The sequence below is a fragment of the Bidens hawaiensis genome, unplaced genomic scaffold (assembly GCF_021521415.1).
Source record: "Bidens hawaiensis isolate Kalapana, Puna unplaced genomic scaffold, B.hawaiensis_p1.1 tig00006277_1, whole genome shotgun sequence".
Taxonomy (NCBI): domain Eukaryota; kingdom Viridiplantae; phylum Streptophyta; class Magnoliopsida; order Asterales; family Asteraceae; genus Bidens; species Bidens hawaiensis.
In genome coordinates this window covers 9,050-81,138 of record NW_027491419.1, presented here as the reverse complement: position 1 = coordinate 81,138, position 72,089 = coordinate 9,050, and the positions used below count along the sequence as shown (strand labels likewise).

The 72,089-nt window shown below is 39.0% G+C and overlaps 1 protein-coding gene across 1 annotated transcript; it reads right to left on the bottom strand.

Annotated features, from left to right (window-relative positions):
- Nucleotides 1–33,971: 33,971 nt before the first annotated feature.
- Nucleotides 33,972–42,601, bottom strand: LOC143631943 (pleiotropic drug resistance protein 3-like). Its single transcript, XM_077100556.1, has 24 exons — nt 42,252–42,601; nt 41,604–41,727; nt 41,380–41,465; nt 41,173–41,257; nt 40,919–41,078; nt 40,734–40,810; nt 40,488–40,541; nt 40,320–40,410; nt 39,937–40,238; nt 39,584–39,865; nt 38,795–39,108; nt 38,557–38,717; nt 38,354–38,457; nt 38,127–38,280; nt 37,977–38,038; nt 37,747–37,863; nt 37,317–37,649; nt 36,945–37,235; nt 36,750–36,833; nt 36,500–36,633; nt 36,087–36,314; nt 35,666–35,837; nt 35,015–35,269; nt 33,972–34,433 (listed from the first exon to the last, which is right to left on the bottom strand). Exons 1-24 carry the CDS (start codon nt 42,599–42,601, stop codon nt 34,167–34,169), a joined length of 4,287 nt encoding a protein of 1,428 aa, XP_076956671.1. The 3' UTR covers nt 33,972–34,166.
- Between the last annotated feature and the right edge of the window lie 29,488 nt (nt 42,602–72,089).

The following is a 72,089-nucleotide window of genomic DNA, read 5'->3' as shown; positions in this document are numbered from 1 at the left end:
TTGAATCATGTCGCTCCGTCGCTACCGCAGAGACGCCCGATTAGATACGTCGAATGCGTGACGAAACGTATCTTTGCTCAGTGCCGCACTTCGAGCACTCGTAGCAAGCCTGAGCTGCCTCCCAGGCATACTCCATTATTCGGGTATCTCATCAATCCGGAATATGTACCTGCAGGAGGGGACGAGTTCAGAGACCCGCAACCACATCAGGCGGCAGCACCACATGCTGTATCAGCTGCGCCTGTTGTATCTACTGTTGCCTCTGCTGCTGTGCCAGCTGCGGTATCTCCTGCTGTGTCTACTGCTGAAGACGTTGATCTTGATGCTGCCTTTGGCGGACATGGTTTGTTTGATATGGATGTCTCGGGTCCTCAGTCTATGGATGTTACTAGAGCAGTTACTTCGGTAGCTGACTCCGATCTAGACGAAACGTTTGCTGAAGCGAGACGACTTATGGTGTCTCGGGAGAGAACTACGGGAAAGAGGCCGAGAACTGTAGACGAGGATGAGGACGAAGTTGATGAAGAGGAGGCAGTGCAGATTGTGCTCAGACGTTCACGAAGAGAACGGACAGGTATGGGTTCCGGAGCTGGAGAATCTTCGAGGCTGGTACGTTTTGCTCCACCTGCCTTGTCTGGTATGTCTCTTATTCCTTCCACAGCACAGGTTACTGCTGTCGAGACGTCGGCCCCAGCAATTGTGTCTCTACCACCCCAACCGCTTAATCCACCGGTGGTAGTTGCACGATTTGTTGAGTCGACCATCTCTACTACTGCAGGGTTACCAAGTGTACCACCTGCGGTCACTTCTGCTGCTGATGTCCCGCCAACTCCAACGCCTACTTCAGATTCCGAGAGGATTACATCACTAGAGCGGATTGTTGCTGATCAGACAAAGACCATTCAAAGCCTACTGGAATCCAATCGACTACAAGCAGCCCTCCTGGTTGAACACGGAAAAGTAATAGATGCCTTCAAGGCATTCTTGGCATCTCAGGGGGAGAAGACTTGTAGGGGAGATGAGTTGAGGACGAAAAGGAGAGAAGATCATGACGATGATCCCAATGCACCGGAAGGTGCAGGTGGTGAGCTGCCAAGAACCTCTCAGGCTCTTGGGGCTTCCACAGCTGAGGGGGAGTCTACAAATGCAGCTGGTGACGACGTGGTAGCGGTTGATGATGATGCTGATGTTGAAGATGTTATCGACGCATTGAAAGAGTTGGATGAGGAGGATGATGAGTTTATGATTGAAGACGATGTGCTGCCAGTTGATGAGATCGAGAGGATTGGAGAGCAGATTACGGTTGAAGACGTGTTAGAGGAAGGTGAGATTGTTGATGACTCCGTGGAACATGAGATTCCGGAGGTTGAGAGACCAGAGTTGGGTGATGAGAACGCGGAGGAAGATGCTGAGTGGGAGGAACAACCGAAATGGAAGGAGGGTTGTACCCACTGGTTCGTAAAGACGAAGAAGCCGGCGGTCCCTAAGATGTTCAGAAAAAGTTACAATATTAAGGGATACGCGGAAGCCAAGAAAGGTATTATCTGCTGGTTATACGACGAGCAGCTGCGGCTCTTCGTGATCAAGAGATACGATGGCATTCAGTACTTCCAGAGAAAGTTGAGATCTCTAAACACACTGCCAGAATGTGAAGTAAAAGATTTAGCCAGATTGGGATTGATAAACAGAAGTGAAGACAACATGGCTAGAATCATTGCGAAGATCGTGTGGAAAGAGTGCGTTAAAGAGAAAAAGTTTGAGCTACTGAAACCACAAAAGGGGAAACTTGTCGAAGACAAGGATAGAGGTCTGAGAGTTGATGGAAAACCTTGGATGGTCATGAAATACAAACCGATCCGGTGCCTTAAAGAAGTACCGATGAAGTTCATGCCCAAGGACGTGCTCAAAGATCTAAAATGGTGGTACGTGGATTGTGAGACAGCTGAGGCGGTAATGGAAGATGAGGATGAACAAGAAGTACTTCGGGTTTACGACCCGATGCATCTTGTTAATCTGTCGCAGGCTGATCTGAAAGTGCTCAACGAGAAGAAGATCTTCTACATTCCTGCTTGGAAGGATCAAGCTAGGAAATATCAACGGGTGGTGTCGGTATGTGTTAGAGAAGGGGCGCATGCGTAGAGATGCAAGATTACAAGACTCAAGATTTGAAGATCAAGATATGAAGCTACTGCCAAGGGGGAGTCTGTTGGTACATGTGTGTCAGTAGTTCATAGTCTAGCATTTGTAATCGAGTCTGTAATGCAATTATGTTTTGATTATGTTTATATTTGTAATACGCGAAGTTTTCAACAAGTTCGCTATGGCGAACTTGTTGAATCAGCGAAGTTATTGACAACTTCGCCTATGGCGAAGTTGTCATGTTTATATACTGTTTCAGCCAAAACAGTTATTGTTGATCGTTTAGGGTTTACGTTTTAGTTGTTCACTTCGTGTGTTACGTGTCATTGTCTGTAATAGTGACCTCGGGTCACGTGTTCGTTATCAATATAACGTGTTTGGTTTATTGCTTGTGTGTTCGATCTCTACATACTCTACACTCGTATCTACCTACGCAGGGATTCCGCACCTGCGTTGTTAGCGACATCCCGTGTACGATCCGTCCCAGGAACCTACAATCATTGGTTCACTATTCTTCTAGTTGAGCTTGACTGATAACATCATCAGAGAGCAGTGCATTATTTGGGTCCTGGGATGGCATATTCGGGTGGCTGGAGCTTCCTGCACCTATAACATTGAATATGGGTTGAAATATTTCACATTCATCTAGGCATCTGCCTACTCGCTCCTCCATTGGTATTGTTGACAGGGGTGGTGGTAAAGTTGGTGGTGGTTCTATTGGTTGTGGTTGAGTTGGTTGTTCAGGTTGTGGTTGAGTTGGTTGTTCAAGTTGTGGTTGAGTTGGTTGTTTGACTGTGGTTTTTCTTTCTTATTTTTTCTCAATCCTCGTTGCCAGTCTTTCAGCCTTCTTCTTCTTTTAGGCTTTGGTTTTTCTACGGGTTGGGCTTGAAAGATCATGGGTTCAGGTTGTTGTTGACTACATTCTCCTTCTTCCATATCCGTGGAGTTAACGGATATGTGTTCAAAAGCATCAACTAGCTCACTCATGCTGTTAAATTAAAAACAATAAAACAACGAACCCTAAAAGAAAGTAATAATAATTTTCATGTGTGGTTAAAATCTTATCTTTATGGTTAACAAATAAGTTATGCATGTATTTCCTAACATTAATTTTTAAGATTATGTATTATTAAAATACCCATGTTGCTTAAACCAGTGGCTCTGATACCACTTCAGTTGTCACATCCCCCGACCCCTATACCCCTGGACGGAAGCCGTGAACATTGATTGGTGGTATCGGTGTTTATTAAATTATTTTGCAGCGGAAAATTTCATCAGAACCGTAGTTAGGAAATATGATCAGAGTTATAAAAACACCATGATTATTATTATGATCCCTTTTGATACAAACATAAGTTTTATAGGGTTAAACCCTCATTTACAAAACACGTTTCTTTATTCTGGTGACAAGCCACTTATTTAAACTGGAAGCCCGTAGGCATCATTCATTTGTCTCTAACAAGTCACCGGAAACATGTTTAAAATATTTGATCAACAAGAAATACTGGTGAGTACATTCATTTATATCTGCCTGCTTACAAATTATCGAAAGGTACTTGTCACTCGTCCGTATATATGATTGTGGTCATATTACTTATCGGCTAACACTTGTCCAATAAGTAACGTGTAATAGCTCAGTAGGCAAGCCTTGTATACAAAACCCCACAATACCAGTAGTAACCATCCCGTAAGTCTACAGAGACTTAATCACTATAATGTATTTTAAATACTTTATAAATACATTTGAAAATATTTAGACAATCTATCATGGGTTTTATTAGTTATGAAATCACCATGATAGTGTCAGGAAAATAGTTGTCTCACGCAAATGTGAGTTGTATAAAAACTCGAATGTCTCACCTTGCAAGTTTACAATTAAAGAAAACGCCTCTTGGTATTAAGCACCTAGGATAAACACGATGTAGTATATCTTGATTAGTATAAAACCAATAATCATAACGATAATCACGAGAGTAGAAACTTTACACGATGGCACAATGTCTTACCTTAACAGGCAGAGCTTTTGGATTCGTGTATATTTCTTTCGATCGGATAGGATATCGTTTGCGATAACTCGGTATTATACTATTATCTTATTAATATATGTGTATGTATGGAGATTCAAAAAGAAATAAAGTTTTTTGAGCAAAGAATGAATGTCCCGTTTGCTTCCTATTTATAGCTGGTTTTGGACCCCATCGCGGTACGCGATGGCCATAAGCAAAGGCGTCGCGTATCGCGAAGCATCTTATAGCCTTGCCTAGTCAGCCCTAGACCTGCTACGTCGCAGGCCACGTGTCTCATCTGCGTAACTTCCACGTCGTGGTACGAGATGGGTAGTCTAAACCCGTCGCGTATCGCGATGTTGCTTCTAAGAGCCAACATGGCTACTTGCCATTTTAAGTCCATGTCCTCCAAATCATCAGCATCTATCTGTTCAAGATCATCCTGGATGACACTAGTGTGAATCAGATTTTTTGCTACAAAAGCATTGTATGACTCTGTAAACATGGAGAACAAGGCCTGTGTCTCACTTAATTGACCATTTCCACCCCCAGAGTAAGGAACTTTCCCACTTGCCATAGAGGCAGAATCAGTATCATCTATCAACTGAAAATTGAACCTTTGCTGGTTACCATGGTGACTTGTGCTACCATCAACAAAAGACTTTGGTGTGTTAACACCATGTTCAACTGGTTCTTCAATAATGGGAATCTGCTGTTGGTTTTTAGTTGACATGTTTCCCATTGGTGCAATTAAAGCATTTGTAACATTGAAGAAAGGTCTTTCTTCCTTGATCATCTCATTTTCAATCATTTCTATTTCTGCAGCCTGAAGGAAGCAAACTACATCATCCAATTTCAAATTATTGAAATTAGGCTTTTGAAGGATGAATTTGCAAGCAGTGTACCATTCCTTAGGCAATAAGTTGAGCAGCTTGGTATTAAAGTCATAATCAGTCATGACATAGTCAGTGGTTCTCAACTCATTCACAAGTGCTAGAAATCTTTCTAGAATTGAATTCAACCTCTCTCCTTCTTTGTACTTAAACCTCTCCAACTGTTGCTTCAGTCTTTGCTTCTTGATGTTCTTCAACTCAGTGTTTCCCTTAAACATTTCAAGGATTGCATCATACATAGCCTTTGCGGTGGCATGATTTGCAACCTTGGTCAATATTTCCCAAGACAGTCCTAGCTTTATCATTGCTAAGGCTCTGTCATCAACTTTCCTCATTCTTTCACGCACAGCTGCAGTTGCAGCTAGATTAGCACCATCCTCATCAGTGCCTTGTGAACCTTCCTTAATTGACTTCCACATATCAACATCATTATAACAAACTGCTGCTTCAAACAAGACCTTCCATTTTGTGAAATTTTTCTGTCCATATAGTCTAGGAATCTTGTTAGAAGACACTTCTTGTTCTTCGTAACCAGACATTTTGAAAATCAAAATCAATTAATTTGTAAAAACAGAGTTTTAAAAATAATAATCAGATCTGAGAACCGGTTGTTCAGATCTGATGCATCTGGTGCGATTAGAACAAGATTTAGAAATAAAAATTCAAGCTTTAATTGAAATAAGGAAGAGAAAACACCAACAGATTGTAGATCTGGAAGAAAAATGAAGAACAGAGCGGCTGACGTCACTTTTCAATGGAACAGTGGTCTGCTTACGTCATCCTTCTTCAAATCTTCAATCAGCAACGAGAATCTTACTAAAATAGCAGCAACAAGCTCTGATACCACTTGTCAGGTCCCCGATTTCAGGTAGATCTTACACAAATCAAGTCATAACTCACACAAATAAATGTGTTGACAAGGGAGTTAATGATGGGTTGCTATATTTAGAAAGATTACCGTTTGTTAAAGGCGGAATCAATAACAAACAGGATAGTTGCTTAACAATAATCAAAGGTAACTAACACACACAAGATTCACTCAAAAGATTTCGATTCATATAATATTCATCATACATATGATAATCGATTTAGGGTTTCTTGAAGGGAAAGTTTATTCGTACGATTCCTAGGACAGCTGTCACAATCAAATATTCTCTATGAATTAATGAGTCTATCTGTCTTAGGAGGTGTGCCCTAAATTGTTCCTTTTATAGGCCTTACAACCCCTTTACAGCTGTCATTTCTTCTAGAAACCCTAAATGCTAATACATATTCAAATTACATATTCAAAATTATTCTAAGTGTAAAACAAGTCTTCCGGGTAGGCTTTGTAGCAGTATTAACTTTCCGAGTAGACTGTGTGCTCTGCCTTCCTTCAGTACTTGGTAACATAGAGGTGTGCTCGGGAACAGTTTCCGGGTAGACTTTACTTGAAGAGTATTTTACCAAGTAAAATACTCACCGGGTAGACTTCAATCATCTTGACTTTGTCAGACTTTGCCCGACAAACCATTACGAGCAACCTTGTTCTTCAATGGTCCCTTCAACTCTTTACTAGAGAATAGCTTATTAGCAAAGTGTGCCCGGTAGCACTGTTCCTTGCTTGAGTTGAACCTTGCCCGGCGTTACTTAAGATTATACATTAAATATCAAGCTTACTTGGACCATTGTATTATTAATGAATACCTTGCCAGGTCTTCCAATCACTTGGCTTCATGAGCTTGGTTAGCCAGAAGCTTACACGGAAGTAAACTTTACTTGGCTATGAAGAATAGACTTGCTTGATAAAGTGATCCTTGCTCGGATATGCATAAGCTAGTAAACCTTACCCGGTTAACCACAAATTTGCAAACCCTGCTCGGATATCCACAAAAGAAGAATTCTAGAAGATAACCTTGCACGATAGACAAAATATCATGCCCGACTAAGTAAAACCTTGCTCGGAAGTCTAAGGTGTGCCCGGATCCATACTTAGCGAATTCTGAAGAGGTTGAGAAGATTCCAATCTTCCATATATCTCTTTTAGGTCAAATATTTGACTAAACACAAACCAACTATTCTTAACTTTTCTTGAAAACAAAAATTCAAGAACCTTCAATATTTTATACTTCAAACTTATGAACGAATCAGGTTATTGACTTGATCAACAACAGTATTCCCAAATAAATGGAACTTTCAAACTGATTTAAAAAAAAAATCATAAAATGATGAAGTCACTTACTTCTATTGTCGGGTTCAGTGGTCAGAACAAAAAAAAAACCCAATAGCCACGTTTATCTTTGATCGATCAAGAATGGTAACTTGATGTTTTATCTCACAGTTTGATCAAATGGAATTAATTAAAAAAAACTCTTTTTTTACTGGCCCTCAAACATGATCAATTTGTTCGCTGCCCTTAATCCTGTTGATTATCACAAGATAATTCAATGAATCAATTTCTTGATTCAATCATCCTGGTTCTTCTTTGAACGACTTCTCAAAATAAATAGTCAATTATCAATTAAATCCAATTGATTGATTAATTATCTCACACCATTGATCAAAGTTCCTAATTGGAATAACTTTTTCACAGCCGATCGATTGATTATCATACAGATTACCAATTAATCGATTAAGACTTGGGACGCTCAAAAAAGGAATTCTCAAATCGATTAAAACCTTGGCTCTGATGCCACTGTTGGTAATCAGCGAACAAATCACACAAGTCACAATTGAATAAGAACAAGATGATATACACAAACTGATTCTTGAATTAAAATACTGAAATTATGCGATTGAATATACTGAATACGTTAATGTTAATTTGTCTGACATCATCCTTATTTATAGACTAAACAATTACATATTAACCCTACTAAATACAAAAATTACAATAAGACCCCTATACTCAATATAAATATTAATAAGTATAGTTTATATACTAAAATCACATTAGTACCATGTCTTATGCGTTTATGTCGATAAGCAAAAGGAAAAAAATGTTACTATTTCAGTAACTTACTAAATTTGGCTGTGGGAAACAAAGAACAAGGCAAAATACAACAATAACTGACTGTCCTAATCTCCAAGAACAAATGGGCATATACGCATGCACGCATAATACATTTACATACATAGACATATCAAATAAGAAAACATATATTGATAGAAACCGAAAATCTAAATTACTGGAACTAAGATAAATAACCACATTCGAGATAGGCTTGATCTCCAATTACAAGGATTAAAACCCCAATTTTATAACATAAACATAGACATCCTCAAATAAGCAATGAACGTGTTATAAATACTAATCCTAACTAACGGTTATTGAGCATAACCGCTCCACTACTCCTACATTTGTGAATTATTTTGGTTCACTAGATTTAAGTGGGACTTTTAATAACTTGGTTCGCATCATATATACACGTACATGCATACACCTACATATTGTCACACATAAAATTCAGTCCCCAGCCCAATCACTTGTGTGGACATACCAAATGAAGAAAACATTAAACAACCTACATATTCTAAAACAACCACTTTATGCACATAGTATACTTTGAAGGAAAGCAAAGTAGTTGGTAGGTATGTAAATATGAAACAAGAATACGATTTCTCAATATAATGTAAAGAACTTGTTCCACGCTAGTTTAATTATTTAAAAGAAGTTATAACCACCAAATCCAAAAGGAGTGTTGTGTAAACCCTAGAAACAACACCTTTGAGTTGTGCAGGGGCAACAATGGCTTCAAAAATTACCTTATCTCAGAGCCTACCTTAACCTTCTCATTTTCTATGTCTAATTCCCACGATCATCATACACTATTTCATTTAACCTAAATTTCGTCGAATTGAATGAGCAATGAATGCGTGAAACACGGCCGAAGATGATGAAACGGAAGGTTTTCGTCGGTGAAACACTAAGCCGTCTCTTGGCTAGGGGTTAAATGACAATTTTGTTCATTCAATATGTTTTATTTTATATGTAATATAGATATAGATTTACAAAGGTTTCAGAAGCCCACCACCTCCCGTTTGAATCATATCATACCCCAACCTATGTTCATATCATAGTTATCAAATGCGATAAGCGCTCGAAAGCGTTGAGGCTTCGCCTACCGCCCAGAATAAAACCGCAAAAAGAGCGTCCGATTTTTTTTTTAAAGCACACATTGAATAAACAAAATTTTAACTAAAGTAGAATATCTTAATAAGAAAACAAAGATTTATTCTTGAAACAGTTCATAGTATTTAGTCATGTTTATCATAATTTGATATATAAAATAATAATAATAATAGTAGTAGAGTAATTATATATACAAGTATAGTAATTATGTAATTACATCATAGAGTAATTATCATAGAGTAATTACATAATTACTCTACTTGTATATATAGCTACTCTACTTGATTCTCACGTTTAGCATGTTAATTTCATTTGTATTTGATCCAAACCCTATATAAGTATATTTTAAAATTTAATATGTACTTAAATAACTATTACTATTTTATATATCAAACTATGATAAACATGAGTAAATACTAAGCAACATATAGTGTGTTACTTATTATGTTAAACATGAATAAATACTAAATAACATATACTGTGTTATTTATAAAAAAATAATATTAAATATAGTAAAAAGGAATTAAAACGTATAGAAAATTTTATATTAAATAAAAGATAATAAATAATAAACTAGTTGAGCCCTTAAATAGTGGAGTTATGGTTTTACTTGAGAATAGGAAGAGGTTTAGCCCTTAAATTGTGGGAGTTTTAGTTTTTACTTGAGAATAGAAAGATGTGGATTAAATGTCATTTAATAAATAATACGCATGCCATTTGAGAATGGGAACATGTCATCGCTTTTAATTTCGATGTATTAAAATCACAATTAATTCGCTTCGTCCATTAAATGCGCTTAAGTGCCAAAAGCGGTTGCTTTTAACAACTATGGGTCATATGAATTCAAATTGTATTATAAATATTTGTTTATAAATATTTGTTGTACTTCAAATTAAACATCTAAAGCTTATATGTCACATATAATACATATTGTTGCAGTTAACTCCAAGGGAGGTGGGATTGCTCTTCCCAATTCCCCAAAGCCCGCCTACTCCCGTTTGGTACCAACCACCACGGGTTGCCATTCTTCCAGATTTGCTCCCGCTTCTCTCCCTTTTCTTCTTTGTTTCCTTCCGAAATAGCATAGTGACCCTGAATCAAGGTGTTTTTTTCAGGCCCGAGGGACACGAGGTCATGTTCCCGGTGGTCTCAAGACCTTTCCCGAGACCACTCCCACACACTAATTTTTAATAGGTTCGAATTCATCTCAACATTTAAAAAGGCATGAATGCTAATTTTATATATTTTGTATCTGTATAAATGTTTATCAAACGCAAATCAATTAACATGATGGGGAGCCCAATCGTTTATAAACATATACTACAGAGACAACTAGACAGACAGGCAGACAAACCCGAGCTCGAACAAAATCGCAAAGGGCAAAAGTGGCCGGTGTAGCATCCAAATGGCCAACATTAATTTGAACGTACATATGCATGATCCTTTGAAGTGATCAATCTATTAGTAGCAGAGCTACAGTAAAATAAATACATAAATTATGTGGTGAGTAATTTTATTTACAGCTACTGAATATAACTATAAAAAAAAGAGACATACCATTTACTAAGGATGTAGAGATCCATGTTTTGTCCCTCCTCATTTTGCATCTTGAAGATTATAACAGAAACTAACTACTTTTAGATTATTAAAACATTCAGATACTAACAAACCATAATCTAACAATACTATTAAAGCATTACATATGTTCCACATGACAGTCAACTAGGCTGTCCACCTATGCAACCAAGTAACCATGTTTCCATTTTAATATTTTTCACATATTTATCTTTTCTTTTATTCCACTTAAATTACTAAATAGTAAACCCGGTCCAACGTTCCTAATCCACACCCATTTCCTAAATTCATTATTCTCTCTAACATCCTCACGAACATATCAACCCTAATTTCGGCCGCTCATATCCGACATCTAAAATATCTATCAACAATTGATTAATCTACTCTGAATTTCTTAACTTCAATGTTTATTGATTTCTCCAATACCGTCATTTCCGTTCAATTGATTGTTCATCAGAGACGATGCAATAAGGATTTGTCCGTTCAATTAATTGTTTATCAGACCAGATCGAATATCAAATTGTTTTTCGGTTAATATATTCAAGGTAATTTTCCATCATTTGTTGCACATAGAATTTCGTAGTTATTATAATTTTTTCGGCCAATTTGTTATTTTTTTTTTCCTAAATCTGAATATGGTAATTTTCGGCCAATTTCTGATTCATTTATATAAAAAATCAGAAACTTCGATTTCAGATATTTATAATTATAATTATTTTAATATTAAATTGTTTAATATTCCAGAATTATAATTTTTTTCAACAATTTTTATAATAATTTAAAATATAATTTATTAGTTGACTATAAATTAAGGTATTCAGTTAAAATTGGAATTAACTATAATGGTTAGTCAAATCTAATTTATTGTATGACATGTGGTTCATAATTTGAAATTCAAATTATATTTAAAACTTTGACTCTAATAACGATAATTAAGAAAGTTATTTATGCTTTTATTATAATAAAATAAATAATATCATGGCTCTGTTTGTTATTGTCGTTTGTTTTCTTAAATTTATGATAATAATATTGACAATATAAACATTTCATGTATTTCATTATCTATTTTTGTTAATGATTTTGATTTTTTAAGTTTAAAACTTCCAAATTTTATTTGAGCTTGAATTTTGTAAATCAAGTCAAACGTCAAACATTCCATAACTTGTAACATTATTAGTTATCTCAATTAAAATCTATAATTTCTAAAATGATATCAGTTTTGATTTTTAAACTTCCAAGTTTAAGTTAAAGTTGAACTCTATAAATGTCTTGTCAAACATTTTATATTGTCTAAAGTTACCATGCCTAAAATTTATTATTTCTAAAACAAATTTTAGTTAAAACAATTTTCAGTTAAAGTTGACACTTGCCAAAAAATTTCACTAATATAATCTCGATTAGCAATAAAATTTCGTCATTATGCGAAAAATCTTCTTTGTTAGTAATCTTGACGTTTCAAAGTCAACAAAAAGTGCAAAAATCGCCACGTAACGAGCCTGACGTGGAATAATCTCGGGTAATGAGTCAAAAAGTAAACAAATCCTTAAAGGGGCTAAATGATCTCGAAAAATTAAAATACAAATCAAATTAGTCGAGACAATGTATAAACTTAATTTTAGAACGCTCGAATCGCTAAAATTGCAATATAAGTAACCAAGTATCGGTGGACGACCCGGTAAGGACCAACGTCAACAATTTCCAAAAATTAGTTTCTTAGGCTTGTATTATCAAGAATCCAATTTCGTTCAAAGCCTGACAAAAATTATTAGAAACGGGATTCGTTTGATTAGCTAAAGTTCGTTAGACGTTATAACGGAAACTTAAGATTATTGTTTAACTACCCATTAACCAACCCAACCCAAAACCATCCCACCCCTTGTTTTCTCAAAACCAACACCCCTTTCACACACACATGTCACTTGCAATCATTCCCAATGATTACAACCTTCTAGAAGCAAGTGTGTTTTAAGAATCTCATCCATACACCTATCAATCCTAATACCCAAGTCACCACTCTACACTCCTTCTTTCTCTCTATATGTACGGCTCACACACACACACTCTCTTCACACATAAATTCAAATCACAAACACACATACATAAACACACACAATCAATAATAAAAAAATATGGAGATTTAATCAAGAAACAAGAAAGATCAAACAAGATAAGAGGAAGATTAGGAAGGAAAAACTCACATTCACACCCACAACACTTTCATTCTCACCTTCAAATCCTCAAGAACACAAGTAAGTATGATTATAGGTTGATTTCTAGGATTAAATACATTAGATTTAATGTTCTTGAGTTAGAATGAGCTTGAAAGTTTGAAAATTTTGGATAGTGATGTGTGTATGTAGGAACCGTAGGTATGTATGTATGTGTTGGTGGAAGGATTAAACCCACTTACACACGCATACATTCATCTTAAAGATCATACATTGATTGCTAAGCTTGATTATAAGCATTGTTGGATTTCTTGATAATTTGGTATAAGCTTGGATGAACTTGATAGGGTTTGATGATAGAATAGATATGGGTTAATTGTTGATCATTAGCTTGTTAGTAAGGACATGGATTATTGAGAAATTGTTTTTAGAGATAAACAAAACAAGAGTTTGCTCATAATTGAAAATAAGATAGGATATATGCTAGAATCAATAGTGGGTACTTGAAGATTAACAAAGATTGTTAAAGTTGCTAATTAAGGAAACTTTAATTTAAGAAAAGTTGAATTTTTGATTTTGATATGGATACATGGCATGAATGTGTTTGATATGTGATGAATTGCATACTTGAATTAAGATAAGATGCATGATTAAAAAGATGGACTAATTAACACATTGATGGAACTAGCAAACAACTTACTAAATAAGGAAACTTTGTTGAATGACAAATTGAAAGAACAAAATTGGATAGAACACTTAAGATGCATGAAACCCTATCAAACTAATTGAATGAATTAAACTTAGAATTGTACTAAATCAAAGTGGGAAGATTGAATTAGATAGAATTATCAAAAAAATTAAAAGTTACTATAATAGGAAACTTTGTTAGTTAGACACTTAGGAAATTCATAATTTGATTGGTTAATGAACTACTTGAAATTATACATAAATGATATGATGATTTGAACATGGACATTTAGGTATTAATACGATATTTGTTCATATAAAAATAACAAAAATTGATTAGTAACATTATTAATAAACTTAGAATATGAACTAGAAACTTGAAAATTGAGTCAAACGTGTCTTGTGAAATGAATTGATCAAAACTGGAATTTATGGTGAATATGTGTTATTATATGTGTGATTAGCTCATAAGATGATTAGAGTAAACTTGTTCAACTTATTTGACTTGTCGGTAACGTTAACGGCCGAAAAATCGGTTTTTTAAAACGAAACCGACACAACTCTTAGGGACTGTTTTAGAACAGACTCTAAAGTTATAAAATACTCATATATAACATAAGATAATATATGGGAAAAGGACAGGATGATAAAACTTAGTCCTAAACGGTACGTATCGCGAAAACCGACATGAAAACTTTAAAAGTTGCTATTGTAAGAAAATATTAACAAAAAATGAAAAATAATATATTGTCACAAGTTAACTAATAAAAATTGATTAATATATATGTAACAAGTATTTTGCATGATTTATAAGTTACACTTTAAACGAAAAACAGAAACGGTTCATTTTAAACATAAAACCGACAGAATTATGAAAAATAAAAGATTAATATTTTCTTAAAACTTTCCAGCAATTGAAACTTAAAATATATTATATATTTTAGTTGTTTATTAATTGACTTAGTTATTTAATAGTTAACGGGAAACCGAACTATGTGTACTCGTTAACATTATAAGAACTTAATTGCTTATTTGCTTGTGTGGACACTAGATTAAGATTAATAAACTAAAAGGATGTTATAAAAATTAAAACCAAGTTTTTATTAACAAAACGTGTACTAATATAGGACACGCAAATTCTGGAACGAAAAGCTTCAACCCGTGAGTTTCTCTATCGAAGCCCCTTCGTTTTTAACTAGAACTGTTTTAAATCGATATTTAATTGTGTTTTGTGGGGGAAGCATATTCTTCATTTCATATGGAACCCATTGATTTTGTAAAGGCATTTTATTTTACAAACCGTGTCAAACCTGGGATGAGTCTAGTTGGCTAAATAATGGTTAACCCTAGAAGAGGCACATAAATATGGGTAGATCTATCGGGGTGACGCCCCCCACTTCCATCGCGTTGGGTTAGAAGTGGGCGTATTTTGAGTCTGGTATGTGTCAGGTTATCAACTATGATAGTCATACGTAATGTTGTATTCTTTGCTCGTCTACAACAACACGATTTGTTTAAGAAATAAAATGCCTATGGTTTTGATGATGTAATGACGGTAGATCATTACACACGGATTAGTGTTATAATGGTGGTAAGCCATTATACACGGGATGTTTTTGGATATAATTCGGGGTGTAGTGACGATTACACACGAATTGATATCAGATATAATGACAGAAGATCATTATATGGATGTTGTTTTCGATTCATATATAAAAAACTTCTGAAATGATCCAATACCTATATATACATATATATATGGACTATTTTTATTATAAAGGGAAACTCACCAACACATCGTGTTGACCATTAATTTAATATGCTTTTAAGGTAATTAAATGGCGTATGGAAGCTTCGCGATGAGTGCAGGAAAATAGTGACGCGTGTTTGAATGAAAAAAGTTGACTTTATGTTGAACTTGCAATTTGAATAAATATCGTGTAATATGACAAGTGTAATAACTCTTATGGTTAAATAAAGTTCAACAATCGTTTGAAATGCATACTTAAATGTGATTGGCTGAAACGACGTCTGTCACCACCCGAAAGACTTGGTCAAAGTCTTCCGCTGTTTAAAGTTAAGATTCTCGGGGTGTGACAGCTGTCGTAAGTAAACCGTCTCATTTAATTCTCCATGCAAGAAAGCATTTTGAACAACTAATTGTCGTAACGTCCACCGTTTGATCACGGCAAGAGACAAAACCATGCGTATGGTAGTGGATTTAACAACCGAACTAAATGTTTCATGGTAGTCCACCCCCGGTTGTTTAAATCCCATTGCCACTAGCTGAGCTTTATAACGAGTAATGGCACCTGTTTGATCCCGTATAATTTTGTATACCCATTTACAATTGACAACATTAGCATTAGTAACAAGGGGAACAAGAGACCATGTACCATTCCGAATTAGGGCTGCATATTTTTCAGCCATAGCATCCCGCCAAGGAGGAAATTTGTTGGCAACAGTAAAGCTGGTGGGTTCAGTGTCGGAGGAGGCGGTATAGGTGGTATAAGCTGATGGATTAAAGGGAGCCCGTTGTTTTGGGATTTGGCGGAGATTGGCAGGCCGAGTACGTGGAGGAGGAGGAGGTGATGGAATGTCAGGTGCAGCTGTGGAAGCTGTTGTAGCAGATGTGTGCGATACAGATGCCACTGTGGGAGGGAGTGCTGGTTTGGAACGACGACTGTAGGTGCGTAAAGGGGGAGTGGTTTGGACAGCCGAAGCGGGTGTAGGGGAACTTGGTGGAGTTCATGGAATAGTAGTATTAGGAAGGATATGGACGGAGGGTATAGGAGGGTTAGAATAGCTAGTGACATACGGTTCTAGTGAGGGTGGTGTGGAGTTGGTTTGTAGAAAGGGAAAAAGAGGCTTGTTAGAACGTACATGACGAGCGATATAGACACGATCAGTTGTCGGGTCAAAACACCGATAACCATGATTAACGGGACTGTAGCCGAGAAACACACATGAGAGGGAACGAAACTCCATTCATCACCACAATCTGTTTGGACCGATTTTACTTTGGTGTTAAATTGTCATTCAAACATGGCAACAAATTGTTTAAACATAACATGAACATCATATTTTTGTTTCAATGAAAACATCCACATATATCGAGTAACACAAAGCTAAAAATAATTATGTCCATCACAAGAAGTAAAGGGTGCCGGTCACCAAACTTCACAAAATATTAAATCCAAAATAGAATTACTATGAAAATTAGAAGACGACAAAGAAAGTTTCGATGATTTTCCTATATGACAAGTATTACAAGAAGTACTCGAACTCTTATGCGAAACAGGTAGACAATATTTTGATAACATAGACTGTAAAAGTTGATGATGAGGATGCACTAGCCGTTGATGGCACGTGAGGACAGGAGCACGAACTGCTGTGAAAGCAACCTTGGAGATCGGTTGAATGAATGGAAGACGAATGGAATAGAGACCATGTTTACTTGGACTCATGAGGAGCGTAATGCGTGTAAACTTGTCCTTCACAGTAAAAAAAAAGAACCATGAAATTCAAGGAAAACATGATTATCTTGACAAAACTTTTAAACAGAAAGTAAATTTCGTTTGATTTCAGGGATATGAAGGATATTAGTTAAAGAAAAAGTTTGTAGGTGAATAGAAACGAGTGACACCAATATGTAAAATGGGTAAACCCTTACCATTGCCAACATGAAGGGACTCCTCACCGTGGTAAGGTTCAACATTGCCAAGACTAAAGATATCAGGGGCTACATGGTTATTAGAGCCTATATCAGGAAGCCAAAAGGATGTTTGAGAACGAAAGCCAGCATGGTTGGCCGAAGGTGGCGGTCTGGACCGAATGGTAGCAGGGTCATGGTTAGGGCACTCGAATGGAAGGTGACCAATGCCACATTGGTTACATCTGCCATAGACCATATTCTGATTTGAAGCCCAACTAAAGTTAATTATGTTTCCTCCAGAGTACCGATTATTCGAATTACGACCACGAACGTGGTTGTTGTTGCTACGGGCACGACCATGGTTACGGTTCTGATCGTAGGGGGTGAAGAATGCTTGTGATTGTTGGTTCGAGGGTTGTAGTTGAAACCCCAGTTGTGAAGCCAGTTGTGTCAGAACCTTTAATGAATTGGGTTATAGGGATCCGGGTAGAGAAGAGGTTCCCTTGGCAAAAGCGGCAAAGGCATGTGGAGATGGAACAATTGGGACAAATTTTTTGACCATGAACTCATGATCAAAAAGGAGACCATGTAGCTCCACGAAGGCTCTAGAATATGTCTTGCAAGTAGAGTGGATTTTAATCCATTATATTCTTCACGAAGGCCCGAAATTACAAGCATGCTGAGATATTTTCCTTTGAAGGGTTCACCAATATTAGCTAGGGCATCAGCATATTCGTTTGCCTGGTTGAGATATGTTGAGGAAGTTTCATCACCCTTCATCTCAATTTTCAACAGTTGAGTTTTTAATGTGTATTCCCTTGAGGGCGTATGAGGAACATAGGTGCGTTCTAAAGAAAGCCAGAGTTCCCGAGATGTGGTTCCTTGAACATGTGGGAACGAAGCTTTCGAAATAGTAGAGATCATGTAAGGCCCCGTTACCGGTAACCCTACTTTCGTGTTGGATTTACTCATAAACATAGTTCTAAATATCAGAGTTAATTAAAAACTTTACGCGGAATATAAAACTTCATAAAACATTACATATCGATTCATAATCATGTCTTAAAACATTCCTCTTGTCTTTCAAAATCAAAACATAACTTATAAAACATATCAGATCTTCAGATGCCAGGCTTTAGTCTTCTGCCATGTGTCCTCCACTCAAGCCAGCTGTCTCAACCTACTCACCTGCGTGCATACTAAAAGTCAGCTACGCTGAGTGAGTTCTAGTTAATCATACAATACCATACAATACCTTATTACATACATACGTACTTAACCTCATAACTTTCTTTCATACACACATAAGTACTCATACCTTCATTCTTACTTAAATACTTTCTTTCTTACTTACATACTTTCTTTCTTACTTACATACTTTCTTTTTATTCATAATCATACGTTTTAAAGAGCCTTTCGCCCTATAACCTCACAGATATTATAAGGGTCTGGTCCCTAACATCACAGATATTATAAGGGTCTGGTCCCTAACATCACAGATATTATGAGGGTCTGGTCCCTAACATCACAGATATTATGAGGGTCTGGTCCCTAACATCACAGATATTATTAGGGTCTGGTCCCTAACATCACAGATATTATTAGGGTCTGGTCCCTAACATCACAGATATTATTAGGGTCTGGTCCCTTGTTTTCGAATATTAGTAGGGTTCGATTCCCTCTTCGTTACCATACAACCATACATCATACCTCGAGTATTATTAGGGCTCGGTACCCTTTTCGTAACCATACAACCATACAACCGTCATTTCCTTCTTTTATTAACTTTATTACGTTCATACACATAAACATACATATCATACTTGCCATATTTATAACGTTACAACCTGACAGTACGTGCAATATCCGAAGATCGTTCACGTACCATCAAGCAATCGTTCATACATAACATACTTACCATATTTATAACGTTACAACCTGACAGTACGTGCAATATCCGAAGATCGTTCACGTACCATCAAGCAATCATTCATACATATCACATATATCACATATGGCATACACTTATCACTTAGGATAAATGTATTAACAACACATCAAGTATGCACACAGCCCCGAAAACATAACAAGGAATGGGGCTAGAAACTCACCTGGATCCTGTTACGTTCGCCGTTGATCGTAATTCCTTTCTTTAACTGGGCTCGGCTAACTGTATAATATTTACACATATCAATTAACTACTACTACTCGTTTTGTATTTCTATCTATATATGACCCACAACGAACGGGGGTCCGGGGGCAGCTCCCCTGGCAGCGGGGTTCTAGGGGCGGCAGCCCCTAGCGGGGTCCAAGGGGCAGAGCCCCTGGCTGGGGTTAAGCTGCCAGGTCAGCTTGGAAAAATTTTATTTTCGATAACTGCCTTAACACATTTTCCATTAGGTTTTTAATTTATTTTATAATCGAACTTCACTTCAGGCGAAGTTAAACCTTCAGGCGAACTTGGCCATAAATCCTTTCTTTCTTTACTAACCCTTCGTCTACTAACACTTCTGACTGCACTTTGATGATTTCTTCAAAAAGACTTGAGTTCATGATCAACTTGTATGATTTCACGGTTGCAAGGACTTCCTCATTCTTACGACTTAGCGCATCAGCGACCACGTTAGCTTTACCGGGGTAATACTTAATCTCACAGTCGTAATCCTTTATCAATTCTAACCATCTTCTCTGCCTCATGTTCAATTCTTTCTTCTCGAAGAAGTACTTTAAACTCTTATGATCTGTATAGATAGTGCACTTAGTACCGTACAGGTAATGCCTCCATATCTTAAGAGCATGCACTACAGCTGCTAACTCCAAATCATGCGTCGGATACGTACTCTCATGGACTTTCAACTGTCTAGACGCGTAAGCTATCACCTTCCCTCGTTGCATCAACACGCAACCTAACCCTTGATGCGAGGCATCAGCACAAACAACGAAATCCTCATCACCATCGGGTAAAGTAAGGATTGGAGCTTGCGTGAGTCTCTTCTTCAATTCTTCAAAGGCTTCCTCCTGAAACTTTCCCCAATTGAATACTATCGTCTTTCGGGTCATACCGGTCAGCGGTGCGGCTATCTTGGAGAAACCTTCGATGAATCTCCTATAGTAGCCAGCTAACCCTAGGAAGCTTCGTATATCAGTCGGATTCTGCGGAGTCTTCCAATTCGCTATCGCTTCAATCTTAGCTGGGTCCACGGTAATCCCCTCCGGATTAACCACATGACCTAAAAATTGCACTTCCCTTAACCAGAACGCGCACTTCGAAAACTTGGCGTACAACCTTTCTTTCTTCAGAACTTCCAATACCTCTCTCAGATGCTCGGCATGGTCAGACTCACTCTTTGAATAAATCAATATATCATCGATGAAGACGATAACCGACTTATCCAACATCGGTCGACACACCCTATTCATCATGTCCATAAATGCTGCAGGAGCATTTGTTAGACCGAATGACATTACAAGGAACTCGTAGTGTCCATACCGCGTTCGGAACGCTGTTTTAGGGATGTCTACCTCTTTCACCTTCAGCTGATGGTAGCCTGATCTGAGATCTATTCGTGAGAACCAACTCGAACCTTGCAGTTGGTCAAACAGATCGTCAATCCTAGGCAAGGGGTATCTATTCTTTACCGTAAGCTTATTCAACTCACGATAGTCTATGCACATTCTCATACTTCCATCCTTTTTCTTCACAAACAAAACCGGTGCGCCCCACGGAGAAACACTCGGTCTGATAAAACCCTTGTCGAGGAGTTCTTGCAGTTGGGACATCAATTCCTTCATCTCGGACGGTGCTAGACGGTAAGGCGCCTTCGCGACGGGCTGGGCTCCTGGTACTAGATCTATCTGAAATTCTATCTCTCGCTCAGGTGGCAACCCCGGAAGATCCTCAGGGAATACTTCTGGGTAGTCGCGCACAATAGGAACATTCTTCATTTCTTTCGTCTCGGCCGTAGCGTTGACAACATACGCCAGGTAGGCACCGCACCCTCGCCTTAACAAACCCTCGGCTTTTATCATCGAAATGACATTAAGCCCATAACTCTCCTTATCACCATAAACCGTCACCGCACTACCATCCAATGACTTTAACCTTATCATCTTACTTTTACATACTATCTGAGCCTCAAACTCAGACAACCAATCCATACCCAAGACTACATCGAACCCTCCTAAGGCCATAACATACAAAGTAACAGGGAACTCATGTCCCTCTAACTCTATCTTACAATTCTTAACCATTTTTGTTATTTTCACCGAAGTGTCACTTGCGGTTTCTACTACAAAAGTTTCAGACACTCGGCAGCCTTTCATTTTAGCTAGTTTACTAAACGTCGTAGCTACAAAACTTCTATTCGCACCAGAATCAAATAATACAGAAGCGGAAACATCGTTCACTAGAAACGTACCTGTGACGACATCCGGAATCTGCCTGGCTTGTTCCTGGGTCAGCATGTAGGCTCTAGTTCTGGGCCTAGCTTGATCGGCATCCTTCTTTCCACTACCTCCAGCTACACCTTCAGTGCACTCCCTTGACATATGGCCTGTCTTGCCACATTTGTAACATGCTGGCTTCGCACTGCACTCATTGGCATAATGCCCTACCTTCCCGCACTTATAACAGGCATTCGACCCCATTCTGCATTCTCCACCATGAGCCTTTCCACATTTGAGACAAACATTAGAACTTTTACCCCACTTGCATTCACCACCATGCCTCTTTCCGCAGGTCTTACACGATCTCTTCTCCCACACTTTCTGTTTCTTATCCTTGGAGTTCCATAACTGAGTACCGGGTCGTTTAGCAGGAGTGACCCCTTTCTTCTCTTTCTCTTCGTCCCTTTCCACCCTATCATCCGCGGCCACGTCAGCAAAGACCATTTCCGCGAGTCCAACAGCCGAATCAAAAGTAGCAGGTTGAATCGCCCTGACTAACATGCGGACCTTTTGTGGCAACCCTCTCACATAACATTTGATTCTCTTGACCTCAGTGTCAACCATGTCAGGCACCAACCTAGATAGTCGGTTGAACTCCGTGGTATACTCACGATGCGTCATCATACCGGCTTTCAAATTCTGGAACTTCATCTCCGTTCTTTCAACCTCGGCATCTGCACAGAACTTCTTCATTACCAACTCTTTCAAATCTTCCCACCTCATCTCTTTGATCTCTTCACGGGTCTTCCTCTGCTCCACACTCTCCCACCAATACATAGCCTCATCTACGAATGACTGAGTAGCATAACCCACAGCTTGGTCGGGACGGCATTCGCTAATGCGGATAACCTTGTCCATAGCGGTTATCCACTGGAGAGTAGCGATTGCGTCTCCTAAACCAGTCAGCTTAGGCGGGTCACAACCTTTGAAGGACTTATAGCTGCACCCACCTTGTCCTCCTCTCCTATCATCGACTTTCACTGACTTATCCCCACTCGAGGCCCCTCTTTCACCTTCCCCATCCTTTCTACCATCACCACCCGCCCCTTCAGCAGTTCGCTCACGGCTTCCAGCAGATCCTTCGGGATTCAGGTTCTTCACAGCAGCAACTACAGCCTGAACGATGGCTGCTTGAACTGCGGGGCTAAGTTGAACTTCTTCGTTGTTGTTCTGGTCTCCTCCAGCCGCGCTTCCTTCATCTTCGGTGTGGGAAGCTTCTTCCACCGAGGGTTGCCGGACAAGACGAGGACTGCCACGACGCCCAGTGCGACCCCCAGTTTCGACAAATTCTCCAGCTCCAGCCATTAGTATTCTAAAGGGGAAAACACAAACATCATCACTCAAGGAACTATCTAGTACAAGGATAGTAAGGCTAACAGGTAATAACAGTGGCCAGTTGTGATTAGCTGATCACGTTACTTTCCGCGTCCTATACACTTCCTTTTATGAGTCTATTTGTGCTGGTTCTACTTAAGTAGTTAGTCAATTCAAAACAATCAATTATTCCTATCCGTACCATTCTCATATCTTTTCTTTCTCATTAACGTATATCATTTAATCATACCTTTCACCTTTACTGATCTTGCTTGAGCGACACATGGCATTCTTGAACTGGCATCTTCTTTCTTTTCTTACTTAAATCCCATTCTCTGTTCGAGTCTAAGCATGTAGGATGCTTAAATCTCTCGAACTTTGCTCTGATACCAACTTGTAAGGCCCCGTTACCGGTAACCCTACTTTCGTGTTGGATTTACTCATAAACACAGTTCTAAATATCAGAGTTAATTAAAAACTTTACGCGGAATATAAAACTTCATAAAACATTACATATCGATTCATAATCATGTCTTAAAACATTCCTCTTGTCTTTCAAAATCAAAACATAACTTATAAAACATATCAGATCTTCAGATGCCAGGCTTTAGTCTTCTGCCATGTGTCCTCCACTCAAGCCAGCTGTCTCAACCTACTCACCTGCGTGCATACTAAAAGTCAGCTACGCTGAGTGAGTTCTAGTTAATCATACAATACCATACAATACCTTATTACATACATACGTACTTAACCTCATAACTTTCTTTCATACACACATAAGTACTCATACCTTCATTCTTACTTACATACTTTCTTTCTTACTTACATACTTTCTTTCTTACTTACATACTTTCTTTTTATTCATAATCATACGTTTTAAAGAGCCTTTCGCCCTATAACCTCACAGATATTATAAGGGTCTGGTCCCTAACATCACAGATATTATAAGGGTCTGGTCCCTAACATCACAGATATTATGAGGGTCTGGTCCCTAACATCACAGATATTATGAGGGTCTGGTCCCTAACATCACAGATATTATTAGGGTCTGGTCCCTAACATCACAGATATTATTAGGGTCTGGTCCCTAACATCACAGATATTATTAGGGTCTGGTCCCTTGTTTTCGAATATTAGTAGGGTTCGATTCCCTCTTCGTTACCATACAACCATACATCATACCTCGAGTATTATTAGGGCTCGGTACCCTTTTCGTAACCATACAACCATACAACCGTCATTTCCTTCTTTTATTAACTTTATTACGTTCATACACATAAACATACATATCATACTTGCCATATTTATAACGTTACAACCTGACAGTACGTGCAATATCCGAAGATCGTTCACGTACCATCAAGCAATCGTTCATACATAACATACTTACCATATTTATAACGTTACAACCTGACAGTACGTGCAATATCCGAAGATCGTTCACGTACCATCAAGCAATCATTCATACATATCACATATATCACATATGGCATACACTTATCACTTAGGATAAATGTATTAACAACACATCAAGTATGCACACAGCCCCGAAAACATAACAAGGAATGGGGCTAGAAACTCACCTGGATCCTGTTACGTTCGCCGTTGATCGTAATTCCTTTCTTTAACTGGGCTCGGCTAACTGTATAATATTTACACATATCAATTAACTACTACTACTCGTTTTGTATTTCTATCTATATATGACCCACAACGAACGGGGGTCCGGGGGCAGCGCCCCTGGCAGCGGGGTTCTAGGGGCGGCAGCCCCTAGCGGGGTCCAAGGGGCAGAGCCCCTGGCTGGGGTTAAGCTGCCAGGTCAGCTTGGAAAAATTTTATTTTCGATAACTGCCTTAACACATTTTCCATTAGGTTTTTAATTTATTTTATAATCGAACTTCACTTCAGGCGAAGTTAAACCTTAGGCGAACTTGGCTTCAGGCGAAGTTAAACCTTAGGCGAACTTGGCTTCAGGCGAAGTTAAACCTTAGGCGAACTTGGCTTTTAGGCGAAGTTAAACCTTAGGCGAACTTGGCTTTTAGGCGAAGTTAAACCTCAGGCGAACTTGGCTTTTAGGCGAAGTTACCATTTCAGCGAAGTTGCCATCAGGCGAACTTGGCTTCAGGCGAACTTATCATCAGGCGAACTTGGCTTGCAGGCGAAGTTCATCAGGCGAACTTAGCTTGCAGGCGAAGTTCATCGCTTGAAGGCGAAGTTGCCCAGATGAAGGCGAAGTTGTCGCGCTGCAGATCTGTTTGCCCATAACTCCTTCGTTTCTTAGCCAAATAACTCGATTTTGGTACCCACGGAATCGTATGATCGGCGCCTACAAATCCCAACCATCAAATCGGCCTAAAATCGACGTTTTAGGGGTCCGATTTGGGCAGTTGTGTTTCGGGTCCGATTAACCCGTCAAATCCTAACCATTTTCAGTAATATTAGCTTTGCGGGATTAGTTCTTACCTTTCCAACTCAGATCTACCAGCAAAAATCTCGGGTCTCGACTTCGGATCTCGGTCGGTTATGTGTGCTTTTGAGTGTGTAAAAGAGAAAGATGGAAATAAAATGATATCTTGGGCTTGGGATGGGTATTTATAAGCCCACGGACCCAAGGCCCATTCTCATTTAACCCATCTTACGTAATCTAAGCCCATGACCCGTTCCTTACTCGACATTAAATAACTAAAACGTGAAATCACTAAACATAACTTTCTTTATTCAACATTATAAATTTTAGGATGTTACAAGTCTTCCCCCCTTAAGGAGGTTTCGTCCCCGAAACCTAACTATTATATAAACAAACTAGGGTAAAACTTGCGCATCTCATCCTCGGCTTCCCAAGTAGCATCTGATCCCTTGCGGTGTTTCCATATTACTTTTACCAAAGGTATAGTTTTGTGACGAAGCTGCTTCTCCTTGCGATCAACGATCTTTATCGGTTGCTCGATGTAGTTCAATTGTTCATCAACCTCAATGTCCATTAATGGCACGTGAGACGTGTCATCAGCTAGACACTTCCTCAGATGAGAAACATGGAAGGTTGAATGAATTCCTTCTAACTCATCGGGTAAATCCAGCTTATAAGCTACTTCCCCCACACGATACAAAATTTTAAATGGTCCAATGTACCTCGGACTTAGCTTCCCTCTCTTTCTAAAACGGATAATTCCTTTCCAAGGCGAGACCTTAAGCATCACATTGTCGCCAACGTTAAACTCAATTGGTCGTCGCCGCTTATCTGCATAAGACTTTTGTCTGTCTTGAGCGGCTTTCATTCTTGCTTTGATCTGATCGAACTTTGAAGACGTTTCTTGAACCACTTCTAGGCTTCCCATTTCTTTCTGACCAATCTCACCCCAACACACCGGGGTTCTACATCGTCTACCGTAAAGCATCTCAAACGGTGGCATACCAATACTCGAATGGTAACTGTTGTTATAGGAGAACTCTGCCAGATGCAGATGATCATCCCAACTTCCACCAAAATCTAAAACGCAAGCACGTAGCATATCCTCAAGGGTTTGGATCGTCCTTTCAGACTGTCCATCGGTTTGAGGATGATACGCCGTACTGATGTTCAACCTCGTCCCCATAGCTTCATGAAATTTCTCCCAGAACCTCGAAGTAAACCGTGTGTCCCTATCAGACACGATCGATAACGGTACTCCATGCTTGGTTACCACTTCCTTGATGAACAAGCTTGCTAACATTTCTGACGAGATGGCCTCTCGTATGGGCAGAAAGTGAGCACTCTTGGTCAAACGGTCCACAATCACCCAGATGGTATCATGTTGCTTAGCTGTACGAGGTAGCTTAGTTATGAAATCCATGGTGATGTGTTCCCATTTCCACTCAGGTATCTCTAGCGGTTGCATCTTCCCATAAGGCTTTTGGTGCTCGGCTTTGACTTGTAAGCAAGTTAAGCACTTACTAACATAATCCACTACATCGTTCTTCATTCCTGGCCACCAGTAATCTCTTTTCAAGTCTTGGTACATCTTTGTAGCTCCTGGATGGATTGAGTACCTTGACTTATGAGCTTCATCTAAGATTCGACTTCTAAGATCACCATGGCGTGGGATCCACATACGGTCGAACCTAGTCTTAACTCCATGAGTGTTTTCCATCAACTCATCTTGCTGGCCATAAATCCTTTCTTTCTTTACTAACCCTTCGTCTACTAACACTTCTGACTGCACTTTGATGATTTCTTCAAAAAGACTTGAGTTCATGATCAACTTGTATGATTTCACGGTTGCAAGGACTTCCTCATTCTTACGACTTAGCGCATCAGCGACCACGTTAGCTTTACCGGGGTAATACTTAATCTCACAGTCGTAATCCTTTATCAATTCTAACCATCTTCTCTGCCTCATGTTCAATTCTTTCTTCTCGAAGAAGTACTTTAAACTCTTATGATCTGTATAGATAGTGCACTTAGTACCGTACAGGTAATGCCTCCATATCTTAAGAGCATGCACTACAGCTGCTAACTCCAAATCATGCGTCGGATACGTACTCTCATGGACTTTCAACTGTCTAGACGCGTAAGCTATCACCTTCCCTCGTTGCATCAACACGCAACCTAACCCTTGATGCGAGGCATCAGCACAAACAACGAAATCCTCATCACCATCGGGTAAAGTAAGGATTGGAGCTTGCGTGAGTCTCTTCTTCAATTCTTCAAAGGCTTCCTCCTGAAACTTTCCCCAATTGAATACTATCGTCTTTCGGGTCATACCGGTCAGCGGTGCGGCTATCTTGGAGAAACCTTCGATGAATCTCCTATAGTAGCCAGCTAACCCTAGGAAGCTTCGTATATCAGTCGGATTCTGCGGAGTCTTCCAATTCGCTATCGCTTCAATCTTAGCTGGGTCCACGGTAATCCCCTCCGGATTAACCACATGACCTAAAAATTGCACTTCCCTTAACCAGAACGCGCACTTCGAAAACTTGGCGTACAACCTTTCTTTCTTCAGAACTTCCAATACCTCTCTCAGATGCTCGGCATGGTCAGACTCACTCTTTGAATAAATCAATATATCATCGATGAAGACGATAACCGACTTATCCAACATCGGTCGACACACCCTATTCATCATGTCCATAAATGCTGCAGGAGCATTTGTTAGACCGAATGACATTACAAGGAACTCGTAGTGTCCATACCGCGTTCGGAACGCTGTTTTAGGGATGTCTACCTCTTTCACCTTCAGCTGATGGTAGCCTGATCTGAGATCTATTCGTGAGAACCAACTCGAACCTTGCAGTTGGTCAAACAGATCGTCAATCCTAGGCAAGGGGTATCTATTCTTTACCGTAAGCTTATTCAACTCACGATAGTCTATGCACATTCTCATACTTCCATCCTTTTTCTTCACAAACAAAACCGGTGCGCCCCACGGAGAAACACTCGGTCTGATAAAACCCTTGTCGAGGAGTTCTTGCAGTTGGGACATCAATTCCTTCATCTCGGACGGTGCTAGACGGTAAGGCGCCTTCGCGACGGGCTGGGCTCCTGGTACTAGATCTATCTGAAATTCTATCTCTCGCTCAGGTGGCAACCCCGGAAGATCCTCAGGGAATACTTCTGGGTAGTCGCGCACAATAGGAACATTCTTCATTTCTTTCGTCTCGGCCGTAGCGTTGACAACATACGCCAGGTAGGCACCGCACCCTCGCCTTAACAAACCCTCGGCTTTTATCATCGAAATGACATTAAGCCCATAACTCTCCTTATCACCATAAACCGTCACCGCACTACCATCCAATGACTTTAACCTTATCATCTTACTTTTACATACTATCTGAGCCTCAAACTCAGACAACCAATCCATACCCAAGACTACATCGAACCCTCCTAAGGCCATAACATACAAAGTAACAGGGAACTCATGTCCCTCTAACTCTATCTTACAATTCTTAACCATTTTTGTTATTTTCACCGAAGTGTCACTTGCGGTTTCTACTACAAAAGTTTCAGACACTCGGCAGCCTTTCATTTTAGCTAGTTTACTAAACGTCGTAGCTACAAAACTTCTATTCGCACCAGAATCAAATAATACAGAAGCGGAAACATCGTTCACTAGAAACGTACCTGTGACGACATCCGGAATCTGCCTGGCTTGTTCCTGGGTCAGCATGTAGGCTCTAGTTCTGGGCCTAGCTTGATCGGCATCCTTCTTTCCACTACCTCCAGCTACACCTTCAGTGCACTCCCTTGACATATGGCCTGTCTTGCCACATTTGTAACATGCTGGCTTCGCACTGCACTCATTGGCATAATGCCCTACCTTCCCGCACTTATAACAGGCATTCGACCCCATTCTGCATTCTCCACCATGAGCCTTTCCACATTTGAGACAAACATTAGAACTTTTACCCCACTTGCATTCACCACCATGCCTCTTTCCGCAGGTCTTACACGATCTCTTCTCCCACACTTTCTGTTTCTTATCCTTGGAGTTCCATAACTGAGTACCCGGGTCGTTTAGCAGGAGTGACCCCTTTCTTCTCTTTCTCTTCGTCCCTTTCCACCCTATCATCCGCGGCCACGTCAGCAAAGACCATTTCCGCGAGTCCAACAGCCGAATCAAAAGTAGCAGGTTGAATCGCCCTGACTAACATGCGGACCTTTTGTGGCAACCCTCTCACATAACATTTGATTCTCTTGACCTCAGTGTCAACCATGTCAGGCACCAACCTAGATAGTCGGTTGAACTCCGTGGTATACTCACGATGCGTCATCATACCGGCTTTCAAATTCTGGAACTTCATCTCCGTTCTTTCAACCTCGGCATCTGCACAGAACTTCTTCATTACCAACTCTTTCAAATCTTCCCACCTCATCTCTTTGATCTCTTCACGGGTCTTCCTCTGCTCCACACTCTCCCACCAATACATAGCCTCATCTACGAATGACTGAGTAGCATAACCCACAGCTTGGTCGGGACGGCATTCGCTAATGCGGATAACCTTGTCCATAGCGGTTATCCACTGGAGAGTAGCGATTGCGTCTCCTAAACCAGTCAGCTTAGGCGGGTCACAACCTTTGAAGGACTTATAGCTGCACCCACCTTGTCCTCCTCTCCTATCATCGACTTTCACTGACTTATCCCCACTCGAGGCCCCTCTTTCACCTTCCCCATCCTTTCTACCATCACCACCCGCCCCTTCAGCAGTTCGCTCACGGCTTCCAGCAGATCCTTCGGGATTCAGGTTCTTCACAGCAGCAACTACAGCCTGAACGATGGCTGCTTGAACTGCGGGGCTAAGTTGAACTTCTTCGTTGTTGTTCTGGTCTCCTCCAGCCGCGCTTCCTTCATCTTCGGTGTGGGAAGCTTCTTCCACCGAGGGTTGCCGGACAAGACGAGGACTGCCACGACGCCCAGTGCGACCCCCAGTTTCGACAAATTCTCCAGCTCCAGCCATTAGTATTCTAAAGGGGAAAACACAAACATCATCACTCAAGGAACTATCTAGTACAAGGATAGTAAGGCTAACAGGTAATAACAGTGGCCAGTTGTGATTAGCTGATCACGTTACTTTCCGCGTCCTATACACTTCCTTTTATGAGTCTATTTGTGCTGGTTCTACTTAAGTAGTTAGTCAATTCAAAACAATCAATTATTCCTATCCGTACCATTCTCATATCTTTTCTTTCTCATTAACGTATATCATTTAATCATACCTTTCACCTTTACTGATCTTGCTTGAGCGACACATGGCATTCTTGAACTGGCATCTTCTTTCTTTTCTTACTTAAATCCCATTCTCTGTTCGAGTCTAAGCATGTAGGATGCTTAAATCTCTCGAACTTTGCTCTGATACCAACTTGTAAGGCCCCGTTACCGGTAACCCTACTTTCGTGTTGGATTTACTCATAAACACAGTTCTAAATATCAGAGTTAATTAAAAACTTTACGCGGAATATAAAACTTCATAAAACATTACATATCGATTCATAATCATGTCTTAAAACATTCCTCTTGTCTTTCAAAATCAAAACATAACTTATAAAACATATCAGATCTTCAGATGCCAGGCTTTAGTCTTCTGCCATGTGTCCTCCACTCAAGCCAGCTGTCTCAACCTACTCACCTGCGTGCATACTAAAAGTCAGCTACGCTGAGTGAGTTCTAGTTAATCATACAATACCATACAATACCTTATTACATACATACGTACTTAACCTCATAACTTTCTTTCATACACACATAAGTACTCATACCTTCATTCTTACTTACATACTTTCTTTCTTACTTACATACTTTCTTTCTTACTTACATACTTTCTTTTTATTCATAATCATACGTTTTAAAGAGCCTTTCGCCCTATAACCTCACAGATATTATAAGGGTCTGGTCCCTAACATCACAGATATTATAAGGGTCTGGTCCCTAACATCACAGATATTATGAGGGTCTGGTCCCTAACATCACAGATATTATGAGGGTCTGGTCCCTAACATCACAGATATTATTAGGGTCTGGTCCCTAACATCACAGATATTATTAGGGTCTGGTCCCTAACATCACAGATATTATTAGGGTCTGGTCCCTTGTTTTCGAATATTAGTAGGGTTCGATTCCCTCTTCGTTACCATACAACCATACATCATACCTCGAGTATTATTAGGGCTCGGTACCCTTTTCGTAACCATACAACCATACAACCGTCATTTCCTTCTTTTATTAACTTTATTACGTTCATACACATAAACATACATATCATACTTGCCATATTTATAACGTTACAACCTGACAGTACGTGCAATATCCGAAGATCGTTCACGTACCATCAAGCAATCGTTCATACATAACATACTTACCATATTTATAACGTTACAACCTGACAGTACGTGCAATATCCGAAGATCGTTCACGTACCATCAAGCAATCATTCATACATATCACATATATCACATATGGCATACACTTATCACTTAGGATAAATGTATTAACAACACATCAAGTATGCACACAGCCCCGAAAACATAACAAGGAATGGGGCTAGAAACTCACCTGGATCCTGTTACGTTCGCCGTTGATCGTAATTCCTTTCTTTAACTGGGCTCGGCTAACTGTATAATATTTACACATATCAATTAACTACTACTACTCGTTTTGTATTTCTATCTATATATGACCCACAACGAACGGGGGTCCGGGGGCAGCGCCCCTGGCAGCGGGGTTCTAGGGGCGGCAGCCCCTAGCGGGGTCCAAGGGGCAGAGCCCCTGGCTGGGGTTAAGCTGCCAGGTCAGCTTGGAAAAATTTTATTTTCGATAACTGCCTTAACACATTTTCCATTAGGTTTTTAATTTATTTTATAATCGAACTTCACTTCAGGCGAAGTTAAACCTTAGGCGAACTTGGCTTCAGGCGAAGTTAAACCTTAGGCGAACTTGGCTTCAGGCGAAGTTAAACCTTAGGCGAACTTGGCTTTTAGGCGAAGTTAAACCTTAGGCGAACTTGGCTTTTAGGCGAAGTTAAACCTCAGGCGAACTTGGCTTTTAGGCGAAGTTACCATTTCAGCGAAGTTGCCATCAGGCGAACTTGGCTTCAGGCGAACTTATCATCAGGCGAACTTGGCTTGCAGGCGAAGTTCATCAGGCGAACTTAGCTTGCAGGCGAAGTTCATCGCTTGAAGGCGAAGTTGCCCAGATGAAGGCGAAGTTGTCGCGCTGCAGATCTGTTTGCCCATAACTCCTTCGTTTCTTAGCCAAATAACTCGATTTTGGTACCCACGGAATCGTATGATCGGCGCCTACAAATCCCAACCATCAAATCGGCCTAAAATCGACGTTTTAGGGGTCCGATTTGGGCAGTTGTGTTTCGGGTCCGATTAACCCGTCAAATCCTAACCATTTTCAGTAATATTAGCTTTGCGGGATTAGTTCTTACCTTTCCAACTCAGATCTACCAGCAAAAATCTCGGGTCTCGACTTCGGATCTCGGTCGGTTATGTGTGCTTTTGAGTGTGTAAAAGAGAAAGATGGAAATAAAATGATATCTTGGGCTTGGGATGGGTATTTATAAGCCCACGGACCCAAGGCCCATTCTCATTTAACCCATCTTACGTAATCTAAGCCCATGACCCGTTCCTTACTCGACATTAAATAACTAAAACGTGAAATCACTAAACATAACTTTCTTTATTCAACATTATAAATTTTAGGATGTTACAGATCATCAGCATACGAACATGGGCATCGTTGGCGACCCATGTGGCATGATTAGGGTTAGGTTGAGATGTTTTAGGAGCATCTGTGGCCGATGATGCAGGCTGTTCAATCACAGACGATGGAAAGGGGATAGTCCCATCAACATAGCCTATCAAATTGTTTGTGACAAGAAACGGATGAATCATGGTTTTCCAAAAACCATAATTTGTGGGAGAGAACGTGAAAACGAACTTTTGAGAATTGTGAGAAGTTTTCTTAGTTGTGGAGAAAGCAACAAGTAAAGCCATTGTTTGGCTGAAAAAAAAAGGAAGAGGCTGTGGTGCCGGAAGTAGGGTGGGGCAGCAGTTAGGGTTATGCTAGCTGTGATACCATAATAAACTTACGATCGTATACTATTGTATGTATTGATAGGTAATTACATTCGGTATATATAGGACATACATTTACACTTTGTATCCTCCTATTTCTAAACTTATATTATTAACTGTCTAATATAACCTTTGATGTATTAAGTAACATTTTGGTATAACCTTTGATGTATTGAGTAATAATGATTTTTTAAATGGTAAAAAAAACTCTGTAACCATTAATAATTAGTACACATTATTTAATTTACTACATTAAGTAATGCATATTTAATTCAGTACACTATATAATGTAACCACTAATACTTATTAGTATTTAAATAATAATAATACCCTAATATAATTAGTGTTTAAGACAGGTTGGGTTAGATGTAAAATAAGATTAAATCTTATAAGCCCGTCGTGTAGATACCATCAAAACAACCTTTAAACCAAACATCTCTATAACATTTACCATCTCTAAACCTTGTGTCGTTGTGTAATATGGTTTAGGCGGTACTTACTCTCGGCGGTTTTAGATATTCCTATAAAGACAACTCAAATTTCACAAAACAAATAATGTGGTAGATTGCAATCATTTGTCACACTTGGGTACATACATACTTTAGATGCTCAATATACATCTACCTTCTTTGGAAATTGAGTTTAGATACAGAATATGCAAATAGAGATGCAAGAACAATAGGATATAGTGCAAGAAGAACAAACACAAGTGGTAACTGATCATGATGATACCCAAAGTAATCTCTTACGAAGGCTTCCACCGACTTAGTTTCCCAGAAAACTAAGATCTCCTTCTTCACATCACCATATTGAGAAGCAAGCAACGCGTTAAGTGACCATGAAGTTGGAGTCAAATAGTACATCCATGTCCACCAGTGTGGAATTTTCTGCAGGAAATTAAGCACAATAATAGTAAGCTTTGCATCATGTATAAATACAACTATATTTTCTTTTCGTCATATATATCGGGTTACATAACATCCATATTTGCATCTATACAAGTGCCATATGACATAATTAAAAACAACTGAGAGACTGAATTGGTGAATAATATCTTTTATGTATTAAATAAGTGAAAACCATATCTCCTTGTATAGAAAGGTTACAGTAAAAAAGATAATGATATAGATAACCAACTAATAATGATGAAACGTTAATAACTTTCATAATAATTAAACCAAAGATATAATAATGGCGAACAAGAACAAACAAACTTATAGTTATAATAGATAATAAGCATCCTTAGTTTACTTATATCTAAAAGTTGTACACTCGACTCGACTTTTGCAGCAAGACAAATAACATATGTAGGGGTTGAACTTAATCATCCGGTTAGTCTTATTCGTTGAAATATGAAGAGTCCACGTGATTTTAAAGTTTATAGCTAGTTTTGGTGGCAGAAAAAGCCAAAATGGATAAAGAATGCAATGAATAAAAAGTGACAAGTTATGAATAAAAAGTGACTTACTGGTTTAGGAATTAAAAATCCACCAAACAAGTTAAACATGGTGTAAAATGCAGACGATAGAATGGCGGCAACTGGAAAGCTAGGTGTCACAACAACAAGGAGCATTCCCATATAGGTGAAGTACATCAATGTGCACAAGAATGTATAGAAGTACGAGAAAACCTTGTACGCTGACCAATAGTATCCGATCATAGGATAAGTGATGCACACATATACAAGTGACTGGGCAAATAGATAAGGAAACTCAATTGCCACCTACATGATATAATCAAAACATTTTAGGTTGTAATTAAACAGTCATAAACCTTCTTCATCTGTTAAGCAACTCATACATAAAAATATAAAATGACTTTCACATGTGAAAACAGATTTTTAGATTAAGAGTTTGAATATTTTACAACATAACATTTATATAAAATTTTTGACAAATCAATTTTTTATACTTTTAATCTGGTTGGTAAAAATAGACCATGCCCAAAATATAAGGACCAACCGGCCTAAAATTTGAAGCATGTTAATGACCCGTTGTTGTGCACCCAGTCCTAGGTGAAGATTAGTAGAGTTAAACTTAGTTTTAGAAGCCTTATGTAACATACATATTACTTGTAACATACACATACAATTAGTAGATAACAAGGATTTTATTTATACCTGTGCAAGAGCATAAGCCCAAGATGCATACATCCCAGAAAATCTTTCTCGATACAAAACAGTTCGCTCCATGGAAACGTATGGTATTACCGAAGAGGCATTGTTTATGCCACTAAAAAGAATAGCAGCGAACATTGAACCAAACACATTGAATAAGCTCTGCTGGTTATGTCTGTCATGTGGAGGGATACCATATGAGATGACTTGAAGGAAATACGAAGGAGATAATACGTACTATCCAACTTTATGGTGAATATTCAATTAAATTTTTGTGATATGTACCAAATGAACAATTTAAAACTCTTTACATCCAGTTCAAGATGGATGGAAATTTAGCTATGAACTTTCCAAATTATCTGCACATAAAATTATGTAGAAACAAGCAAGGAACACATGATATGCATAATGTATATTAACTTACATCTTCTCTCCTTGGTTCCAGAAGAGTAACCCAAACATAAACGATGTAAAGAGCATATACATGGAACGCATCAAGTTGTATGAAGGACTTCTCCAGTAAGACAAGTGTTGTTTCCATAGGCACGCCTTGAATTGGCCCCAACCATTTTGTGGAAAACGTGTCGGAAAATACAAATCTTTTGAACCAGGAGGTGGTTTACTTAATGTCTTTACAAGCTCTTTATTGCTCCTAACATAAATAAAAAACAGAAAAATAACCTGTCATGTTACAGGAGTCGCACAATGTAACTATCTGTTAATATGCTTATAGAGTATGCATTTTACTAGTTTACTCGAAGCTTTTATTATTTAATAGAGTTGTTTGAGCTTTATATACCAATATGTTGGCATCATATTATAAAAGATGAGACTTACTCATACAAAGTTGAAGTAGAATAGATTTGTCCAAAATCAACACCGAGTTCAGCTTCCATTGATGTGGAACTAACCTCTAACATCCATGTTGCTGGATTATAGTTGTCTCTAATCTTTGGCACCCCCGGGATGTTCTGTTTAAATGATAATTCGATCATGTGAATTTGAGATTATATTAGTTAAGATACATTATGAAAGGGGGATGATGCATATGTAACATGTGCATCTGCATGTTATGAGCTCAACTGACCTCAAAGTATTCAATGACCCTACTCGAATTGCGACCCAAGGGCCCGCAGTAGATCATGCGTCCACCATTTTTCAATAGGATTAACTACATGAACATGGGTGGGATAATATATTACTAAACTTAAGACAGAAAATATATTCTAACTAAGTTAACACTCATCTTTTTCTCTTGAGTACTTAAATATCTCATTTTTACCTCATCAAAGGCCTCAAATATGTCAATGCTCGGTTGGTGAATTGTGCAAACGATAGTTCTTCCTGTATCAACAATATTCTTCACAGCTCGCATAACAATGGCAGCTGACCTGGCATCCAGTCCAGTCGTAGGTTCATCCATGAATATCATGGAGGGATTAGCAACAACTTCAACAGCAATTGTGAGCCGTTTACGCTGCTCTGTTGATAAACCGCTAACTCCAGGAATGCCAACCAAGGCATCTTTTATGGCATTAAGCTCAACCGTTTCCAAGACTTCTTCTACAAATTTCTGTACATACCATAGGAAAAAAGTTACATATATACTATTACCAAAAGTAACAGGCTATTATTTTGTGTAATTCTTTTGTACATGCTTAGTTTTTGAATCAATGTCCGGATGAAGACGGAGCCAGGCAGAAAATATAACTGATTCTTCGATTGTAATTTGGGGAGAGTGTACATCAGTTTGCTCACAGTAGCCCGAAATCCTTGCAAAGGTATCTTGAACTTTTGGATAGCCCCCGATCCTAATCTCCCCTTCGACAGTGCCACTTGTTTTCCTTCCCGAAAGAACATCAAGAAGTGTTGTTTTTCCAGCACCACTTACACCCATCAAGGCTGTAAGCACTCCGGGTCTAAAAGCCCCAGTGATGTTGCGAAGTAACTGAAGTCTTTTTCCAGTGAAGCCATGCTCCCTCATTTCCTAGAATTTAAATTATTAAGACAGAACAATAATCTATATTGTTAATATGAACGGAATATATAACAAAGTTTGTATTTAAATAGTTTTAACTAATTACTGGTGGGGGCTCGACATGGTACTGCAGATCTTGAAAGGTAATCGCTAGTGGTTCAAAAGGTAACACCATTTTTCCTGTAAAAATAAGAAGATGAGATATTAAGTAGGTATTCAATAAAAAAGAATAAATCCCATGAGAAAACTAAATATGGCATGAAAAGAAAAGAAAACATCAAAACCTTGATGAGGCTCTGAGATAGTTTCTTCGGTTGTTTTACCCTTGAGAGGGTGTTGTTTGGATCCTTCACCTACAGACAACTTTTCCTTTGAAATAATGGCGCGAGTACCAGGCGCTAAACCATTAAACAACCATAATTGTTCATCAGAATGTGCATCATCTATATTCAAAGTTGACTTGTGATATTGAAAAGAGGAAGTTACCCTTAAAGTAGCTTAAAGCCAAGATGAAGCCTATGTTAAACAACAATGCAAAACCGAACATGGCACCAAGTGATATCCAGAAATAGTATTCCTCAAATTCTAACCCACGACTTTCGAGTGTTTGTAGACCTATTGTCGTGTTTGTAGACGTCATCTGCTTGGGTAAGTTTTTGAAAAATGTATCAGAAATTCCCCATGAAATATATCAGCGACTTTTAAGTAATTACCTTGTTCCATCTCGGAGCATGAAATTCATTCACCGCAAGACCTATTTCCCCATACGACAACGGAGAAACCCAGAATCCCCACTTCAACCAAGCTGGCATTGAAGCTACAACAAGTTCCAACCCTTAGTTGATCTGCAAGTCTTTATAGTCTATATATATATATGGAAAAGAATAACAAAGACACTGCTATACTAGGAACTTACTGTGTGGTATGATGAAGCCTCCGAAGCACAATAAGAACACTATTGCAGTGCTGCCTACTGTTGTAGCAGCAGCCACAGTTTGGAAAACTGATGCAAAGAACCGGAACATGGACACTGATGTGAAGTGTGTCGCAAAAAGGAGCATTAGCTGACGGAAGAACCTACAAAGCATACATGTTAGTGTGGTTTTGAGACAGTTGAGACGGATGGTGAAATAGTTTATATATATGATGCTCACCTTTCAGGTTCAGGGCTATATCCGATGACATAATAAGTGAGACATGTCCAAATAGTGGATTCCATCAATGATATGGGAATCTTAAGAACAGATGCAGGAATTGCATATGCCCAAGAAGGATAGAAGCACATGTCCCTTTGTTTATAGAAAACTTGAAGTCTTGCAACTGTCATTGATGCTTCTGGGAACCCGTCAACTAGAAGAATTACAAGTGCATAAAAGAGTGAACCAAGATAATAATTTGCATCAATCACATCAGGCTTCAATCTAGTTCGGAAAAATACGGTCATTGTGATTATTGCAATTATGATGAGCTGCAATAAGTAACCAGAATAATTAGACCGTCTAACTAAGGCAATATAATAATAAACATATCACTTGAATCAATGATTATTAAGCAGGATATGTTAGAGGCTTGCACATCTACGAGGACATGATAGGACTTCTTGGAGACGTGGGGTAAAGAATAGGGACTTTTAGTTGGTTTTTTCTTTATGTTACTACTCTCACTAGTATTTTTGTTTTTATTTGTAACTTTATGTTATTTGTATTTTTATACAGTAAAAACAGGTTTGTTTTTATTTATTTATTTGTTTTTTTAAAAAAAGGGTCTGGTTGTAAGCAGTTGGGATAGAAGAAATGCTTGCCCAAATCTCACCTCCATAGATAATCCCTAATCTATGAGTGGGATTGTTGTTTTTTTTTTGTTTGTTTATGTAATGATGATGATAATATTAATGTAAGGAAGGTGAAATCAAAATCATGAGAAAGGAGTGATATTATGAGCACCTGAACTGACTTGAAGATGTAGACAAAAGAATTTCTTTTCATGAGCAGAATTTCCCTAGACATGCAAGCTCTAAAAAGAGACCATTTAGAAAGAGAATAGACATTGAAGGATATGGCTTTCTCGTGACTCTCTGATCTCACAAAGGGTTTGGATATATCCTCATTCATCTCTTTTCCCAAACGAGATTCCTTAAATCTTGTGGAAAAGGTGTCTACCGATACATAATTATAGGTTTGTTCATTTCTGCACCAGTAGGCCGCTTGGTCTTTTCTTGACACAACCTGTGAAGAATAACTTGTTATATATTACACGAAAACTCTCGCTTAAGAAGTGGACATGAATGGGGCATTACCTCTTGGAGGAAGTCAGCTACGCCTTTCCTTTCGGGGCATGTAAAACCAAAGCCCTCAAAATACTCCAAGACATTACTGCGCGGCCCATGATACACGATTCTTCCTTCTGCCATCAACATAATGTCATCAAAGAGATCAAATACTTCTGGTGTTGGCTGAAGAAGTGAAATGAGTATTGAAGCGTCTGTTACATGCGCCAACTGCTGAAGGCAGGCAACTATCTGATATGTACTGGAGCTGTCTAATCCATTTGATATTTCATCCATGAATAAAGCTTTCGTGGGACCAACAATCATCTCCCCTAAAATCAATTAACCACAGAAGTTAGATTCAGTTATACACATTAAACCTCACTATAAACCTCAATATATGCACAAGTTACCTGTAGTCAATCTTTTCTTTTGACCACCCGAAATTCCTCTTCTCATGGCATCTCCAAACATTGTATCAGCACATATGTCAAGGCCAAGAATCTGATAGTGATGGGAAATCGAACCTATTATACATACTTAAATAACAACACACTGAATATATAATAATATTACACTACCTTCAGGATGTAGTTTGTTTGGAGAGTTGTCTTTTGTCCTTCAATGGAAATTGCCTGTGAAGATTATAAACCAAATATCACAAACTGAAACTATATATTACACTTTTCTTGTTTTAAGGGGCATAATTAACATATAATGTTTTGGCTTCATAGATAAGATAATGAAAGTTTCACAAATTTTAATCGAAACGGCTTACGCAAACATTCATTTAAAATAGCATAAACAACACAATTTAGCATTTTTACCTTCATAAAAGTGTCTAGATCTGGATCAGGAACAATCCCTGCTTCTTTCTCCCTCCCATTAACCTCCATCATAATCTCTAAATAAGAAGAAAATAACTATCGTTTAATTCTTGAACCATCATTACTTGGAATGGGATACAAAACTACATGGATTATTATGTGCAATAAGTAGCAATAACACATACCTGCACGGGTTCCAGTACCCTGGCAACGAGACGAAAAATCTAGCGTTTCCCTAACAGACATCTCAGGGATATGCAAATCATCTTGGCTTATATAAGCAGAAGTCTTTTGCGGAACAAATTCTTCTAGTTTGTACCCATTGTATGAAACTTCACCACTAATCTGTTTTGGCATGATAACGAAGAAACATTACAGACATTATTGTATGCATAGATATAGCATGTTCATAAAATAAGACAAAATGGAAGTTTAAAACCTTGAGAGTTTTATTTAGGTTCCCTGAGAGTGCTTTCAACAATGTGGTTTTCCCACTTCCTGGAGGACCAAGAAGGAGAGTCATCCTGAAATATCGTATAAAGACCGATAGATTACAGTTATGGTAGTCATCATTCTAAGTCTAATACATTCACAATGGAAGTATCTTCCATATATATATAATTAGGAGATTGAAACAGATTCATACCTTCCTGGCTTAATAACACCACTGACATCCTTTAAGATGGTTATCTTTGCCTGTTTAGACATTAAACCGGGTATCATGATGATCTCCTGTCACAATAAAAATGAAGCTAATATTAGAAACTCACTGATATTTACTTTGAACCAACAAAACTTCACAGTTGTTTATTAGTACTGTATATGTTTATGGTTAGAATGGAGGTCGGTCATAGTTAGATCAATACTTACAGAAAGCAAACTCTGAAATGAATTCCATAGAGTCGGGAGTGGCTTGCCATGAACTACTTTACACTCGGCTTCTACACGAAGATTCTTATATCTTACCTCCACAGAGGGCAACTGAACACCGACCCTAAACAACCAGATTAATTATGTGAGCTGCCATCCCAATGTAAGTGGAAAAATCAACATGAAGCCAAGTTAATTTAATGGTTGGACATATGGGTAAGCAAGTGTGGAACTATTGGTCCTAACTGAATGAAGATATATACATATATGTGTAGGGAGTAAACAAGTCAAGCTGAGTCGGGTTGGGCTCAGGCTTGAAGTTAAACGCTCGGCTCGTTTATCTTAATGAACTGAAATGGTAAGACCAAGCTCAACTAGTAAAAAGCGAAAGGCAGCTCATTTTTTATTAAAATTATCTAGTTCCGGTATACAATTATAATAATATACCAAAGGTCGAATTTATAGCTACACGATTTATTGATATAAAAATCCGAGCTTAAAATTAAATGAGTCATGCGAGCTTAAATTGGCCCGGGCTTGGAAACGTTCGTTTACAAACCAAGACAAGCCACGAGCTTTTTAAACAGCCCTTACCCTAAGGAAACAAAAGAAAGAAAGAAAGAAAAAGAAAAAGGAAAGCTTAATTACTTGTCTGTTCGTTTTCTAAGCTTCTGCAACAACCGAAGGTTGTCATTCTCAATGTGTTTGATAAGCTTCTCAATAAACATGTGTCTCTCGGGAGCAAGTAGCTTTGTGACATCAACCACTTTCTTCCCAATGTTTTCATCATCAAACAAAGATGACTTCAAACGCTCAAATGTTGGCAATCTATCGATTGCCTCCCACTTTTCAAGATTCTCATCCGGAGTAGTATTCACATTTGTATTAGCTCGAAAACTCGACGTATGATGGCGAAAAGATGATCTTAAACTTCTTCCTATTTCTGAAAGCTCAATCCTCAGTGACTCTATTTCTTCGGAGCCTACGATTTGAGCCATGCTTCTTTACTTTCAGTGACACAAATATGTATACATGTACAAACACATGATATACATATGCATGTATATATATACAAGGGGACTTAGTTCCATCATATGATGCTAAGGTAAGGTCATCCATTACGCATTGATAATGTAATACCTAGCTAGTTATTTTATTATACTGGGAAATTTTATATTTTTTTTAGTTTGAAAACAACTGTGTGTAGACAGAATAATAGAAGGCATATTTTGCGTGTATTAGAGACAATATTATTTAAAGTCACTTTTTTATACCTCGGATATAGGTTTGTCTTTTTAACTATTTGATCATTCTTAGCCAAAAATTGTTCATTGACGGGACTAATATAGTCAAAATTAGTATTATATACATGAACATGTGTTAACTGACGGGATGGACTAAGATCGTTTGAAGATATCCGATAAAGCCGTGTGTTTTCTTAATGGTTTTGTATCCGTTGAAGCGAAGTCAAAACAGTTTTGAATATGTACATCGAGTTTTATTTTTTGCTATCATGCATGGAACTAAATACTAAAATTTGTTTTTTACCAGAGTCATATCGAAGTTATATATTTGAAATGTAAAAATGTAATTAGTTAAATCTTATAGTCATAACAACTCAAAATATATTGAACCCAACAAACATAAGATTGAAGTTAACACATAAGCTAGCCACCATCCGTACATCTTATAATCAAATAAAAATAATATGTCTGTGTGGTGTGTTCCAAAGTCCAGAAACGGTCATTTGCATGCTTGAGCAACGTATGGTCTTGTACTTTACCTTGTCCTTTCTTTTTAAGAATCAAAATGCTTCACTGCCAACAAAAATAGACTCATCGTCAATTATAATCTACATAAGTTTTGCTCCCAATGGCTTTTTTAAAAATTATAGCTTTTGTTAAAATATGTATATTCTACTTTAATTATATATTATATATGCAAGCTGCCATAATTAAATAATATGTGTGTATGGTGCTGCCAATTGCTTGTCGTGTAGTCTTGTTTTACAAAGTTTAAGGCATGGCGCATGCCATCACATAGTAGTAGACTAGGATTCTTGATTTAGATGGGTTGAATAAAAAAAAAGTGCTTTTAGGTAGTGTATTAGAATTTAATTGCTTTCAGGTAATCTTTCATCTGAGATGACGGATTATATGTACACGCAAGCATGCTTTACACGTGTGTCTTCAAGTCGGATGTCATGTCAACAGGTAATACACGTGGAATCCTCTATCTGAGATAGAGGATTATATAAACTCATTATACCACCATTTACTGTGGACTTACCATATGGAGTCTCTTTTTTTACCTCCTGAACATGTGTCACAACCTCTGAAATCCTTCATCTCAAATAGAGGATTGTCATACAATGAATATATGCTAATAACACTTGTGAATGAATTGTATTCAACATTTGAAATCAATAAATGTCATATTTGTCACCATAAAAATGTATTCAGCTTTCTCGTGTATAAAACCTTTTTTCATGAGTGAATTATCTGTATTGGACTTTTAAAATGTAACCCTAGGAATCCTCCATCTTTACATTTAAAGATACGATTATAACTATTCTTTCCACACTCTTAATACAATATTAATTAACTTTTAATGTCAACGAATATGTTACATTTACGTATAGTTAGTTAGGGGCTGGGATAAAATAACAATAAATTTTATAAATTCTTCACTTCATTTTTAATATAATACATTACTTCATTTTTAATATGGAAAACCCTTCTCATGTGGGTTTTCCATACATTGTTTTTAATGTAATGTATAAAATCTATTGTTATTTTATCTCAGCCTCTAACTAACTATACGTAAATGTAACATATTCGTTGACATTAAAAGTTAATTAGTATTGTATTGAGATTGTGTAAAGAATAGTTATAATCCTATCTTTAAATGTAAAGATGAATGATTCCTAGGGTTACATTTTAAATGTCCAATTCAGATAATTCACTCATAAAATAAAGTCTTATTCACGAGAAAGCTGAATACATTTTTATGATGACAAATATGACATTTAGTGATTCCAAATGTTGAATACAAGAGAGTTATTAGAATATATTCTTTGTGTGACAATCCTCTATTTGAGATGGAGGATTTCAGGTTTTGTGACATGTGTCCAGGAGGTAAAAAAAGAGACTTCATATGGTAAGTCCACGGTAAATGGTGGTTAAATGAGTTTATGTAATTCTCTTCTCAGATAGAGGATTCCACATGTATTACCCATTGACATGGCATCCGACTTAGAGACACACGTGGAAAGCATGCTTGCGTGTATATGTAATCCGCCATCTCAGATGGAGGATTGCCTAAAAGCAATTAAATTCTAATACACTACCTAAAAGCACTTTTTTTTCTTCAACTCACCTAAATCAAGAAAAAAATAAGTAGACTAGCATGTAGTCATAACCAACCAAAATAACCACCCACATTATTTGTTGTGAAGAGATATTAACACAATCCAAGCATGAATCTAATTAGACTATTAAAGGCTAGATTTCCCTTGATAAAATGAAAGGTTTATAGTCTTATCTTAAGAAATTGAAACCATACAAAATCATCCCACATATAGAATTTACAAAATGGAGGAAATCAAGTGGCATACACTTTTTCATTCATTAACGTGTCAAATACATGAATAAGGTATACGATAGAGCTGTCAATGCTTTCCTACTATACTGAAGCTCTTACCGCCTCTCGTGAGAGAGAACCTTGAGTGAAACCGAGTCCATTGGAAATTGTTAGGTAAGAAACTAACTTGCTTGCAAAGTATTTGAGTCAAGAAAAGAACTGCCATTGGTTTAGCATTATTCATAATCCTATACTCCGAATTCCACAATCTAATATTCAGCTAGGTTTCCTTCATGCTCCTAATCAAGGATCTGGTTTGTTGGGCTTCTTGTACCGGTTTGTTGATACTATAATTAAAGTTCATTAATAAAATTGTTTAGACACCTAATAGGATTAAACACTGCTACACATAAGGTTATTACCTTTGTTAATCTCTTTTGCAAACTAAATGAGTTTACTACACATATTGACGATAAAAAAATGCTCAAAATTTGTGACCATTTCGTAAACTAATAACTAATAGATTGCTATACATTTACGCAAAAATATTTGAGTTACTTAGTTATTTAAATTCTTATAAATTACTCAAAATAAAAAATGAAAAATGATTTAGAAATTCAGTTCGGTTCGGTTCAATTTTTTCGATTTTTATTAATTTCCAAACCATATGTAAGACCCCGAATTTGGGTGCCCTACTTTAGCATTAGATTTACTTATAAACATAGTTCTAAAATCATAGTTAATTAAAATATTTCACGGAATAATAAAACTTCAACCTTTCATTACTACAAAGCATTCAAATCTCTTTCAAACAAACATTTAAACTTGTCTTTAATTTAAACATAATCAAAACTAGACAAAACTCTTCTTTCTTTCGATGCTAGACTTTATTCTTCAATATCATGTGTGCTCTTCAAGCCAGTTGTCTCATTCTAGTTGTCCGCGTTCATACTAAAAGTCAGTTACGGTGAGTGAGTTCTAGTTTAACATGAAACATGTTATACATTCACATTCTTTCACATGCGTATATGGAGATACACATTCCATACTTAACCTATCAATTTTACCTTCATACATACGTACATACATGCATTCTTACATACACACTTTCTTATCTTACTTATTGTACCCTTATTACATATTCATTCACAGATATTATAAGAGTCAGTCATCCTATCCTTCACATAAATTATAAGGGTCTTTCACCCTATCATACATATATACACTTAATATATAAAATTATATAAAACATTCACATTTCATACTACGCTAATTAAAGCAACTATATTTACCTTCTTACTTACAAGTATGCACACAACCCCCATAATGTTTTAAATGAAAGGGGGCTAGAAACTCACATGGGTCATGTTACGTTCAGATAAAATAGTAGTTCCCCTCATCAACTAAGCACGACTTACTGTTTAACATGTACACGTATTAATTAACTGTATAACTGACTAACATAACTAACTACACTAACTTAGCCGAGTTAACGGGTTAACTAGGTTAATTTGGGTAACAGGTCATGCTAATTAAACCTATCTATTTGTCTTCATAACTTGACTAACTTGGATAAAGTTATTTTAAAAATAAGTCCTTTAACTGACTTAACTGATTTCTCACTAACTGAACTAGCGGGGTTAGTTAGTTTGTTTTATGGATTCGTAACTCGCAACTTGGCAATTCGCAACCTGCAATTTGGCCACTCCCAACTTGGCAATTCGCAACTCGCAAGTTGGGCAATTCACAACTCACAACTTAGCTTGATTCGCACTCGCAAGTCAAGCTTAATTTGAACTCGCAAGATAAGCTCAACTCACTTGCAATTTTAACTGTTTAAAAACGAAATCGTATTTTATTTTCCAGATCTGATCCAAATTTTCGTAAAGCTTTGGACTTTAATGAGCGTTTCATCTCGATCTAGTGTCATACAAAATTCATGAAAAATCGACTTCATTTACATATCCTTTTTTACGAATCAAACTTTACTCATTTAACACGAACGAAAACAGCTAACCCATTTATTAACAAGTGTGACTTTATCATTAATTGTGGCCCGGTATATCATCCTACTAAATATCAAAGAAATCCGTACACGAAAAGTAAATATTTTTTTTACAAAAACGTACCTTTGAGGTTTATGTTACAAAACACTCGAATAACCTAAAACTATATCAAACGAACTCTGATTTAGGTGAATCAAAAATCCACGAAATTTTCTTGATGTGATCTACGAACCCCTATGCTCACCATCACCGAAAAATGCCACTACAATCAGCGGAAAGCTAAAACTGTCACAGCCCCCGACCCCTACACCCCGGGAGGGAAGCCGTGAACATTGATTGGTGGTATTGGTGTTTATTAAATTATTTTGGACCAGAAATTTTATCACAACCGTAGTTAGGAAAAATGATCAGATTTATAAAAACACCATGATTATTATTATGATTAACCGGGAATTTAATCCCTTTTGATACAAACATAAGTTTTATAGGGTTAAACCCTCATTTACAAAACACGTTTCTTTATTCTGGTGACAAGCCAATTATTTAAGCTGGAAGCCCGCATGCATCATTCATTTGTCTCTAACAAGTCACCTGAAACATGTTTAAAATATTTGATCAGCAAAAAATACTGGTGAGTACATTCATTTGTAAATGACACATTTTACAGTTACAGCGTTAAGATGTTTTTACATCTGCCTGCTTACAAATTACTGAAAGGTACTTGTCACTCGACCGTATCTATGACTGTGGTCATATTACTTATTGGCTAACACTTGTCCAATAAGTAACGTGTAATAGCCCAGTAGGCAAGCCTTGTATACAAAACCCCACAATACCAGTAGTAACCATCCCGTAAGTCTACAGAGACTTAATCACTGTAATGTATTTTAAATACTTTATAAATACATTTGAAAATATTTAGACAATCTATCATGGGTTTTATTAGTTTTGAAATCACCATGATAGTGTCAGGAAAATAGTTGTCTCACGCAAATGTGAGTTGTATAAAAACTCGAATGTCTCACCTTGCAAGTTTACAATTAAAGAAAACGCCTCTTGGTATTAAGCACCTAGGATAAACACAATGTAGTATATCTTGATTAGTATAAAACCAATAATCATAACGATAATCACGAGAGTAGAAACTTTACACGATGGCACAATGTCTTACCTTAACAGGCGGAGGTTTTGGATTCGTGTATATTCTTTCGATCGGATAGGATATCATTGCGATAACTCGGTATTATACTATTATCTTATTAATATATGTGTATGTATGGAGATTCAAAGAGAAATAAAGTTTTTTGAGCAAAGAATGAATGTCCTGTTTGCTTCCTATTTATAGCTGATTTTGGACCCCATCACGGTACGCGATGGCCATAGGCAAAGGCTTCGTATATCGCGAAGCATCTTAGAGCCTTGCCTAGTCAGCCCTAGACCTGCTACGTGGCACGCCACGTGGCAGGCCACGTGTCTCATCTGCGTAACTTCCACGTCGCGGTACGCGATGGGTAGTCTAAACCCGTCGCGTATCGCAATGGAGGGATTTTTAAAAATCTTAATTCCCAACAAAAATACTAAGGCGGCCTTTAATGCGGCGATGCGAGCGTGCAAAGTGCAAAGTGCACCATCAAAGCGCCACATTGCGCCCATGGTTTTGTATCCGTTGAAGCGAAGTCAAAACAGTTTTGAATATGTACATCGAGTTTTATTTTTTGCTATCATGCATGGAACTAAATACTAAAATTTGTTTTTTACCAGAGTCATATCGAAGTTATATATTTGAAATGTAAAAATGTAATTAGTTAAATCTTATAGTCATAACAACTCAAAATATATTGAACCCAACAAACATAAGATTGAAGTTAACACATAAGCTAGCCACCATCCGTACATCTTATAATCAAATAAAAATAATATGTCTGTGTTGTGTGTTCCAAAGTCCAGAAACGGTCATTTGCATGCTTGAGCAACGTATGGTCATGTACTTTACCTTGTCCTTTCTTTTTAAGAATCAAAATGCTTCACTGCCAACAAAAATAAACTCATCGTCAATTATAATCTACATAAGTTTTGCTCCCAATGGCTTTTTTAAAAATTATAGCTTTTGTTAAAATATGTATATTCTACTTTAATTATATATTATATATGCAAGCTGCCATAATTAAATAATATGTGTGTATGGTGCTGCCAATTGCTTGTCGTGTAGTCTTGTTTTACAAAGTTTAAGGCATGGCGCATGCCATCACATAGTAGTAGACTAGGATTCTTGATTTAGATGGGTTGAATAAAAAAAAGTGCTTTTAGGTAGTGTACTAGAATTTAATTGCTTTCAGATAATCTTTCATCTGAGATGACGGATTATATGTACACGCAAGCATGCTTTACACGTGTGTCTTCAAGTCGGATGTTGTAACGATTCCGGCAAAATCAGGTATACCCTAACCGGTATATACTATTTATGTGTTATTTAGTAATGAATATATGAATTATAATGCATTTATACGAGTATGTATGATTCACAGTACGGATTATACTCGATTACGCAGTTAATCGTATTGGAAATACGATTAACCTATTAACGATTATTGAAGCCCGAACGAATCGAGGATTACATTATAGATGAGATATATGATATTTAGTGATGTTTATGAAGTATTAAAGCTTCGGGATAAGTGAATTAAAGCACAGAAAAAAAGAATTTTCGATTTAATGGTACGTCGGTACGTTAAACGAAACCTTTAATACCAAACCGAGCAAGAGACGATCGATCAAGCCGAAAAAGATGCTCAATTATTAATAATATGATGTTTTAAGTTAATAAATGTCATGGTTTAAGTTTTTAAAGTTTTTAAATCGGTTTTATATAAATTTCATTTTTAAGCCGAAAACGACCGTTTTAGCCTCGTTTTAAGCTGAATTAAACATTTAACCAAAAAACGAACTGAACCAGATTATCCAAAACATTATCCGGATTTTCAAAATCCAAATGAGTGGCTAGGAATGGAAAGGTGGGTCCCACCCCACCTCCCCTCACTTCCGATCGGCATGGGGGTTATACCCCTTGCCTCTTGTTAGTTTTTTTTTAAACAACCATTGCAAGATTCCACTTTCTCTCCACATTATGAACTAAAAACCCGGATTTGTAGCAAGAAAAGCAAGGTAAAAATCGAGTTATTTACGTTTTCATCTTCTTTTCTTGAGTTTATTTGCAAGAAAATGAGGTTTCAAGTGAAAAAGGGTGAAAACCCGAGATGAAAACCGATTCTTGCATGATCAAGTGATGTATACGGGTTATACAAGGGATCTTGGTCCAAGAAAGGAGTTAAACGAACCAAAAACGAATTTTTACGGTTTAAATCTTTGTTTTTAAATCATAACCGAACCCATGAAAGAAATGGCTTGATTGTGGGTGTAACTTGCTTGGTGTGGTATTATTGTGCTTGTAGGTGTTGTATCTAGTTGTTAACAAAGGCTAGAAAGCAAGATCCTTGCGATTTGAAGCTAAAAACACAAGGTAGTTCGGTTTTTTTTATGGTGTATGTGTTTTGGACAGATTGTGGTACATTTAGAGTTAGGCTACGAAATTTCACAGAGATGATCTAGACATGAAAATATGAGATCTGTGAAAATTTGGTAATTTTTGGACAAAGGATGAATATTTGGTGAATTTAATGCTCGGTTTTGGCTAAAAATGGTGAAAAATATTTAAATATCATGATAAATTCCGGAAAATTCCAGATAAGCTTTTTATAACATGTAAAAGTCACACAAAAAATTTTAGGTCAGTTGGAGAAGTCTAAGTAGGCTTTTCGGTTAAACGAGTTCTAGAGTTTTCTTGCTCGGTTTTAGTGAAAATGGCATGTAAAAAGAGATTTTGGTTCTGGAAAAATTACAGGGGACTATGTGGATGGCAGGGGTCATCCAGGAAAAATTTGGGATTTTTCTAGGGTCGTTTGGTATTTACGACATATTTGGTGTTTAAATGGTGTTTAAAAATAGATAAATAAATTTTAAATATAAAAAATTAATTCTGGAAATATTTTTATAAAATTCCCCACTGTCAAAAAGTGATTTTTCCAAAATTTCAAGATCCGAGATTAAACGGATAATTATTTGTGCAAAACAAACTTTTAAAGTTTAAAACGCGTAAACCGGTAAAGTTCGCCTAAACGAGCTGACTGGTGTATAAAAACCCTAAAAATGAACTATTTTCATATAACTGAGTTAAACAGGTAAAAATAAATCATCCGAAAATAATTCGGATGATTTGGGTAATTTTATCCGATTTAACAGTTTCCGATGCACTAAAGACGGAAACAGGTCCCGCGGCCAATCGGGGCGTCTAAACCGAGCTCTAATTTCACAACTTTAATTAAATTATCAGTCAACAACTATTTTCGGGTCGTGTGTGACCAAACCCATTTTTGAAACGTAAAAACGGATAACCGTGCTAGGCACGCAAAACGGGGAAAACGAACTAATAGTAATTTTAACTATTGAACTCTAAACGATATCATAATCTGAGTCCGGAGAAGTGTTCTGGGTTAACATTGCCCCCGGAACGGGTACAGTACTGGGTTAACAGTGTCCCCAGATGTACCGGTTAACACGGTTAAAGTTATATTAATAGTGATTGTATAGTAACGAACTTAGGGATCGTATTACAGATCCGGACTAGTAGCTCACGTACTGTGTTACCTGCTTGCTTGCGATAAGGTGAGTTTCACGAGCCCCTTTTTTCTGAATTGTTTTTAAATATTTTCTCGTGGCGGGAAGCATGTTATTATCAAAATGTTTAAGTACTTACTGAACGCTTGGATTTGCGTGTATTTATATATATTTTATTGTACGGGAATCGTACGGAAATGTACTAAGATGGTAATTGTCTGAGTTGCTAACATTGTAAGGCCCCGTAACACGAGTGATTAGCTAAAAGCCGGTAGAGTGTGAATAGTACTATTGGTCTGACAAACCCAATTGGTCCGGCATGGATTTGCTGATGTTTCCCAGCCAGTTGCGTATGTCTATTTTGTTGTTATTTATTTTGCTATATAATGTTAGGCATAGCGGTTTGGGGCAGGTTCGTTGGCGGAGTATGCCACGGGGTTGTATGTGGATAGTCAGAGGTTTCACTTGTGGGCTCAGCATAATTACATCGTTAATATATGATTATTATAATGACTTGTCGCTGTTTATTTAAATTAGTGAAACTCACCAACTATTCGTAGTTGACCCGTTTTCTTTACATGCTTTCTAGGTACCCCCAAACTGGATTAATTGCTACATGCTTGACGATGCGTGCTTTTTGTGGAAGCTTAATGATCTTTTTGTTTTAAATATGTTAATGTAATGTTGGTAAAACTTATGTGCTAACGCCTAGACGGTAACTAAACTCAGAACAATGTAATATGGTGTAAATTAATGTAGTGGTGTTTTCTTTATAAGCAATGCTGTTGATATCAGACGTGTCTGTTGCATCCCGTTTACGTTTCCGCTGCGGTTACGGGGTGTTACAGAAGTTGGTATCAGAGCCATTGGTTATAAAGAATTAGGATGTCTTTAAAAGATACCTAAAATATAACCAGTAGCTCAAGTATTATAGGATCTGAATATCAACTAATAATTTATAGTGACGAGATCTGGATGAACTTGGATGGACAAGTGAGTTATTATGGTCCGGAACATAATAACAGACTTGTCCGCACGAGGGAATTCAGGGGAAGTCACGGGGAACATTAAAAGGTAAAATCGGCAACATATGTGTAAGTATATGATAATATTTTTATGTGACAAAGTTGTATAAGTATGTGTATATTAATTATGATTTACATTATGGAAGGATCTATATGTTTGCTAACTTGTGTACAGATAAGGATGTCGAGATCACGAAGTCTGTCAGTGGAGGAGGACCCGGAGGAGGCCAGTTCCGGGAACTCTAGGAGCTTACGCCTAGCATCCAGCACTGAGCCTAGTGAGACTAGCCGTAGGAGTATTAGCCTGTCCTCCCCTACTAGGGTTGCCAGATCCCCCACCCCACCCGCACCACAGGCCACCCCTACCCCTCCCAGACCCGGATCCCGCTTCACGGCGCGGATCAGTGTCCCCTATGTCCCACCTACCTCTACCCCACCCAGACCTACCTTCCACAGGGGCGAGTCCTCCCGCCCCCAGCCCGAGCCTGTGCCTCCACCCGTGTGAGGTACCCCTAGGCTGGAGAGGGATGAGCGTCCCTCCTCCGAGGCTGCATGGCTCCGAGTGCTCACCGAGCAGGTGGTTGAGCACACCATCGCCTTGACGGTGGGGATCCAAAGGAGGAGGCACTTGGCGGACTGCGTACTGGACAGCCAGTATGCGATTGCCCAGCTGAGGAGGGAGGGCGCATACTCCCAGTGGATGATTGACTGGATGGAGACACGGATCCGGGGTTTGCTGGCGGTATTGGTGGCGATGGTGGCAGTGTCGGCGTGGTTGGTATACCACTAGGCTTAGTTATGTTAGGGTGGTAGTAGTCAGGGTCCGCTTTTTGATACTCTGTGTAAGCAGTTAGTGGCGATGCTAACATAGAGTGAATCTTGGGTAGTTATAGTACAGCCACTAGCCCATAGGGGGTCTCTTTTGGGGATGTCATTGTAGATACTTTTGGTGTATCATTCAAGCACTGACCTATAGCGGGTTATGTCGAAATGATGCCGATGTAGGACCGATGTATAAAAACTTAATCTATGGGATGATGGTAGGAATGTAATATGTACAGATGTTTATTAATGAATGAAATGTGTGTTGTGTATCGAGATTGGAATTTGTATTAATTATATGTATTTTTCTTAATGTTGTGTAGAATGGCACTAAAACGGTCAGCTCGAATGTCAGAAGTGGATGTGGACCGTCTGATTGCTCGACAGTTGGAGGCGGCGATACCGGATATAGTATCGCGCATCGCCGCCAGTATTAACAATACGACCAATCCAGACCCTGCGAGCAATCAAACGACCACCAATAATGATGGGGAACAAAATGTTAACCTTCCACCGAACGGTAACCCGATTCCGAGTAATGACGCACCGCCTAGGGTGGTCGTTACAGACAGTAATGGCCCTATACCTAGTGTAGAAACGAACCGCACTGAACCGACTCCTGCAACAAAGGGATGTTCAATTAAAGATTTTATGTTGTGCAAGCCCCTAGAATTTAGCGGGTCTGAGGGACCAAATGGGTTGGTTAAGTGGATTGAGAAAATAGAGTCTGTTGTGAACATCAGCAACTGCCCTGAGGATTACGTTGTTAAGAATGTGTAGGACCGGTAACGATCCGAGCAGGTTCGGGACGGAAGGTTTCAACCACAGATCAAAGATAAAAACAAACACTTTATTGATAAACGCGAACGGTTACATGCTTGTTTAAACAGAGAAATCACGATCTATGGCAGGGGGAGGTCGAGCATGGCCTCCCCCCTCATCCGGACAGCACCTGGGCTCCGGGCACGCAAAAACCTCGAAAACCTTACCTGTTCACGACTGAAAGCTGGTATTTATACCCGCTGCCATTCGGTCAGGACTCATTCGATCGAATGAGTCCTATTCGATCGAATGGCAGACTCATTCGATCGAATGAGTCCTATTCGATCGAATGGCAGACTCATTCGATCGAATCAGAAACTCATTCGATCGAATGAGTATCCATTTGAAAATGCTCTTTCAAATGGATCACTTTCAGCGTGAACCACTACCTAGGTGTACAGCATACAACATAAACATTCTAAACTATTCGCCAAGCGACGGCCACAAAATGTGCACCAACAAATTCCCCCTTGGACGTTGCTTGCGAATTGCTGTAGACACCTCTTGCAATCTTCAGTCAAATCTTCTGCTTTATCTTGATAATCACGTTGAAGAATACCATCATTGCAGCAAGATTCCCCCTTAGACTGAACTCTCGGTTAATGATGCAAAGTGTTCTCCATTGCTGACATCTTCAGACTAAATAATCTGTTTAAAACAACCAACTGTAGAAATTCCCCCTCAGACGTTGACGTGTATCCCAATATATAGACATGACAATACATGCACGCTTCCGCTGCGCGACTTACTATCGGCGAATCTTCACCCACACGGTTACTTCACCAACATGTATTGGACAAATGACAGAGGCTTCCAATCCACAGCTACTCCCCCTAAACAGATTAGTTTGTATGCAGATTCATCATCGGAGACAAAGACACATCATTAACTTCGTGATTGCGAATCACCAATTTTCAACAGAATTCCCTCCACAAAGCGGAATTCTCACATGCGGAAAATAAATATTTAACATGATTGGCCCATAAATAGTCAGATGCTCCTGACTACCCCACAATAACTCAAACTCAGATTCTCTCCACAAAGCAGAATCTTCAGAATGCGGACAATAAATCCGTGTCGGTCCTTTCCTCCGTCCCTAGGTGTCAAACCGTCTTAGGAATCGTTACCGCGCGTTGTTGATCACCACCGAATCGCCGTGTTAGAGGATTCCGCACTCTAACACGTTGCCCCGTGAATCGTTGGGAAACCGTGTCCCGCACCGGTCCGACAAAGTGGTATCAGAGCAGAGAGTATTTCAGCAGAGTGGTGGTTCGTGACTGTGTGTAGAATGTGTGCTGTCTTGTGAAATTTCCTAAGTTTCGTTTATATATCGAAAACTGGTTCGATCGAATGAGTCTCTCATTCGATCGAACGAGACCTGGTTCGATCGAATCAGTCACTGATTCGATCGAATCAGTTTCTTTTGACATTTTCAGTCCGTTAACTTAGTTTCACGATCGTTATCTTCATATCGAACCATCCTGATAGAACTGGGGACATACACATGACATTTCATGTCCTAACATTTTGCACAAATCACTTTTTGACAGTGGGGAATTTAATAAAAATATTTCCAGAATTAATTTTTTATATTTAAAATTTATTTATCAACTTTTAAACACCATTTAAACACCAAATATGTCGTAAATACCAAATGACCCTAGAAAAATCCCAAATTTTTCCTGGATGACCCATGACATCCACATAGTCCCCTGTAATATTTCTAGAACCAAAATCTTAATTTACATGCCATTTTCACAAAAACCGAGCTAGAAAACCCTAGAACTCGTTTAACCGAAAAGCCTACTTAAACTTCTCCAACTGACCTAAAATTTTGTTCCTCCTTTTCCAATTGTTCCTCTTTCAACGCCTCACGTTTTGCGACTCGAATCCGGTCCGAAAGGTTCAACTGGACTATCACCCCCAGCGCTCGCACTCGCAATGGCTTAACCCGATCTTTCCTACTCAAGGCATCAGCTACGACGTTAGCCTTGCCGGGGTGATAACGGATGTCACAGTCATAATCGCTTAACAACTCGACCCATCTTCGTTGCCTCATATTCAGTTCTTTCTGATCGAATATGTGCTGCAAACTTTTATGATCGGTGAAGATGGTGCACTTCGTACCGTAGAGATAATGTCTCCAGATTTTAAGTGCGAAGATAACCGCTCCCATTTCTAAGTCATGAGTAGTGTAATTTTTCTCGTGTACCTTTAACTGTCGGGAAGCATAGGCTATAACCTTATTATTCTGCATCAACACGCATCCTAACCCTCTACGCGATGCGTCACAATACGCGACAAAACCATCGTCTCCATCGGGGAGACTTAAAATCGGCGCTTGGCACAATTTTTGCTTTAACGTTTGAAACGCCGTTTCCTGCTCTTCTCCCAATTCATACTTTCGATCCTTTTGAGTCAGGAGAGTTAAAGGTTGGGCGATGCTGGAAAAGTTCTCTATAAATCGACGATAATATCCAGCTAAGCCTAAGAATTGGCGGATTTCCTTTGGCGATTTAGGCGCTTGCCAATTCTTAATTGCTTCAACCTTACTCGGATCAACGTGTATTCCTTGATGGTTTACAACGTGACCGAGGAATTGCACTTCTTGTAACCAGAAGTTACACTTGGAGAATTTTGCATACAACTTCTCCTGATTCAGAAGTTCTAAAATTATTCTTAAGTGTTGCTCGTGCTATTCTTTACTTTTTGAGTAGATCAAAATATCGTCAATAAACACGATGACGAATTTGTCGAGGTAGGGTTTACAGACTCGATTCATGAGGTCCATGAACACTGCCGGCGCATTTGTTAGCCCGAAAGGCATAACTAAGAACTCGTAATGGCCGTAGCGAGTCCGGAATGCGGTTTTTGGGATATCTTCTTCCTGAATTCTAACCTGTTGGTATCCCGATCTAAGATCGATTTTTGAGAAATAGCTCGCACCTTGCAGCTGGTCAAACAGATCATCGATTCGGGGAAGAGGGTACCTATTTTTGATTGTTAACTTGTTCAACTCCCTGTAATCAATGCACATTCTAAGGCTCCCGTCCTTCTTTTTCACGAATAATACAGGTGCACCCCACGGGGAATGACTAGGATGTATAAATCCTTTATCCAACAATTCTTGCAACTGATTGGATAATTCTTGCATCTCGGACGGTGCAAGTCGGTAGGGTGCTTTAGCAACAGGGCTAGCTTGAGGTATTAAATCGATTCTGAATTCGACCTGTCGGGTTGGCGGTAATCCAGGAAGTTCTTCTGGGAAAACTTGTGGAAATTCGCGTACCACCGGGATATCATCCACCCGTTTCTCCTCAGAATCTGTGGCCGTCAAGCTCGCTAGATACGCCACGCATCCCTGGCGTATATATTTTAACACCTTGAGGTGGGATATAAATGGTATCATTGTGCCCGACTTCTCTCCTTGCACTAACACCTCTTCGTCATCCGACACCCGGATCTTGATGATTTTCTTTTCACAGTTTATTTCCACTTTGTTACGTGCTAACCAATCCATTCCCACTATTACGTCAAAACTACCTAATTCTACCGGTAATAAGTCAATCAGGAAGGATTGATCGTTCAGAATAAAAGGGCAATTCCGAACTATCTGATTAACTATCATGGTTTTACCGTTAGCGACTTCTACGGTATAAGGTTCTATGGTTTCACTAATCGGAAGGTTTGCTATCGATAGGAACTTAACGGAGACAAAACTTCTATCGGCGCCCGTATCAAATAATACAGAAGCGTAATGATCAGAGACGAGGAATGTACCTGTCACTACGCTGGGGTCCTGGCGTGCTTCGTTCGCCCCCATCACAAATGCTCGGCCTCTCGCCGGATTGGACGACGATGCCTGACCCACGGTTTGCCTCCCATTTCCTCCCTGGTTCAGTTCGGACAGTATCTCTTGAAGTGATCTGTGCTGCCGCATTCAAAGCAAGCACGGCTGGTGGTCATCATTTGGTTTCCTTGTGGGTTTTGTTGTCGGGCTGGTTGGGTCCTAGGTGGCTGCGCATGGATAGGTTGCGGTTGTCGGTTCAGATTGTTTAGGTTTGTCCTACAACTCGGTGCGTAGTGCCCATTCCTGCCACACCGGTGGCACACTACCCCCTTGCACTCGCCACCATGCTGGTAACCGCATCTCCCACACTTAGGGAACGTCCCTTTCTGCGATTCCTGCCTTCCGCCTGAACTAGTCATGGCGTAGTTCTGGGCAGCGGGCCGAGCACGTTTATTTTGCTGCTTCTCTTGGATCCTATTGTCATACGTACCTCGCTTTCCCCCAGCAGACTCTCCTGCCACCTTCAGTGACCCACTCCTCACGAAATCGTATGTGACGATACCAGCTTGTGTCACCGCACCCTCAAACGTCTTGTGTCCCCCAGAGTTGACTATACTCCTTACTACTGGAGTTAGTCCCCATATATAACGCTCAATCCTCTTTGACTCTGGGGTGACCAACCATGGCACCAATCGCGACAATTTGTTAAATCGGTTCGTATAACCCAAGTGGTCTGCCCCCTGCATCTCCAGGTTCCACAATTCGTTTTCTAACTTCTGCAGTTCGTTCTTCGGGCAGAAATGTTCCGGTACAAGGGCCTTGAGCTCTGCCCAGGTCATGCGGTTTGTCGCTGCCTGACCGCGAGTTTGCACTATTGTGTTCCACCATGTCAAGGCATGGTCCGTGAACGTGCAGGTAGCATTCTGTTGGTGCACATTTTGTGGCCGTCGCTTGGCGAATAGTTTAGAATGTTTATGTTGTATGCTGTACACCTAGGTAGTGGTTCACGCTGAAAGTGATCCATTTGAAAGAGCATTTTCAAATGGATACTCATTCGATCGAATGAGTTTCTGATTCGATCGAATGAGTCTGCCATTCGATCGAATAGGACTCATTCGATCGAATGAGTCTGCCATTCGATCGAATAGGACTCATTCGATCGAATGAGTCCTGACCGAATGGCAGCGGGTATAAATACCAGCTTTCAGTCGTGAACAGGTAAGGTTTTCGAGGTTTTTGCGTGCCCGGAGCCCAGGTGCTGTCCGGATGAGGGGGGAGGCCATGCTCGACCTCCCCCTGCCATAGATCGTGATTTCTCTGTTTAAACAAGCATGTAACCGTTCGCGTTTATCAATAAAGTGTTTGTTTTTATCTTTGATCTGTGGTTGAAACCTTCCGTCCCGAACCTGCTCGGATCGTTACCGGTCCTACAAAGTGGTATCAGAGCCTTTGGTTCTTGATTCACGTTAGATTCGTGGTGAAATTCGTGTTTTTCTCGCGAAAATCGTTATTTTTGCCGGAAAATTCCGAATTTTTGGTGTTTTTGATCTTGGTGTTCGTCGTGTTCTTGTCAAAAACTGTTAAAATTGTCATATTTTGGTGTTTTGATCTTGGAAAAGTGTGTTAAAAGTTCGAGTTTCGTCAAGAACGTTCTTCGCGTTCTTCGTGTTCTTCGTGTTTTTGGTGTGTTTGATCCGTTTTTTGGTTGGTGTTCATCTGTTTTTGTGTTAAAAGTCTCATTTTGATCTTACTTTGCTCCTTGATCTTCTAAGATTCGTGTTTGTGGTTCAAAATTCGAAAATCCGTCAAAATCTCCTAATTTTGGAATTTCCAGATTTTCCGATCGAACCAGTCTATTTTTGGAACTCATTCGATCGAATAGCCCTCCTATTCGATCGAACCAGTTTGAACTTGGACCGAATCAGTTTTTCCCGCCTAGAAATACTCCAAGTTCATTCGATCGAACCAGATTCGTTCATTCGATCGAACCAGTCTCCAGTTGATCGAATAAGTCACACATTCGATCCGTCCATTCGATCACTGTCTTATTCGACTGTCAGAACCCGTTCGATCAAACCATACACTCAATCGATCGAATCTGTTAACCCATTCGATCGAACCAGTTACACATTCGATCGAATAACTTTCAGAAGATCAGTTCGGTTTTCCAGAGAGACATTCGATCGAATCAGAACATATTCGATCGAATAAGGCACTCGTCCGATCGAACCAGACTCATTCGATCAACAGTTCAAAGTTAACCAAAGGATCAAAAATGGCTTCAAGTTCGAGTACCAACAAGAGGATCCAATCGATTCTCGAAAGCGATTCTGAATCGGGAAGCTACAACAAGCCACCAAAGCTGATGACATTAAACGACTTTACTACCTGGAAGACACGATTCCAGATTCATCTTACAGGTGTAAATCCTGGACTTTGGGAAGCTGTCCAGACAAGTTGGGTGCATCCAACGAATGATGATGGTGAGTCGTTGAGTTACTTTAGGCTATCTGAAGAACAAAAGATAGCCTTCGATGCTGAGAAGAAAGCCTTCTCCTTACTATCACAAGCACTCTCCACTGATCTTTTTCATCAGTTTAACCAGTTTACTACAGCGTCAACTCTTTGGAACGCACTGGTTGACCGATGTGAAGGATCTGATTCCCTTAGAGAAATTCACGCACGGGAGCTCAAGCGTGAATTTGATCTGTTTAGTCCAGAGTCGGGAGAAGATATTGAGTCGTTACTGTCGAGATTTTACCATCTAATGTCAGAACTCAAGTCCTATAACGTCAAAACTACAGGGACTGAGAAAGTTAGATGTCTTGCACAAGGACTTCCACCTAGCTGGAGCACCTTCCTGACAGTAATGAGAAGAAGTCATCAGCTGGAGACGATTCTCCTGTCTGATTTTATTAAAGAAATCAGACACGAAGAGGCTGAACTAAGAGCCTCTTCCAGAAAACAGAGATCAACTTCTGACAAATCACTTTACATGTCAAAACCTCCTTTGTCAGATTCAACTGATCATGCTCCGATGAAGACTGCTTTTGTCTCCTCAACGTCAAATCAATCAAAGGGGACTGAAACGAGATCTTCCGTCCCACTATCAACTTCTGGAAACTCAAGTACTAACTCCGGACCCAAGTCAACGGAGAAAGCAACGTTGAATACTGAAGGCTTGGGAACAGTAACAGTGGAGGTTGCCAAAGAACACATGGCAACTCTAGGCACGATAATTGAGTCCTACAGTTTAATGGTGGCGGGTAAGCTAGGAAATAGTCATCTGGACAGCGATGACTATGAACAGCTTGACGAAGATGATATGGAACGCATAGACATTATGTGGGCTCTTGGCAGTGCGTTCCGAAGGGCCAGAAAGTGGACGAAGAAAACAGGTCAGGCCCTCTCAATAAACAACAAATCCAAGTTCGGCTTTGATAAAAACAAAGTAAAATGCTACAACTGTGGCGAACTTGGTCACTTTGCCAAGGAGTGCTCGAAGCCAAGAAGGGAAGGTCACCAATATCCCTTCGAACCACTTCATCATCATCCACTCCTGCTGCAGCAGCTGCAACTGTCAACCTTGAGAGACAACTGGTCCCTCAAAATCAAACCGCAGCAAACAACGTCGACATCAACAACGAAACTGCTCTTGCAGTTCAAGGGGATGAAGGCGAGACATGGAACTTGAGCATCAACATGGCTGATGTCACAGTAGTAGATGAAAACTCTGAAACAGAGTCTGTTGTTTCCTCGACCAATGAAGAATATACTGTCGATGACCAGCTGCTGAAGTCCATGAAGGAGAAACTGAGGTTGAAGTGGTATCTTTGGAGATTAAGGAGGATCACGAAAAAAGAGTCAAATGTCCTCAAACATCTCCATGTTCGACAATTCCCGCAGAGGCTGCTAAGTTGATAGAAGTCAACGAAGTAGAGTCTAAAGCAACTTCTGCATCGTTTCTGGAAAAAGCTGGGAATCTTTGCTTTGCATTCATGGCAGAGACATCAAATGCCAAGGTAAGTTCTAACCCATCAACTCCCAAACCAGAAAATGTTAAATGTTTAAAATGTGAATTGTATGAACAAGAAATTCAATCTCTAAAAGAGAGAATTGAAGATCTCGAGGCTTACAAACAAGCAGCCTCAAGATCTTTAATGGAACTGACTGACGCGCTTGCACAGAATAAGGCTTGGAAGCAGAAAGAGTCTGTTTTTAAAGAAAAGATTGATAGCCTTAAGCGTCAGAACAAGGAACTTGAAATATGTGTTCTGAATCAACAAGACTCTATCAATTTTCACATAAATAAGAATAATGTTTTGAAAAAAGAATTGGAAAACTTGAAAGCTGATTTTGAATCATTGAATTTCAAATTAAAAAGTTACTCAAATTCATCTTATTTATTAGAACACATCATTCCCGAGTTCCGAGGCAAAAAGGAAAGAGGCGTGGGATATAACAATGTCCCACCCCCGATCCTGAATCAATTTTCAAGCACACCAGGAGCTGTGCCGGATGATGAATCAAATGATTATATACCCGAGGACACAAACCAAATTTCTAAGTCTAAGGGTAAAGAAGTCATTGACCCGGCTCCTGAGTCCAACCAAAATGTTGATGCCACAGACTTAGGTTCCACAACTAAATCGGGCCCACCACCATCTAAGTCAAAGGCAACAACAACAAGAAGTTCTCAGAAGAAAAAGTTTAATCCTAAATCTGAGAAAGTCTATGTGGAACATAGTACCCAGTTTGTAAAGGAGGGTAACGTTAATGAAAAACATAATTTCCCAAAACACCCTCCTAGACAAACTCCACCCCAAAATGTCAAATCCAGGGGGTACTATGATAACAGACAAAACCAGAGTTATTTCTCTCCACCAAGTCAAAGGGGGAGAAACTACTGTTTTTCGTGTGGAGAGGTAGGGCATATAGCAAGATTTTGCTATAAGTACACGGATCCTAAGCAGTACATATCGACTCCGGATCCGAGGTATGTCAAGTCACCTCCTAGGAGGCGATCCGACCATTGACATTCAAGGTCAAGAACGGTTTCACACACCGAGGTCGGTTTCTCCTCGGAAACCTCAGCCAACCTCACCACACCAATCCCCAAACCCCTCAGATCCAAGTGTTTCCACTTCGACAAGTGAAACTCAGTCTTCAACCAGCTATCTCAAACATGCTGAGAAGAAGACTGACTTTTGGAAACCTAAGAAAACTAACACTGTTGATAACAACGTCAAATCTGAAAACAGTGTTAATGAGGGTAAATGGATTGAATTGTTCATTCGTGATGAAGATGGAAAACCCAAGACCTTAAGGGCTTGGGTTTCCAATGATATTTAAACCTTTTGTTTTTGTGTGCAGGTTGCTCTATATGATCCAAGATTCAACATGTGGATCATAGACTCAGGAGCTTCCAGGCACATGACTGGAAACATGAATCTCCTTTCAAGTGTCAGACAAATAAAAGGAGGTGCAGTTTCCTTTGCAGGAAATCAAGGAGGTTATATCACGGCCCAAGGAATGGTGTCTAATGGGCGAATTTCGTTTGAGAAAGTAAATTTCATCAAAGAGTTGGAGAACAACCTGTTGTCGATAAGTCAAATCTGCGACAAAGGTTTCAAAGTTATGTTTGACGACCGAGATTGCCACATCTTGCCTAAGGATTTCAACTTTCCTGAAGACAAGGTTTTAATGTCAGCTGCACGCCAGAGTGATCTTTACATTCTGGATATGGCTAAGGCAGGGTCAACGTCTCCAACGGCGACATGTTTCGTGTCCAAGGCATCCGAACGTGATACTGTCTTATGGCATAGACGGATGGGACACATAAATGTCAGGAACATGAACAAGCTTGTGCACCGCAGACTAGTTGAGGGAGTTAATCTGAGAAGTTTTCGTCTCCCTGATTCATGTGTGAAGTGCAAAGCCGGAAAGCAGATAAAAAGGTCCCACAAGTCTAAGAGTTTCCACTCAATTGATATTCCGTTGGAACTCCTTCATATGGATCTTTTTGGCCCAATAAGCGTCAAAAGTATCTCTGGGCACTCATACTGTCTAGTGGTTACTGATGAATATTCTAGATTCTCTTGGGTGTTTTTCTTGAAAGTAAAATCAGAAACGTTTGGGTGTATACAACTGCTGGTTACAACTATTGAGTCTCAATACAATCTGAAGGTTCGAAGAATGCGGTCAGATAACGGTACAGAATTAAAAATGCGAATGTTGAAAATTTCTGCAAAGAAAAAGGGATCGTTCAGGAGTTCAGTGCCCATATGTTCCACAAATGAACGGGGTTGCTGAAAGGAAAAATCGTACGTTAATCGAGACAGCAAGAACAATGTTAGCCGACTCAGTGTTACCTGTTACGTTTTGGAGTGAGGCAATTGCCAACGCCTGTTTCACATTAAATCGGGTAGGCATCGTCAAGCGCCACGGCAAGACAAGTTTCGAGCTTCTTCAACGACGAAGGCCTAACTTAGAGCACCTGGAACCATTCGGGGCTCTTTGCACGTTACTTAAAAGGCAAGTCGATAATAAGTTCGAGGAGAAGATCATCAACGGCTATTTTCTGGGTTACAGCATACCTCTCAAAAGGGTCTTCAACAGAACAACAAAATTAGTTGAAGAATGGTACCATGTCGATGTTCAACGCTACACAGAACCAGCCAAGGGGACAGGAGAAGACTGGTTGTTTGATTATGACAAACTGTTCAAGTCATTCAATCTGTATGAGATTGCTATTCAAATGATGTATGAGGCGCAAAATGCACCTCCTGATGAATCTTTGCAATCTTCAACTCATCCTGGTCCGTCATCATCTTCCTCCACAGAGTCTAGCGATCAAGTTCAAGAATCTTCCGAATCTGAATCTGAAGATGAATCTCCAGCAGATGATGTACAATCGGCACCAACTCAGGTTACGTCACAACCTTCATCGTCAAATCAAGAAGTGCCGAATGCAGATCAGCCTCTAACGTCTACTTCAGAGGCACCACAATCCGCTCCAGTTCCTGAGCCGAACTTAACTAACTTGGAACAAAATGTTGTCGTTTCTGACAATCCGGTTGTTAGGACTGAACGTGATCATCCACAAGACAACATTATAGGGGACTTTCAACAGGGTGTCAAAACTCGGCGACAGCTGAATTTTGGTCTCTACACAGAAATGATGGAGTCAGGATCAGTTGCTCTTAATGCCCATGAATGCTTCTTAGCACAAGAAGAACCACACAGCACCACCGATGCGCTGAAAGATTCCAACTGGGTCTCAGCCATGCAAGAGGAATTATTGCAGTTTAAACGACTTGGTGTGTGGAAGCTGGTGGATCTCCCCAAAGGACAGAAGAAAATTGGCACTAAGTGGGTACTAAAATGTAAACGTGACGATCGTGGAGTGATTGTTCGCAACAAAGCCCGCCTGGTGGTCCAAGGGTTTAGGCAAATCGAAGGCCTAGACTACAATGAGGTATATGCTCCGGTTGCTCGTTTGGAGGCAATCCGGATGTTCTTGGCGTATGCATCTTTCAAGAAATTCAAAGTATATCAAATGGACGTCAAGAGTGCCTTTTTGTACGGTCACATCGAAGAGACCGTATATGTGGCACAACCTCCAGGTTTTGAAGACCCATATCACAAGGACAAAGCCTATCTGCTCAACAAGGCTTTGTACGGTCTTCACCAAGCCCCGAGAGCTTGGTATAAAGAACTATCCAAACACCTTCTGAACAACGGGTTTAGAAGGGGAACCATTGACTGCACACTATTCTCAAAGAAAAAGAAGGAGATCTAATTATGGTACAAGTGTACGTGGACGACATCATCTTCGGGTCCACGAATAAAACACTTTGTAAGGAGTTCGAACAAGTGATGAAAGAAAAATTTGAAATGAGCTCCATGGGTGAGATGAAGTTCTTCTTAGGACTTCAAGTTGATCAAAAAGATTCCGGTATCTTCATTCACCAGACAAAATACGTCAATGACATCTTGAAACGGTTTGAGATGTTGAGTTCTTCTTCACAGGGAACTCCTTTAGAGGTTAATCACGGGATTAATCCTGACGAGAAGGGTGAATTGATCAATCCAACTCACTATAGAGGGATCATCGGATCTCTAATGTACCTGACTGCTTCTCGGCCAGACATAATGTTTGCTACGTGTCTCTGTGCACGTTACCAGTCAAAGCCGAAGGTCTCCCATCTGATTGCAGTCAAAAGAATTTTGCGTTATCTGAAGGGTACTCCAGATTGGGGTCTTTGGTATCCTTATGATGACAACTTCGATCTTCATGCGTATAGTGATTCGGATTATGGTGGTTGTAAACTCGATTACAAATCAACAACAGCAGGATGTCAGTTCTTTGGAAGTCGTTTAGTAACGTGGCAATGCAAAAAGCAGACGTCAGTCTCCACTTCAACAGCTGAGGCGGAATATATTGCGGCTGCCAGTTGCTGTTCTCAAGTTATTTGGATTCAGCAACAAATGCGTGACTACGGTATTGAATGTTCTACTACTCCCATATATATTGATAATTCTGCTGCAATTTCAATTACCAAAAATCCTGTTCATTTTAGCAAAACGAAGCACATCGAAATTCGATATCACTTCCTTCGTGACTGTTACGAAAAGAAGTTAATCGATGTGATAAAAATCCCCACTCAGGAACAACGCGCTGATCTCTTCACTAAAGCATTTGATAAACCACGGTTTTTATATTTACTAGAGATCAACGGCGTTAAACGTATATCAGATGATGTTCCTGAAGATATCATTTAAATTGTTTTCATTTTTTCTTTTCTTAAAAATTTGAAAAAGTCCAAAAAGATTTTGTTTTTTTATAAATTCTAGGGGGAGAAAGGTTTCAAGAAAAACCAAAAACAATATAAAATACAAAAACCCAAAAACATTAAAAAAATTTCAAAATTTTGAGAAGTTGATCTTGTTACAAGAAAGGTGATAGTACACAGACGCTATCATACTGAGACATCAAAAAGATTTGTTATGTCTGTACACATCAAAAAGATTTGTACAGCTTATTTTCATTTTTCTTATCTTAAATTTTTATACATCACTATCGCTTAAAATTATGTCGATTACCTCAGTTTGATGGACACATTTTCGGATGTGTTTTTGGTCCTTACTTCTACTAGTAGATTATGAGGATAGCCATTAACCAGATGACTGAAAGTGATTGGGGCGAGTTTTGATGGGTTTTTATTCTTTCGCTGAAAATTAGTCGGTTATACTGAGTTAGAAGGACACATACTCGTATGTGGTCGGTCCAGTTGATCCATTGGATCTTCAGGATAGCCGTTTACCTGAAGACTTTGACTTGATCGGGGCGAAATAATTTAAACGTTATTTTTAAAGACATTCTTATATATTCATAAAATGAGAAATTGATCCAACCTTGGAAAACGATAGATATACTGATTCTGTGTGCTTAACTAGTGAAGTTATTAGGCTTAAAAGGCTTTAGAACGGTCATTGTGTGTCATGGTAGCTTTTTATGGTGCGTAAAAGTAGATGTGATACAAACTAAATCTACTCGATTTTACGTGGAAACTCCTTAAGAGTTTTGTATGTCTTCATATATATCTTTCCGAATGATAGGCAGAAAAGCGATTACCCAGTCATACACGAGCCCATAAGTGTTCTGATTCCCGTAAAGATAGTGTGTGAAGAAACTGCAGTGATCCAGATTCGGGACTTGCAATTGTTTACTACTCTGAAGTCTATGGTAAAAAAAAAAAAAAAAAAAAAAAAAAAAAAAAAAAAAAAAAAAAATCTCAGTAGACAGTCATATACGTCTGTATGATTTCTTATTATAGATCCTTCTCAACCAAAAATAATGTGTTTTAAATTTTTGTACAGTTGTTTATTTCAGTTTGAATATTAAAAAAAAAAAAAAAAAAAAAAAAAAAAAAAAAAAAAATTTTAATTCTGAATTAATCTTTTTATTTTTATTTATTTTATTCTGCTTTAATGTTGATGAGAAATCATCGTGACAGGTAGTCTGATCCCTGTCCCTCCCTGTAAATATTTTGATAAAAACCAAAAAAGATTTTATTTCTATTTATTTTTTTCTTTCTCATTTTATCTATTTCTGTTTGTTTGAGAATCGATGAGAAATCATCGTGACAGGTAGTCTGATCCCTGTCTGTTCCTACTAAATGTTTATCCAGTGTGTAGGAATGAAAGAAAACTTCATGCAGGTTGCTAAATGTTCATCTGTGCAACAGGCTGTGCATGAAAGAAAGAATGAAGTGACAAGAAAACCCAAAGATGTTTGAGCCTGATATTTTTCCATTTGTTACTAATGTATTATGATCTATATGTTCTGTAGGAACGAAGCTCTCAGGATTGGAAAATGTCTACGAAAACTAACCAAGTGTCAAAAGTTTATGTTTTCGTGCAGGTTCAAAGGCATCACGATCGATGGACGGGAAATAAGAAATTTAAAAATTTATTTTTCAAATGTTTTCCCTCATTCGATCGAATAGGTTGCTATTCGAACGAATAACTCGATCGAATGAACAGATTCGATCGAATCAGTGGTTGAGGAATGTAAACAGTTGCGAAGAGACTCATTCGATCGAATAGAATCTCATTCGATCGAATGGTCCAAACGAACAAGTCCGTTCGATCGAATAAGTCCAAAAATAGTATAATTATTCAAACTCATTCGATCGATCAGTTTTATTCGAAATATTTTACGGATTTTTGCTCTCAAATTGATTTTCCTCAAACCCTCTTTTTGATCCGATCATATTATTCGATTTTTCACGTAGATCACGAAAATGTAAGTTTTACATGTTTTTAACCGTGTTTTGATCGAGTTCTTGATCGTTTAAGTTTTCCGGGTTCGGGTGTTCTTCATTTCTGGATTTTGCTTGAATGAGTCGAATTAGTTGATTCGATCGAACGAGTCTCTTGTTCGATCGAATGTGACTTATTCGATCACTAGTTCGATCGAATCAGAAGTCAATGGGAAATTCTATCTCATTCGATTGTCTGTAATCGAACTAGATCTCATTCGATCGAATGAATAGCTCATCCGATCGAATGTGTTACTCGTTCGATCGAACCAGTCCAGAAAATTTGAAAAGTTTAAACGCATTCAGTCGTTTCGATATCTGTTTGTTCTAACACGTTTATGGTTACAGATTTAAATGGCTGAAGTTGCAGAAGTGGTTGTCCCGTACAAAACGTCCATCAAGCACAACATCGTGGCTTTTCTAGACGAAAAGTCGAGCCACGGGAAAGACTTTGCAACGGTGATAAAGTTTCTGAAGAGGTCGAGGATCTCTGGACCCATCTCTAGGATTATTGAGCCTATCATGTCTATCCAACAAGAGTTTTGGAGGAATGCCACGCACGACAAAACAGTCGTGCCGTCGGTTATTCGCTCCACCGTTAGAGGGCAAGCCATCGTTATATCTGCCCAGGTCATTAGAGAAGTCTGCGGATTTGAAGATGATGAATCAGACCCGATCTCCCTACATCCTGCTGCAACTAGAGGATGTTTCGCACGTATGAAGTATGACGGCGATCTCAATGCCGGTCTGCTTCATAAAGCCAACCTGTGCCCCCAATTCAAATATTTGGCACACGTGGTGATGCACTGCTTGGGCCCTCAACGAACTAGCTTTGACAAGCTGAGGGAAAGCATGCAGTTCACCGTAGCTGCTCTGGTGATGAACCGACCATACAACTTCTCTCAGATGACTTTTGGTCATATGGTCGAGAACATCACGTTGAAGCAAGGGAAAAGTGAGAAGTTTCTACAGTACCCACGGTTCGTGCAAATGATTGTCGATACTCAAGCACCGGGATTACTGAAAGAAAACGAAGGTGATGTGGTGAAACTGGACCACATGAAGAATGAGACTCTCAACCGTCTAAAATCTTACAAAGAACGTCCAACCAGGCCACCACTCAAAAGATGCTTCGGGCATTTGGTGAATCCGTCTTACAGGGCCCCTCCTAAAAGGAAATGGAGAAATGATACCAGTGACTCAGACGTCGAAAACTTACCTTTGCAGGAATCAAGCGACGACTCTGACACTGAGGAGGTGGCGGTCCTGAAGATACAAGGACCGAAGCTGAAAAGGAGGCTGATTCGTTTCTAAATGAAGAAGAGTTGGAAACTGGTGAGGAAGTCAGAGCCGTGGAAAATCCGGCCGACATAGATGTAGGAGAAGAAAGGCCTGCAAAGAGGCAAAAGAAGAAGGTTACTCGGAAGTATCGAAGCTTATTTCCCGATCAACCGCGTCCCTCAATGTTACCATCCGTCGGGACTTCTGCTGCTCCTCCTGCTCAACCAGCACAGCCACCAACACCGCAGTCAGCTCAACAACCTATTCCTCAAGCTCAACCTGAAATGGCCATACCTCAAAAGGTTGCATCCGAACTTGCTGATTTGCACAAGGCGATGATGAAGATGTTACTGTTCAAGGCAGAGCAAGAAGAACAGAATCGGCTCAGAGATGAGCAGATTGCTAAACTTCAAGCTGAGAACGAAATGCTCAGGCTTGAAAATAGTCAGTTAAATGCTACTGTCGCTGAACAGGGATCTTCGATCAATGAACAAGGTTCTTTGATCACCGAGCTGAGAGAGTCAAATCTACGCCTTGAAGCAAGAGTGACTGAGCTGAAGGGTGATGTTCTTCGTCTGGAAGGTCCAACCAATGTCGATGTGGACACAGACGAACTGGACTCTTCTGATGATGGAGGTGAAGGTAGTTAAGAGTATTTTGAGTGAATGTAGTAAGGACTTAAATGTTAAATCTTTTCAATTAATGATTTGTTTGTAAACCTAGTTTCATATGTAATGATATTGTATTTAATGTTTATGATATTACATATGTTTACTTAAATTTGTTGTTACTTTGTGTTTGTGTAATCAAACAGGTGATGCTGATCCGTTTAATGTCCAACCGCTGCAATCAAAAACAGCAGCGGAATATTTCACGTTTTTACTGGACAATCCAGATGAGCAGCAATTCTTCGCAAGTGGAGACTTGGAAGAAGGTGAAATTTCTCACAATTTCACAGAAGAAGAACTGGAACATATGTTTGAGCTATACAATGAAGAAACAGGCAAGTATCTGGCTTTGCCTTCAACAGAACAAACATCTTCTTCGGCTGCTACACCTGACTCAACATCATCCACGGCCGCTGATCCCTCTCAATTCGATGAAGTCGAAATGGAAGACTTGACGCAGGAAGAATATCCAGAGTACTACACGTCTCAAACTGAAGATCTTCCTAACTCGGCAAGCTTCTTTCAAAATGTAACAGAGGAGGAAATACAGAAGAAGGCTGACGAAAGGTCAAACACAATGAAACAGCCTTCTGATGCAGATCAAGCCGATTTCGTTGAGAAAACTGAAGAGTGCAAGAAAGCTTTCAACGCTATTCTTGAGAAGATAAGGTCCAGACGACAAGCAAAGCCGACCATTCCTCACACAATGTCCTATAAGATGAAGGGTCGTAGAACTTCAGGTGAAATAATTGCTTGGCGTGTCTGAAGGATCTTAATTGCATTGCTGTCAAGAGAGAAAAAGGGGTTGAGTACTTTCAACGTATCACTGACTTGAAGACTCTTCCTACTTTTGATCTAAACCGTCTTAACTATCTTGATATGCTTTATGCAAGTTCATCTCCATTTGCAACGTATTATCAGAGTGTATTGCGAATGGAATACAGCTCAAAATGGAAGATGATCACTCCACAGAGGCCAAAGAGATATACAAGT

Coding starts and splice junctions, on each gene's coding strand:
- LOC143631943 (XM_077100556.1), bottom strand. CDS start 42,601: ATGGCTCAAATCGTAGGCTCCGAAGAAATAGAGTCACTGAGGATTGAG. Junction 41,079..41,172: donor ACCTAAATAAAACTCTCAAG/GTTTTAAACTTC, acceptor ATGCCAAAACAG/ATTAGTGGTGAAGTTTCATA. Junction 39,866..39,936: donor TAGCTGACTTCCTCCAAGAG/GTAATGCCCCAT, acceptor TATTCTTCACAG/GTTGTGTCAAGAAAAGACCA.